Source organism: Nerophis lumbriciformis, linkage group LG18 (assembly GCF_033978685.3).
Source record: "Nerophis lumbriciformis linkage group LG18, RoL_Nlum_v2.1, whole genome shotgun sequence".
Taxonomy (NCBI): Eukaryota; Metazoa; Chordata; class Actinopteri; order Syngnathiformes; family Syngnathidae; genus Nerophis; species Nerophis lumbriciformis.
The window spans coordinates 18,678,527-18,750,615 of NC_084565.2; the positions used below are offsets into that span (position 1 = coordinate 18,678,527).

General features: G+C 41.0%; 1 protein-coding gene across 1 annotated transcript; it reads right to left on the reverse strand.

Moving 5' to 3' along the window:
- Positions 1-381: 381 nt before the first annotated feature.
- LOC133618049 (uncharacterized) lies at positions 382-32,354 on the reverse strand. Its single transcript, XM_061978515.1, has 18 exons — positions 32,260-32,354; positions 28,699-28,756; positions 28,557-28,610; positions 28,421-28,474; positions 28,255-28,308; positions 24,608-24,664; positions 24,482-24,535; positions 24,343-24,396; positions 24,210-24,263; positions 24,085-24,138; positions 22,430-22,447; positions 19,381-19,443; positions 19,139-19,291; positions 12,739-12,877; positions 12,550-12,656; positions 881-955; positions 606-803; positions 382-534 (listed from the first exon to the last, which is right to left on the reverse strand). Exons 1-18 carry the CDS (start codon positions 32,352-32,354, stop codon positions 382-384), a joined length of 1,494 nt encoding a protein of 497 aa, XP_061834499.1.
- Positions 32,355-72,089: the final 39,735 nt, after the last annotated feature.

Here is a 72,089-nt window from a genome sequence, read left to right on the forward strand (position 1 = left end):
TCATTTTAATTGTGTCCTTTATAAACAATAGGTATTTGTTTTCCAAGAAGTAAGCATTTTTCATGATGTAATAAGTGTGCAAAATGTAATTTTCAGTTAAAATAATAAAAATATAGGGTTGATTTACTTCTGGTGTTTCAAGCGATCATTTTTATTTATATAAACAATGACATACACACAACTGAATGCAACAAACTTTTCATACAATATAGGCTCACTAATCTGTATCCACCGATAACAATTTTAAATCAATAAATACTGTATAAACAAAATGAAGTGCAGCACTAATATACATTGTCTAGACACCGTAAATCCCCGCTATATTTAATCATTTACAAGACACAGACATGCAAACAGCACACGCTCATTTACACGTATTAGTCACAAGAAGCAGAGTGGCCCCACGACTGCCTGGACCTCATGCACCTGCATCCATAGTGCTGACATGTTTATACCCAGATCTCTTATAGGAAGAACCTGCATATCACCTCGATGTAGCTCCGTACTGCCCTGAACCCTCACTACTACCTCCACCTGGAAACATAGAAAAGGAAGAGCTCAATGACACCAATACAATAAGTCTGCTGTAATGCTATAATCACTACCTTATGTTCTATTGTGGATATTCTGGTATGGCGTGAATCTATCTCTTTGCGAGAATCTCCCAGAAAGTGGATAAGGTTGCTGGTGCCTTCCATCGCAGTCCTGTTTGCTGTATAACTGAGGATTATACGCTGAAAAGATGTGTGGCTGTGTAAACGTAGAAACCTCAGCTGGACAACATCCGCACCAGGGTACCTAAACTATGGAGCAGTAGAGACGTTCATATTAACTCGAGGAGAACCGCTTATGTTGCGAAATCAATCCAGGTTAGTCTTACCTTGTCACTGCCATGTTCATGACTGAACCATTGAACTGATGATTTGTACCTTCCTGGGTACCACCTCCATGTTATCTACACAGCAGGACAAATGTTTTAGTACTCTTGGCTAGAGATGTCCGATAATATCGGACTGCCGATATCGGCCGATAAATGCTTTAAAATGTAATATCGGAAATTATCGGTATCGGATGCATAAAGTAAAATGTATGACTTTTTAAAACGCCGCTGTACAGAGTGGTACACGGACGTAGGGAGAAGTACAGAGCGCCAATAAACCTTAAAGGCACTGCCTTTGCGTGCCGGCCCAATCACATGATATCTACGTTTTTTCACACACACAAGTGAATGCAAGGCATACTTATCAACAGACATACAGGTCACACTGAGGGCGGTTGTATAAAAAACTTTAACACTGTTACAAATATGCGCCACACCGTGAACCCACACCAAACAAGAATGACAAATACATTTCGGGAGAACATCCGCACCTTAACACAACCGAACACAACAGAACAAATACCCAGAACCCCTTGCAGCACTAACTCTTCCGGGACGCTACAATATACACCCCCCGCTACCCCCTACCTCAAGCCCCACCCCCACCTCAACCTCCTCATGCTTTCTGATACCAAGCTGCTGTTTTGAGGCATGTTAAAAAAAATAATGCACTTTGTGACTTCAATAATAAATATGGCAGTGCCATGTTGGCATTTTTTGTCCATAACTTGAGTTGCATTTTTTTTGGAAAACCTTGTTACATTGTTTAATGCATCCAGCGGGGCATCACAACAAAATTAGGCATAATAATGTGTTAATTTCACGACTGTATATATCGGTATCTGTTGATATCGGAATTGGTAATTAAGAGTTGGACAATATCGGAATATCGATATCGGCAAAAAAGCCATTATCGGACATCTCTACTCTTGGCCATTATGCTACATGGCGGCGCCCCACTTTCATGTACTCAGAGCTCAACCACCGTTACCTGTCTGCCGTTAGGCAGACAGGTAACGGTGCTTGACACATCAAGCACCAAAAAGACATTACGATACAATACAAAAACCAACACTGTTTTAAAGATATTTGCATTAATTTTCTAAATTGCTTGGCCTCTATCGGTTCAACAGACCTTGGGTGAGCGGTGGGGTACACCGCTCACTGGTTGCTAGCCACTTGCAGGGCACAGACAAACAACTATTCACACCTACAACCCCTGAAAAGTATGGAATCACCAATCTAGGAGGATGTTCAATCAGTTGTTTGATTTTGTAGAAAAACAGACATAACACAAAACTATAGTCTGGTACATGTTGTGTTTTGCCACACTGCCTGGGTGCTTCTGTCTTCTCCTTTCTCTCCCTAGACCAGAGGTCGGCAAACCACAATGTTGACAGAGCCATATTGGACCAAAAATACAAAAAAATAATCTGTCTGGAGCCACAAAAATGTAAAAGCCTTATATAAGTGTTATAATGAAGGCAACACATGATGTAAGTGTCTATATTAGCTACATAGTCTACTATCAAAATGACTATGACGCAAATCTTCGTCTACCAAAATGTTGAAATGTAAAATGTATTCTTCACTTTTTTTACAACATTGGAAAACATTAGTAAAACGAAGGCTTCTCAGAGGGTGAGATCACTCCTGGAAATTACTGGCTTTGAATGGCCAAAGGTATAGATGTGTGTGTCCAAGTTAAAGGCAGACTGTCTTCTTTTAGTACAAACCCCGTTTCCATATGAGTTGGGAAATTGTGTTAGATGTAAATATAAACGGAATACAATGATTTGCAAATCCTTTTCAACCCATATTCAATTGAATGCACTACAGAGACAAGATATTTGATGTTCAAACTCATAAACTTTATTTTTTTTTTGCAAATAATAATTAACTTAGAATTTCATGGCTGCAACACGTGCCAAAGTAGTTGGGAAAGGGCATGTTCACCACTGTGTTACATCACCTTTTCTTTTAACAACACTCAATAAACGATTGGGAACTGAGGAAACTAATTGTTGAAGCTTTGAAAGTGGAATTCTTTCCCATTGTTGCTTTATGTAGAGCGTCAGTCGTTCAACAGTCCGGGGTCTCCGCTGTCGTATTTTACGCTTCATAATGCGACACACATTTTCGATGGGAGACAGGTCTGGACTGCAGGCGGACCAGGAAAGTACCCGCACTCTTTTTTTCACGAAGCCACGCTGTTGTAACACGTGCTGAATGTGGCTTGGCATTGTCTTGCTGAAATAAGCAGGGGCGTCCATGAAAAAGACGGCGCTTAGATGGCAGCATATGTTGTTCCAAAACCTGTATGTACCTTTCAGCATTAATGGCGCCTTCACAGATGTGTAAGTTACTCATGCCTCGGGCACTAATGCACCCCCATACCATCACAGATGCTGGCTTTGGAACTTTGCGTCTATAACAGTCTGGATGGTTCGCTTCCCCTTTGGTCCGGATGACACGATGTCGAATATTTCCAAAACAATTTGAAAAGTGGACTCGTCAGACCACAGAACACTTTTCCACTTTGCATGAGTCCATCTTAGATGATTTCGGGCCCAGAGAAGCCGGCGGCGTTTCTGGATGTTGTTGATAAATGGCTTTCGCTTTGCATAGTAGAGCTTTAACTTACAGATGTAGCGACAAACTGTATTTAGTGACAGTGGTTTTCTGAAGTGTTCCTGAGCCCATGTGGTGACATCCTTTAGAGATTGATGTCGGTTTTTGATACAGTGCCGTCTGAGGGATCGAAGGTCACGGTCATTCAATGTTGGTTTCCGGCCATGCCGCTTACGTGGAGTGATTTCTCCAGATTCTCTGAACCTTTTGATGATATTATGGACCGTAGATGTTGAAATCCCTAAATTTCTTGAAATTGCAGTTTAAGAAACGTTGTTCTTAAACTGTTTGACTAATTGCTCACGCAGTTGTGGACAAAGGGGTGTACCTCGCCCCATCCTTTCTTGTGAAAGACTGAGCATTTTTTGGGAAGCTGTTTTTATACCCAATCATGGTACCCACCTGTTCTCAATTTGCCTATTCACCTGTCGGATGTTCCAAATAAGTGTTTGATGAGCATTCCTCAACTTTTTCAGTATTTATTGCCACCTTTCCCATCTTCTTTGTCACGTGTTGCTGGCATCAAATTCTAAAGTTAATGATTATTTGCAAAAAAAAAAAAGTTTATCAGTTTGAACATCAAATATGTTGTCTTTGTAGCATATTCAACTGAATATGGGTTGAAGATGATTTGCAAATCATCTATTCCGTTTATATTTACATCTAACACAATTTCCCAACTCATATGGAAACAGGGTTTGTAGATTTATTACAATCTTTGCAAGCTGGGTAATGTTTGCTGTGGTCTATAACGGCACACAAACAACTATCTGAAATGCAGCCAATATTACATACAGATAATAAGACAAATTAAATAGACAGAGGACATAAGTAAAGGAAATTAAATGAGCTCGAATATAACTACAAACAATGCGTAATGGATATGCCTGATAAGCACTCCAGCAAATCAATAAAATCAACAAAGCTCACCTTCGTGCATTCATGCACAGCATAAACGTTTGGTGGACAAAATGAGACAAAGGAGTGGCATAAAACACGTCTTTCTGTGGCAGCACCAGAGAAAGTTGTACATGTAAACAAACTACGGTGAGTTCAAGGATCGCTGAAATTAAAAGGACAAAACGGTGATTGCCAAATACTCTCATCACTGAAGCACGTATAACATAAACAGTGGGATTTATAACAATTAGGAAGGTTTGTGTCATGTTTGTTCTCCTACAGAAAATATATTAAAACAAAAAATTTACTTTTTTCCCCCCATCTTTTTCAATATTCACACATCTCTGAAAGAGGTCAAGGGAGCTACTAGAGCTCTAGAGCCGCGGGATGCTGATCCCCGCCCTAGACGCTCTCAGGCCGGTTGGAGGAGTGGCTTCATTATGCACCTGAGGCTGATTGCCTCACCAGCCTCTTAAAGGGAAAATGCACTTTTTTTGTAAATTTGCCTATTGTTCACAATCATGACAATGACGACGGATGGATTTTTTTTTAATGCATTCTAAATATTAAAACGTAAATAAAAGTCTGCTTACAGCGGAGCCAATGGGAGGTCCTCTATTTCGCCTATAAAATCCAATAAATAACATTTCAAAAAGCGCCAAATACTCCATTTACATTTTGCATCTTGAATGTTAACCAAGTTTTAGTAATATTGCTGTTATAAGCGCTAACGCAGACAAACTATTTATAGTGGCGACGTGATCACTACCGTGTGTCCCTATGTTTACATCATCGAGTGATCTACTGATTCCTCGCTTCCCTGCTGTTTGGAAGTTTATTGTAAAATAATGGCTCTCACCTGGAAAGTAGATGGCTGAGGATGTAATCAGACAAGTTGGTACACTTTGAAAGCCATATAGGACCCGGACCTGGTGAGAACGACAAAAAAAGATGCTTGTTCCCCCTGGTCCCCGACCTCGTTTCTTCGCGAGGATTTTGAGACATTCTTTATCGAAATGAGAATATATGAACATCCCAGCAGTCGGCATTCTAATGACAGCGAACCTTTACAGTAAGTGATGTTTTATTATGTTGGTTGGCTCTCATAAAGTCTGCAGTGAGTCACAACCAGTGATGAAGAAACAAAAAAGCAAACAGTGTAATGCCCTTTTTAATTTAACGCGCCGCGTATGCTTAAAATTACCAAAATACAGAATGATTAAATATCATTATAAATGTGCTCGTTACTACATTTCATATATACTTACATAATGTATATTGGATGTTTTTTAAGGGCTTTATAGGCAGAATTGAGCAGCTCCCATTGGCTCCATTGTAGGCAGACTTTTGATCGTATTTATTTAATCTTTAGAATGCATAAAAAAAATAACATCCATCGTCATGTCTCTCATAATACATTTTGAACAATAGAAAAATAAGCAGTTCCCCTTCAGGCTGAGGACTTGCAGCCGGGAGATACCAGTTTTTTGTCCCGCCCCCTTCAAGCAACTCGCAGATGACAGGATCTTCCTGTAGCTGCTTTTACATCAGCTTCACTGGCTCCCGTACTGACCTCTCTTCACTGCGGCCTATCCCCTGCATTGGTGCTATTTCACCTCGCCTCCAGCCAGACCTCTCTATTTAGGTTATTTTTCTCCTTTTGATATTTATTAGTTTAATGGTACCAGAACTTAACATAGTAATTTTTAATGGCAACTTTCGGGTTTTAAGAAACAGCTTGCAGGGTGGAGTCTTTTCTTCAATTTTTCCACCACAGATTTTTTATTGGATTAAGATCCAGGCTATTTGCAGGCCATGACATTGACCTTATGTACTGTATGTTACATCAAATAAAGTTTTTATAGTTTTTGCTCAATGGCAAGTTGCATTATCATCTTGAAAAAATATGTCATGATGCAAAAATAATCCTTTGGATTGATGGAATAAGAAAACTTGTGCATTTATTGAAGATGTATTGACAGCCATCTTCCTAGCGCCATTACCTGACATACATCACAATATCGTCAACGACTGTGGAAATAAGCATGTTTTCTTCAGGCAGTCGTCTTCATAAATCTCATTGGAACAGCCCCAAACAAAAATTCTAGCATCATCACCTTGATTCATCACTGAATATGACTTTTATCCAGTCAATCCATAGCCCACGATTGCTCGTTCACAATCATTATGAAAGACATGACGGACACTTTTTTTTAAAAATTATTTTAAAATATTAAATAAACGTAAATAAAATGCCAAGGGGAGCTCCATTCTTCCGCCCATAAAATCCGATAAATAACTATTCAAAAAGCGTCAACACTACTCAATTTACATTTTGTGACTTGAATATTAATATTATGGGGAGTGCTCAGAGAGTATGGGGTATCGGACTGTCTGATTGTGGCGGTCCGCTCCCTGTATGATCAGTGTCAGAGCTTGGTCCGCATTGCCGGCAGTAAGTCGGACACGTTTCCAGTGAGGGTTGGACTCCGCCAAGGCTGCCCTTTGTCACCGATTCTGTTCATAACTTTTATGAACAGAATTTCTAGGCGCAGTCAAGGCGTTGAGGGGATCCGGTTTGGTGGCTGCAGGATTAGGTCTCTGCTTTTTGCAGATGATGTGGTGCTGATGGCTTCATCTGGCCAAGATCTTCAGCTCTCACTGGATCGGTTCGCAGCTGAGTGTGAAGCGACTGGGATGAGAATCAGCACCTCCAAGTCTGAGTCCATGGTTCTCGCCCGGAAAAGGGTGGAGTGCCATCTCCGGGTTGGGGAGGAGACCCTGCCCCAAGTGGAGGAGTTCAGGTACCTCGGAGTCTTGTTCACGAGTGAGGGAAGAGTGGATCGTGAGATCGACAGGCGAATCGGTGCGGCGTCTTCAGTAATGCGGACGCTGTATCGATCCGTTGTGGTGAAGAAGGAGCTGAGCCGGAAGACAAAGCTCTCAATTTACCGGTCGATCTACGTTCCCATCCTCACCTATGGTCATGAGCTTTGGGTTATGACCGAAAGGACAGGATCACGGGTACAAGCGGCCGAAATGAGTTTCCTCCGCCGGGTGGCGGGGCTCTTCCTTAGAGATAGGGTGAGAAGCTCTGCCATCCGGGAGGAGCTCAAAGTAAAGCCGCTGCTCCTCCACATCGAGAGGAGCCAGATGAGGTGGTTCGGGCATCTGGTCAGGATGCCACCCGAACGCCTCCCAAGGGAGGTGTTTAGGGCACGTCCGGTAGGAGGCCACGGGGAAGACCCAGGACACGTTGGGAAGACTATGTCTCCCGGCTGGCCTGGGAACGCCTCGGGATCCCCCGGAAGAGCTGGACGAAGTGGCTGGGGAGAGGGAAGTCTGGGCTTCCCCACTTAGGCCGCGACCCGACCTCGGATAAGCGGAAGAAGATGGATGGGATGGATGGACTTGAATATTAACCAAGTATTACTGATATTGGTATTATAAGAGATAACATAGACAAACTATTTATAGCGGCGCCGTGATCACAAGCTTGTGTTTCCATCATCGAGTGGTCTGCTGCTTCCTTGTTTCGTCTAAGTTTATTGGAGATCGTAAATCATGCCTCTCACTTGAAAGGTAGACGGCTGAGAATATAATCAGACAAGTTGGGACAGTTTTACAGCCGTTTTGGACCTGAAACTAAATGGGAATTTATGAACATCCGAGCAGTTGGCATCCTAATGACAGCAGACGTTGCACGGGTAGGTGATGTTTTATCATGTTTGTCGGCTCTCATAAAGTCTGCAGTGAGTAATCAGTGATAAAGAAAAAAAAGCAATGTGATGCGTTTTTGAAATTATTCTGCCGTGTATGCTTAAAATGATCAAAATGATTAAAATATGTTAATATTAAATGTTATTATGAATGTGCCCATTACTACATTACATATGTACTTACATCATGTATAGAATACCCTATTGAAGGTGTTTCAATGTTTTCTTAGGGGCTCTATTGAACGGCTCCTCTAGACTCCTTTGTAAGCGGACTTCTGATTACCGTATTTTTCGGAGTACCGTATTTTCCGCACTATAAGGCGCACCTAAAAACCACAATTTTTCTCAAAAGCTGACAGTGCGCCTAATAACCCGGTGCGCTTTATTACGATTCATTTTCATAAAGTTTCGGTCTCGCAACTTCGGTAAACAGCCGCCATCTTTTTCCCCGGTAGAACAGGAAGCGCTTCTTCTTCTACGCAAGCAACCGCCAAGGAAAGCACCCGCCCCCATAGAACAGGAAGCGCTTCACCCGCCCCCATAGAACAGGAAGCGCTTCACCCGCCCCCGGAAGAAGAAGAAAAAACGCGCGGATATCACCGTACGTTTCATTTCCTGTTTACATCTGTAAAGACCACAAAATGGCTCCTACTAAACGATCCGGGTCATAAAAAGACGCAATCTCTCCATCCGCACACGGATTACTACCGTATTTCACAGCAACTGAACCGCACTGTGGAACGGGAGCACGTACGGTGAATATTCGCTCCACAGGGAATGAGAAGTCATCCTTCACTGTGGTTCTAGCTTGCCATGCTAACTTCCACTCATGGTGATATTCAAAAGGAAGACCTTGCCAAAAGAGACCTTTCCAGCCGGCGTCATCATAAAAGCTAACTCGAAGGGATGGATGGATGAAGAAAAGATGAGCGAGTGGTTAAGGGAAGTTTACGCGAAGAGGCCGGGTGGCTTTTTTCACACAGCTCCGAAGGCGAACACACCTTCACTAAGACGGGCAGACAGCCTCGGACGACATACGCCAACATCTGCCAGTGGATCGTAAATGCTTGGGCAGATATTTCGGTCACAACTGTGGTCCGAGCTTTCCGGAAGGCAGGATTCACAGAACAACAGCGACACTGACTCCCGATGACTTCTACGAGACGGAACCGGCCATTTTGGATCCCACGCTTGCACAACTTTTCAATTCGGACACCGAAGACGAAGAATTCGAAGGATTTACGAATGAAGAATAACTTCAGAAGGTGAGCGCTATGTTTATTTTGTGTGTTGTGACATTAACGTTCGAGCAACATTATGTTACTATTGCTCTACACCATTTTGAATTTTACTATGTTTGTGATTGCACATTTGCGTACATTTTGGGACAGAGTTGTTAGAACGCTGGTTTTCAATATATTATTAAAGTTTGACTGAACTATCTGACTGTTTTTTTGACATTCACTTTAGCGCAGCGTTTTTTTGACATTCACTTTAGCGCAGCGTAGGCGCGGCTTTTAGTCCGGGGCGGCTTATTGGTGGACAAAATTATGAAATATGTAATTCATAGAAGGTGCGGCTAATAATCCGGTGCGCCTTATAGTGCGGAAAATACGGTATAAGTCGCTCCGGAGTATAAGTCGCACCGGCCAAAAATGCATAATAAAGAAGGGAAAAAACATATATATAAGTCGCACTAAGTCGCATTTTTTTGGGGAAATTGATTTGATAAAACCCAACACAAAGAATAGACATTTGAAAGGCAATTTAAAATCAATAAAGAATAGTGAACAACAGGCTGAATAAGTGTACGTTATATGACGCATTAATAACCAACTGAGAACGTGCCTGGTATGTTAACGTAACATATTATGGTAAGAGTCATTCAAATAACTATAACATATAGAACATGCTATATGTTTACCAAACAATCTGTCACTCCTAATCGCTAAATCCGATTAAATCTTATACGTCTAGTCTCTTACGTGAATGAGCTAAATAATATTATTTGATATTTTACGGTAATGTGTTAATAATTTCACACATAAGTCGCTCCTGAGTATAAGTCGCAACCCCGGCCAAACTATGAAAAAAATTGCGACTTATAGTCCGAAAAATACAGTAAATGTATTTAAATATTTAGAATGCATTAAAAAAAATCTATCCGTCATGTCTTTCATAATGATTGTGAATGATAGGCAAAATTCCCCAAAAAGCGCAGTTCCCTTTTAAGTTTTGTTATATCTCTGTGTAGAGTTTGCATGTTCCTTCATGGGTTTGTTACGGCTTCCTTAGACATTCCAAAAATAAATGTGTTAATTGGTTAATTAAATCATCAATAGTGTGAAGTGTTGTTTGTCTATATTTGCACTGTAGACCCTGGTGGCCAGTCCAGGGAGTACTATGCCTCTCGCCCAAGTCAGACGGAAAAGACTCCAGCTTACCTGTGACCCTAATGTGGACAAGCAATGGATTCCGTTCCGTGTTTTCCAACGCACCGATTTAAATAATATATTCCACTTTTCTGCTGCTCCCTAATTTCCGTTCCGCATTTTCCAGCACACCTTCAACACATCCACAGGTCTGTGTCTTAACCGTTAAGACGGCCATGTGAATTAAAAGTTACCGGTAAAAATGTCAGCTGTCTCTGTGAGATATAGAAAATGACTATATCGTGATATATACTGTCACGTCATACGTCACATACGTATACGCCCTCTCCCAGCAGAGAGGTAGCAGCATGGCTAACGTTAGCTGTGATGCTAGCGCAGGCGTGCGAGTGGTAATACGAATGAAGGAAGAATTAATTCCCCCCAAAAACAGCAGGGGGTCCATCGTCTGGCGGTGGTTTGGCTTCAAGTGGGAATATGTCGAACAGACAACCGTAATTTGTCAAGTGTGGAGCACAAGCGTTGCTATAAAAAGTAGCATTACTGCTAATATGTAGCATCATTTGAAAAGTCCCCTGCTAGAGAATGAAGAGTGCTTACTTCGCATGTCAACATCTCCGTTCGGTGCCACACGCCTACACCATCAAAATGCCGAAGCAAACATTTCCAGATCTACACCGTATGAAAAAAACAGTGATTTTTTTAGTTGTGATTTCCTTCTCTGCATTAAAGTTTAAAAGTAGCATATATCAATGCAGTATGAAGAAGAATGTTTTATTGTAGACACATAGAATCATCATACTGCTGTGATTACATGCATCAAGTGTTCATTCAAGGCCAAGGCAAAATATCGAGATATATATTGTGTATCGCGATATGGCCTTAAAATATTGCGATATTAAAAAATGGCCATATCACCCAGCCCTAGTTCAATGATGCCATTTCTGTTTGTCATGTATAATTTTGTCTATTTTGTGTTTATCCTTGAATAAACAGGTCAGTTTCTTGTTACCAACCATTGTGTATTATTCAAACTCACCTAATTCAGCTGGCTAGTTGTTATCAAGAGTACTAAAACCCTTTTCAACATGAATCTGATAACTAAGTAGGCTAAATAACTTTAAACTTTAATACATGCTCGGATAGGCCAGTATCGGATCGGAAGTGCAAAAACAACATCCGTATCGGATCGGAAGTGCAAAAACCCGGATCGGGACATCCCTACATGAGACACACTTTGTTAAAATGTTTTATCACTGGGATAGAACGGGACAAGCGGTAGAAAATGGATGGATGGATAGTTGAAAAACATCCCTGGCCAATGAGGATAACAGAGACAAGCGAGCATAACTGAACCAAAATGATGACAGAAACTTGTTAAAATATGTGTTTCTCGCTTCCAAGCATGCTAATGAGCCAAATACCCTTATGTGTCCCATATGTGGAGAAGTTTTTTGTTCGGCCATTGCGGATTAAAGTAAAAAAGGACCACACCCCCCCCCCCCCCCCCACCCCAAAAGTCCACAGTGCACCTAATGTACGGAATAATTCAGGTTTTGCTTACCGACCTCGAAGCAATTTTACTTGGTTCATGGTGTAATGACAAGTGTGACCAGTAGATGGCAGTCAAACATAAGAGATACGTGTAGACTGCACTATGATGGCAATATGACTCAAGTAAACAACACCAACATGTTATATGTTCCATTGAAAATATAGAACATTACACACGGCGCTCAAAAATCTATCAAAATGTTTTAGTACAACAAAGAACCACCATCACACCACAAGGAAGAGTTTTCCATTTAGAAAAAAATAATAAAAATATGACTCCTTTAATGCGCCCTATAATCCGATGCGCTTTATATATGAAAAAAGATAAAAAATAGACCATTCATCGGCAGTGCGCCTTTTAATTCGGTGTGCCCTATGGTCCGGAAAATACAGTATTCAGAACTTTTTATAATGGCATTGATGTTTTTGCCATTCCCATCCATACCATTTCAAAGTGTTGTCAATTAAACCTTACCTCTGATTGCATTGGGTCAATGCAGGTGCTTCCTCCTGCTGTGAAGTTACAAAACACTCTCAGAGCATCATAAGGACAACCTTGGTTGGGGTCCATGTAGAAGTAACCTGAAATAAAATGCATCTACGGTATAAGTGAACCAAGGAGCAGCCATTCAACATGGCTAAAAGCCTTACTGGGGCCTCATACCATCATTCAGATGTGGGTGTATAAGTCCTAGCTCATAGCAAGTGGTGCCAGGGTCATCTTTGGTTCCTTGAGGCCAACTGAAAGCTTCATCAGCTTCATCTTCTAGAGATTCTCCAGGTGCAGTTTTCACTGGACGATGCTGCTATAGAAGAATATATTATTTATAAATGTCAAATGCTACCAGCAGTGGCATAGCAAAGCCTCATTAAAAAGTGTGCGTAGTAGGGTTGTCCCGATACCAGTGTTTTGGTACCGGTACCGGTACCAAAATGTATTTCGATACTTTTCTAAATAAAGGGGACCACAAAAAATGGCATTGTTGTCTTTTTCTTAACAAAAAATCTTACGGAATATTAAAAATATGTTTTTTATTGCAATTTTGTCCTTAAATAAGTTAAAAGTTAAAATTAAAGTACCAATGATTGTCACACACACACACACACGAGGTGTGGTTAAATTTGTCCTCTGTATTTGACCCATCCCCTTGTTCCTCCCCTGGGAGGTGAGGGGAGCAGTGAGCAGCAGCGGTGGCCGCGCCCGGGAATCATTTTGGTGATTTAATCCCCAATTCCAACCCTTGATGCTGAGTGAGCAGGGAGGCAATGGGTCCCATTCTTTGGTATGACTCAACCGGGGTTTGAACTCACGACCTATCGATCTCAGGGCGGACACTCTAACCCAGTGGTTCTTAACCTGGGTTCGATCGAACCCTAGGGGTTCGGTGAGTCGGCCTCAGGGGTTCGGCGGAGGTCAAAACACACCGACTCATTGTGTAAATAAAAACTTCTCCCTATCGGCGTATTACGGATACGGCAACAGCAGAAGTCACACTGATTTGCAGGAGTGTAATTTGTTGTGAGTTTATGCACTGTGTTGGTTTTGTTCTTTGAACAATGTGATGTTCATGCACGGGTCATTTTGTGCACCAGTAAAAAAACATGGTTACACTTTAGTATGGGGAACATATTCACCATTAATTAGTTGCCTATTAACATGCAAATTAGTAACATATTGTCTCTTAACTAATCATTATTAAGTACTTGTTAATGCCTTATTTGGCATGGCCTTATTATAACCCTAACCCTCTAACCCTGGCCCTAACCCTCTAACCCTAACCCTAACCAAATAACTCTAAATTAAGTCTTTGTTACTTAGAATATGTTCCCCATACTAAAGTGTTACCAAAAACATATAACTTTGTCTTGTATTTGAAAATAAACAACATTTTATTTTTCACTAAAGAAGGGTTCGGTGAATGTGCATATGAAACTAATGGGGTTCGGTACATCCAACAAGTTAAGAACCACTGCTTTAACCACAAGGCCACTGAGCAGGTTATATAAATAGTTAATAAAATAGTGAATATACAAGATAACTTTTATTTTATTAGTAAGTAAGCAAACAAAGGCTCCTAACTTAGCTGATGACATATTCAGTAACATATTGAGTTATTTTCCATTCTATTATTTTGTCAAAATTATTAAGGACAAGTGGTGGAAAATGAATTATTAATCAACTTGCAGACTGCGGATGGACTTTAGCTGCTAGCTAGCTAGCCATGTCTTAAAGCACCTCCTCTTGAGGGCGTTTCAGTGTTATAGCTTCACCTTTATCGTTAGTTTTTAAGCCAAAATGCGTTCATTCTCCCTTTTCTGTCTACACACCATGTCTGCCTGTAAGGACTCCGTGATTGTGCGCTGCCGAACATGCTCGTCGGGAGGGTGGGGGACTGGTACTTTTTAGAGGCGGTATAGTACCAAATATGATTCATTAGTATCGCGGTACTATACTATACCGGTATACCGTACAATCCTAGTTTGAACTTATATCTGTCAGTAGACTCGCTACAGAAGTGCTAAAAACTACGACAAAGACGGGGAGAAGACGCAGTCGAAGTGGAGGTGCGTAAATAAGACCAGCCCCACAAAAAGAAGAGACGGTCAGAAAGTGGCTTGTCTGTAAAACATAATCTATGCAACATTTTGACCAAAGAACCACCATTACATGTCATGTTTTAAATGAAGAAAAAAAGGGGCGCATGCACGTCTGTGCGAGACCGCCGTGACTTACAACTATGAAAGGCAGTCATTGCATTCGGTCGTGAAGATGAGGCCCCTAAAATTGATGGCTTCACCTCAGGTAAGCCCTTGCATTCAGACCCTGGTCACTAATGTGTGTGAGTGACTGACAGCAATAAAAGCTTTGTCTTTAAAGGGCTTCATGAATAAAGTTGGTACGGTGTCGTATGGTATTTACTTAGGGATAAGTCGCCACCTGTTGGTTTGGGCAGATAAATCTAGAACCCAGATAGACAATTACCGTATTTTTCGGACCAAAGGGCGCACCGGATTAAAAGGCGCACTGCCTATGAGCGGGTCTATTCAGATCTATTTTCGTACAAGAGGCGCACCGGATCATAGGGCACTAGAGATGCGCGGTTTGCGGACACAACCGCGGAGTCCGCGGATTATCCGCGGTTCGGGCGGTTGAAATAAAAAAAAATTAGATTTTATCCGCGGGTCGGGTGGGCGGTTGAAATAAAAAAAAATTAGATTTTAAATAGATTCAGGCGGGTGGCAGTTAAACCAATTCGGAAATATATATACATAGTTAAATGTTGTTACCCACAGACGAAAAACGAGCAGGCACCTGCAGCATATGCCACAACAGAAGAAGAAAAAAAAGAGATGGACACTTTTACGGAGCTGAGAAGGGACGCCTCGCCGGGGTCCGGGACCGAGGCCCCTTCCCCCGAGAGGGCCCCACCGGGAGCCGTAGCTGAGGTGATCCGCGAGAAGGGCCCGACGCACGTCCAGGGTCACCACCGCGCCGACACCCCGCCTTGTCCGCCTTCGCCGCGGCCGGCGTCACGCGCAGCAGGTAAGCAGCTTACCTGCCCGCCACCCCCGTGGCCGGGGGCTCGTAACAGGGGTCACTCCGCGCGCTCCGCCCGCGCAGCTTACCTGCCCGGCACCCCCGGCGCGTAACAGGGGTCACTCCGCGCGCAGTGCGCTCACGAAAGGGGTGGGGCAAGCAGAACTGGCGCTGCGGGATGAACCGAACGCCGAGTTAAGGCGCCCAATGCCGACGCTCATCAGACCCCAGAAAAGGTGTTGGTTGATATAGACAACAGGACGGTGGCCATGGAAGTCGGAACCCGCTAAGGCAGTGGTTCTCAAACTTTTTTTGTCATCCCCCACTTTGGACAAGGGGGAGTTTTCAAGCCCCACCTGCCCCCATCGCCCCAACAGAGCGCTAATGCCAAGCTTTAACATTTTCAAATTTATTGAACATCAAGTTGTATACATTCAAACTCAATAACATAAAATAACATTAAGTTCAATAATAAATAAAATAACTGTGCAGCTGTGGTATAACTTGCATCAAGTTCAATAATAAATAAAATAACTTCCATCAAGTTCAAAAATAAATAAAACAAAAGTGCTATAACTTGCATCAAGTTCAATAATAAATCAAAAAAAGTGTTATAACTTGCATCACGTTCAATAATAAATAAAAAAAACTGTTATAACTTGCATCAAGTTCAATAATAAATCAAAAAAAGTGTTATAACTTGCATCACGTTCAATAATAAATCAAAAAAAGTGTTATAACTTGCATCAAGTTCAATAATAAATCAAATAAAAGTGTTATAACTTGCATCAAGTTCAATAATAAATCAAAAAAAGTGTTATAACTTGCATCAAGTTCCATAATAAATCAAAAAAGTGTTATAAATTGCATCAAGTTCAATAATAAATCAAAAAGTGTTATAACTTGCATCACGTTCAATAATAAATCAAAAAAAGTGTTATAACTTGCATCAAGTTCAATAATAAATCAAATAACTTGCATCAAGTTCAATAATAAATCAAAAAAAGTGTTATAACTTGCATCAAGTTCAATAATAAATAAAACAAAAGTGTTATAACTTGCATCAAGTTCAATAATAAAAAAAGTGTTATAACTTGCATCAAGTTCAATAATAAATCAAATAAAAGTGTTATAACTTGCATCAAGTTCAATAATAAATAAAATAACTTGCATCAAGTTCAATAATAAATCAAAAAAAGTGTTATAACTTGCATCAAGTTCAATAATAAATAAAACAAAAGTGTTATAACTTGCATCAAGTTCAATAATAAATCAAAAAAAGTGTTATAACTTGCATCAAGTTCAATAATAAATCAAATAACTTGCATCAAGTTCAATAATAAATACAATAAAAGTGCCACTTTGCAATCTTTGCAAAAAAAAAAGGAGGAGCTATGCATTTGGCAAGACAGGGCAAGTGACAGCACTTTCCCCCAGGAGAGCCACCTTGCTTCACTGTGAAACAGCACGGCTGTATGATCAGCTCCCATTTCCTCACACAGTGCAGAGAACAGTCGCGCTTTCAGTGGTCGTGTTTTGATCAAATTTACCGCGCTCACATCTGTTAAAACCTCATTGAGTTCGGGGCTGAGCTGCCTTGACGTGAGTGCTTCCCGGTGAATGACACAGTGTGTGCCCGTCAGATTTTTGTTTCTCTGCAGGCGCTGGCTCTGGCTCGACGACCTTTGAGGTGCGAGTCACAAATGTATATATTTGTGTAATTGTGATCCACACATTAGCCTGCTACCCATCCGCGCGAAAGTTTGTTCCGCTTAGCCCCGCCCCCATTAGTTACTGTTGCTATGTCTGTCAAACTTTCGCTCGTACCGAGAAATATAAAGCCTACAGTAAAAATAAGTACCGGTAATTTCCATTTATTTATATAGCGGATTTCACAGACAGAATCACAAAGTGATTTACAGTGTGTATAGAAAATGAAAGCATAGTAAAAAAAATAATCTAAGAATATAATTTTTTTTTTAAATTTAAAGTGAAATTTCCTCCCGTTCCTCGCGCCCCACCTGTCATGTCTCTATTCCCCACCAGTGGGGCGCGCCCCACACTTTGAGAAACGCGCTTGGAGGTGCGCTCAACGCGGCTCCCAGATGATTGCTGCATTGGATCAGTCTCCTTTCTTTAACAGGCAAAAGCTTTATAACCTCACAAATGCCTTGCATCGTCTATATTAGATATATAACAACGGGCGGGTGCGGTGTTGATTAAATGTTAATTCGGGTGGATGCGGATGGTTGACGACTTTTGTGATGCGGTTGCGGATGAAATAATTGCCTATCCACGCATCTCTATAGGGCACATTATTGGTGTCATATTATGAATTTTTTCTAAACTTAAAATATTATCTTGTGGTCTACATAACATGTAATGGTGTTTTTTTGCTCAAAATGTTGCCGTTTTGTGGGCGGTCTTACTTATGTGGCTCACCTTCGGCAGCGTCTTCTCCCCGCCATCTTTGTTGTAGCGGTGTAGCGTGCAAGGACGGGAGTTGAAGAAGTGTCAAAAGATGGAGCTAGCTGTTTTAATGACATTCAGACTTTACTTAAATCAATAACGGAGCAGAATCTCCTCATCCGTGGCTCACTAGTGCAACATCAACGCCGGAAATGTGTCCCGTTATAAACCGTCCAACCGGAGACCTCTAATAACTAAAGTTCCGTGGGTGAATTATGTAAACCCACTACAGTTTTTAGCGCTTTGATAGCTATACTGACGGATAAAAGTATGATATAAGTACGCTATTTTATATTAGAAATGGCAACAGCGGAAGATGAATGCCACATAAGAAGGTAGAGAAAAAGAAGAAGCTTATGACGACGGCGTCGTCACAAACTGCGGACGCGCGCTCACTTTCAGGGCTTATGCAGATCTCAAATACACTTTAGCAGGTACCAGAAGGTAAGAAAAGTTGGTTTTGCATAATATAGCAAAACAAAACGCAATGTAATATGTCTGCTAATAGGTGCCATTTTGCGGTCCTTATAGACACACACCATAATAATACTCATATGTTTAATGCGCTGACAATCCATCAAGCGGTGCGGCTTCAAAGTCGTACTAAAAACATTTTGACAGATTTTTGAGCGCCGTGTGTAATGTTCTACACTCTCTATGGAACATTTAAAGATTTGGTGTTGTTTACTGCTATCATATTGCAGTCTAAACGTATCTCTTATGTGTGACTGCCATCTACTGGTCACACTTAACATTACACCATGTACCAAATACAATTGCTTTGAGGTCAGTAAGCACAACCAGAATTATGTCGTACATTAGGCGCACCGGGTTATAAGGCGTTCGAAAAATACGGTAGTCGTCTTTGTGTTTTTTTGTTTGGGAATAAAAGAATTGCCTTATTATTGGGTCAACATAATGTGATAGTAGGATGACACACTGTCACTCTGCATGCACACATAATCACGACCATGGCAACTAACGCTGCACCGTTGCATTCAGTCCCAATGAAACAAATATAAAAAGAAGCATGTAAGAGAAAGAAGCTGATACTAACTTTTTGTTGTCTATGTTGGTTCTGCAGCAGTTTGTGTTCAGCTTTGGATGTGCTAGATCTTGTTAAGGATTCAGACGTCTCACTTGGTCTATCACCATCATTTGATCCTTTTCCTTCTTGAAGTGTGTAATTTCCTGGTAAACCTGATTTTCCCTGAAGAAAAAAGAAGAGATTACGTAAAACGTCACAATACATCAAATGAATATACTTTTAAAATGTTTGTTTCATACTCAATGTCTTACCGGGTTTCCTTGCTTTCCTTTCACCCCTTTAGGACCACTGGTTCCTTGGACACCTTTCATTCCCTGTAAATACAGCAAGTCACAATGCAGGGATAACTATACATGCATTACTAATATCCTGTGGCATATCCAGGAACACATTGGCCGCAGTGATGTGTGGTGAGGTTCATGACTGGTGAGGCCTTGTCTCCTTTGGAGTTTAAAAATAAAATAATTATTGTATCAATTGTCACGGTGCCACATGTAGGCTGATAGCATGACCCCAAAATGCAGCGACACAAGGCGGTGTGCAGGTCAAATAAGTCTAAATCTTTACATAGAAAGCAAAACGGCAGAAACAAGCGGCTCGTGCAAGGCAGATACACACTAAAAAATGTTGGGTTAAAAAATAACCCAATTTTAACCCAACTGCTGGTTCAGAAAAGGATGAACCCCTTATTTTAACTCAACATTTTGGGTTAATTTTATCAACTCAACTTTTGCGTTGAATTATTTAACCAAAAACTTGAGTTATGTTAACTCAATGTTGGTTGATTCATAACCCAACAATTGGGTTGAATTTATTTAACACAAAAGCTGAGCTACGCTCACTACAATGTTGGGTTATTCCTAACCCAACTATTGGGTTGTGCAATTTAGCGCTCCTTGACCCTATAGTTGGTTAAAAATTATACATTTTACTGCTGGTTTGTCCTACTCCTTCCCAACTACTGCTCAAAATTATTTTTATTCCATTAAAATATACTCAAAAGCAAGATATGAGTGACATTTTTTTTTTTACAAGAAGTGCCGTGTATGGTAGTTCTATACAGCATGCTCAAATATTTTCATGTACATAAGATGTGTGATTGTAAATAATGGTAATGAGATTAATCCATAATTAAATTTCCTTCAAGAAAAAGGTACCTTTTTAATTAAAAAAAAAGCTTTTATCAAAAAATGCGTTACTGATTGAAAAACAACCCAAAAATGGTTGATAGTTTTGAAAACCCAGAAATGTAGTTAAAATAATACCCTTATAACCCAAAGAATGGATTGCTCTTCATAAAAATAACTCAAAAATGTAACCCAACACTCATCCATCCATCCATCCATCCATTTTCTACCGCTTATTCCCTTTTGGGGTCGCGGGGGGCGCTGGAGCCTATCTCAGCTACAATCGGGCGGAAGGCGGTGTACACCCTGGACAAGTCGCCACCTCATCGCAGGGCCAAACCCAACACTCACAACTCTTAAATTGGGTTATCAAAATAACCCAGCATTTGTTAGTGTGTAGCGGCAGCAGAGTAACACATGCACACTGACCAAAAAAGCAATAATCCAGGACTGGCAAGGAGCAACAGATGAACCTCAATAGGCTTGACTAACCAATCGAAAATAGATGCGCTGGCAGAAAGTTTAGCAGAAAGTGAAGGTGCATCAAAACAACTGGCAAGAAGTTAAGCAGAAAGTGAAGGTGCATCAAAACAACTTTATACTTTACAACTAAAACAAGAGCACCAGGACAAAAAATTATACCAAACACAGGGAAATAGAGAACAAAATCCAAACCGTCATGTGAGATCATTAGATTAATGTTAATACAGGTTGCTCATTATTAGGATACCAAAACAAAGAAGAGAATAATTCACTTCTGTTTTATTTTTAAATACTTCTCAATCATCTTTGTATTTTTATAAAACTCATTTATAGTCTTGGCCTCATTTATATAAAAGAAGTCAATGAGCTTATCATTATCCAAGAAAACGTGTTACTTTTTGTGAACGTCTGAAAGTCCAGTTGAATTTTTCGAGCTTGGATATACAGTATAATCCTCCATTGTGGTAGTCAGATTTATTCTCTCATTTATCCAGCAAAGTATAAGAGTATATATATTGCATTTGACTTGTACAACCCACAGTGAAGAAAGGAAACTGTGCCTCTTAGTACTATTTTTCTGTTCAGTATTATATTGTCCGATTATCACACACTTAAATACACATTAAATATATTACACAAGATTAGGGATGTCCGATAATGGCTTTTTGCCGATATCCGATATTCCAGTATTGTCTAACTCTTTAATTACCGATACAGATATCAACCGATACCGATATATACAGTCGTGGAATTAACACATTAGTATGCCTAATTTGGACAACCAGGTATGGTGGAGATAAGGTCCTTTTTTAAAAAATTTATAAAATAAAATAAGATAAATAAATTAAAAACAATTTCTTGAATAAAAAAGAAAGTAAAACAATATAAAAACTGTTACATAGAAACTAGTAATTAATGAAAATGAGTAAAATTAACTGTTAAAGGTTAGTACTATTAGTGGACCAGCAGCACGCACAATCATGTGTGCTTACGGACTGTATCCCTCGCAGACTGTATTGATATATATTGATATATAATGTAGGAACCAGAATATTAATAACAGAAAGAAACAACTCTTTTGTGTGAATGAGTGGGGGGGAGGGAGGTTTTTTGGGTTGGTGCATTAATTGTAAGTGTATCTTGTGTTTTTTATGTTGATTTAATTAAAACAAACAAACAAACAAAAAAAACAATACTGATAATAAAAAAACGATACCGATATTTTCCGATATCACATTTTAAAGCATTTATCGGCTGATAATATCGGCCTCTCTACACAAGATGTAGAAAGTCATGGTGTATAATAAATGTTTATGCAAAAAGTATTTTGTCCACAGCTGACAAGCAGAAACCATTGAAGTCAGTGCACTCAGTGCAGTGCACTCAGAGAGTAAGCTCAGCTTCCACACTAAGCAGGGAATGAATCAGTGAATTATTTTTTACTCAAGAAAATGTTCAAAACAATGGGAATCATACAGAAAATACATTTATAATAGTCGCAACAAGCAGACAATAATATTTATTTTATGATATCATTATTTATTTTTCATAATGACAATTTAGTTTGAAGGCTCGGCCTCACTTGCTTCACCTGACCACACGTCACTAATTGGTTGTGAACTGGTTTCTAATAGCATTAAACGTTTGAGCTAATCTAAAGGCTGATTAACATAGAAACTGTTACCAATACCTTCTGTCCAAGCTGACCCTGTTAAAAGGCAGGAAAGAAATCATGTTAGACATTTACAAAAAGTATTTTTTAAGACAAAGTTACTACAGCACTTGCATTTAAGACTTTTAACTTTGCTATTAATAAAAAAACAAAATATATTGCGCCAACAATCTGCTTTAATCAATCATCAAGAGTATTGAGGAATATGAAATAACGATTCCACTAGCTCTACTGCTTTGGTAATTAAACATATTTATAGATTTACACATTGTATACTGCACACACATGAATACCGTATTTTCGGACTATAAGGTGCACTTAAAATCCTTTCATTTTCTCAAAACTCGACAGTGCTCCTTATAACCCGTTGCGCCTAATGTACGGCATAATTCTGGTTGTGCTTACCGACCTTGAAGCAATTTTCTTTGGCACATGGTGTAATGATAAGTGTGACCAGTAGATGGCAGTCATACACAAGACATACAAGATGACGGCAGTAAACACCACCAAAACTTTAAATGTTCCATTGAGAATATAGAACATTACACACGGCGCTCAAAAATCTGTCAAAATGTTTTTAGTACCACTTCGGTAAGCTATGAAGCCGCACCGCTTGATGGATTGTCGGCGCCTTAAAGATATGAGTATTATTATGGTGCGTGTAAAAGTACCGGTATCTATTAGCAGACATATTACCTGGTGTTTTGCTTTGCAATATTATGCAAAACTAACTTTTCTTACCTGCTGATCTGTATTTGAGATCTGCATAAGTCCTGAAAATGTGTGCGGGTCCGCCATTGTAGTCCGTGCCGACATAGTCATAAGCTTCTTCTTTTTCTCTATCTTCTTATGGGGCATTCATTTTCCACTGTTGCCATTTCTAATATACAGTAGCGTAAAGTTCTTACTTATATATGTTAGTAGACTAGCTATCAAAGCGCTAAAATTGTAGTAGGTTTACATTATTCACCCACGGAACTTTAGTTATTAGTGGGTTCCAGTCGGACGGTTTTTCACAGGACACATTTCCAGCGTTGTTGTTGCACTAGTGAGCCACGGATGAGAAGATGCTGCTCCGTTATTGATTTAAGTAAAGTCTGAATGTCATTAAAACAGATAGCTCCATCTTTTGACACTTCTTCCACTCCCGTCCTTGTACGCTACACCACTACAACAAAGATGACGGGGAGAAGACGCTGTCGAAGGTGAGCCACGTAAATAAGACCGCCCACAAAACAGCGCATCCTAAAGAGATGCTCAGAAAGCGACTTGAAGATGGTCTATAAAACTTAATCTATGCAACATTTTGACCAAAGAACCACCATTACCACCATGTGGACCACAAGATAGTGTTTTAAATTTAGAAAAAAATCATAATATGACCCCTTTAGTGCGCTTTACATTCCGGTGTGCCTTTTGTATGAAAATAGACCTGAAAAGACCCGCTCATCGGCAATGCGCCTTTTAATCTGGTGTGCCCTCGGTCGGAAAAATACGGTACATTTTTAAGAGAGTAAGCAGTTTTTATGATCCTTGTTTATGTTCATTTAATATTTTAGACTACTTTTCCTACTTATTGTCATTATATATTACCGTTTGAAAACGGCATCTATTGTATTTAAGGGTAACCTTATTCCAAACTGGTACTGGAAAATACGTTGAGAGAAACCTACAAATTGTCCAGGGGAGCCTTTTAGTCCGGGCGGACCACGAGGACCGGTATCTCCCTGTTAAGTCAACACACTGTTGGTTAACTCCATGTTAGGAAACAAGACATTCGAGGTAAATTAAAAAGTACCTGCTTCCCAGTAAGACCTGTTACACCTTTTGCACCCTGATGACCAGCATTCCCCTAAAATCAACATATGAGTCAAGTTCAATATTCCATTCCATGTAAAGGTTTATTCTAGTAATGCAATTATTTGGAGCACCTTTATTCCTGGTGGACCAATTGGCCCCTGCATCCCTCTTTCACCTGGAAAACCCTGTACAACAAGAATAAAGAGGAAGAATGACTTAAAAGCCCTTTTATACGTTAAGATATTGTACTTCATGTCTGGAGAAGTGAACCTTGTGACCACTTTTTCCTGCATCACCCTTCTGTCCTATCAGTCCGGGGATACCCTGATTCAAGAGCAGAGCCATTATATGCAAAGTTAAAATGGTCTTTACAATACCTATTAAAGAGTGTCATACCAGTGGGCCTATTGGTCCACGAGGTCCACTTGTCTCTCCTGGTGGTCCAGTTTCACCCTGCAAGATCAAAACAAATTGCAAAGTGAATTATACAAATGATAAAGATGTTGTTTTGTATGTATTCTATATTTAACACAGAGCAGTAATTCAATTGGGATGTGGTATGAAATCCTTGTTGTGCTAATTTTGTAGTATGTTCTGTATATCAGACTGACCACCTTTTTTTTTTTTTTTTTTTAATTAACATATCACTCACTCTTCTTCATGAAATTGTCCAACATTTTTTTTAATGTTAAACTTTTTTTTACAATTTGGGGCAGTTAGAACTACAGCCTGGGAATTCTGCCTCTCAACAACTGGTCACTCAAACATGCTGTCAGGAATAACAATAATATAATAGTATTCACAGTACATATGACAATGCTGTTGATGGATTTGATAAATTATTTGTTAGCGCAGGACGAATAAATAAAAAATACAGATTTCCCTCTCCCAGGCTGCTTCGCCCAGCTTTTCCCGGCGTTCCCAGGCCAGCTGGGAGACATAGTCTCTCCACCGTGTTCTAGGTCTTCCCCGTGGTCTCCTTCTGGTCAGACGCACTCTAAACATCTCCCCAGGGAGGTGTTCGGGCGTGGGGGGCATTCTGACTGGATGCCTGAACCACCTCATCCGGCTCCTCTCGATGTGGAGAAGCAGCGCCTTTACTCTGAGCTCCTCCCAAATAACAGAGCTTATCACCCTATCTCTAAGAGAGAGCCCCGCCACCTAATGAAGGAAAGTAATTTCTGCCGCCTGTACCCGTGATCTTGTTTTTTCGGTCATAACCCAAAGCTAATGACCATAGGTGTGACGACCGGGGCGCATTGTGATGCGGGGTTCGTTCTCTCAGGAATGCAGACGGGCGTCAGACACAGCGTGCAGGTAAGAAAGTATTTATTTAATAAATAACTTATACTGGAACAAAGAAAAGGGTGCTCATAGCACATAAGGCAAAAACTAAAAGAGCTAGCATGGGAGCTAGAAGGTAAAAAAGGAGTTTAGCGTGGAAGCTAACAGGTACAGAGCCAGAACAAAAGTCGTCAACTGTTGCATGAAAACAAACTACGAAGCCAGAACGAATGACAGGGAGGACAGACTTAAATAATAATGTCAGTGATGACAAACAGGTGCGTGTCGGGAACAAACGCGGCAGGTGAAAATAATAAGCAGCCATGGCAACAAACTCAGGTGTACAAAACAGGTACTCAAGGAGTCCAAAACTAACCAAAAACAAGTATCTTGAAAACGTAAACAAAAAATATGATCCGGGCAGCAGATCATAACAATAGGTGAGGATAGGAACGTAGATAGACCGGTAAATTGAGAGCTTTGCCTTTCGGCTCAGCTCTTTTTTTACCACGACGGACCAATGCAGGGTCTGAATGCTGCACTGATCCGTCTGTTGATTTCACGATCCACTCTTCCCTCACTCGTGAACAAGACCCCTGGGTACTTAAACTCCTCCACTTGGGGCAGGATCACCTCCCCAATCTCCACCAGGGCAGGCCTGGTGGAGTCCAACCCTCACTGGAAACAGGTCTGACTTACTGCCGGTAATGCGGATCAAGATCTGACACTGATCATACAGGAAGCAGATCACCACAATCAGGCGGTCCGTTACACCATACAATCTTACAGCACACTCCACAGGACTTCTCGAAGGACATGGTCAACTGCCTTTCCCAAGTCCACAAAACACATATAGACTTGTTGGGAAAACTCACAAGCACCCTCAAGGATCCTGCCGAGACTGTAGAGCTGGTCCACAGTTCCACGACCAGGACGAAAACCACACTGCTCCTTCTGGATCCAAGGTTCGTCTATCAGGCATAGCCCCGTCTTCAGTACACCTGAATAGACCTTACCCAAAAGGCTGAGGAGTGAGATACCACGATAGTTGGACCACACCTTTCGGTTCACCTTTTTAAATAGAGGCACCACCCCCTGATGTCCAGGCAATGCTGCAGAGTCTTGTCAACCACAACAGCCCCACAGCATCCAGAGCCTTAAGGAACTCTGGGCAGTTCTCATCCAGCCACCAGGGACCTTTTTCACTACCTCTGCAACCTCAGCCCCAGAAATAGGAGAGTCCACCACAGAGTCCCCAGGCACTCCTTCCTTATTGGAAGATGTGTAGATTGGATTAAGGAGGTCCTTGAAGTCGATAACTGTCCGCTGCCTCCGGAGTACCATGAGCCATAAAGGACCCGATACGATTCCTTTTTTAGCTTGACGGCATCCCTTACCGCTGGTGTCCACCACCGGGTTCTGGTATTACCGCCTTGGCAAGCACCGACCATCTTGTGCCCACAGCTACGATCGGCTGCCTCAACAATAGAGGCACAGAACATGATTCAGTCAGACTCAATGTCCAGCGCCTCCCTCGTAACATGTTCACAATTCTTACGCAGGTGGGAATTGAAGCTCCCTCTGACACGAGACTCTGCCAGACGTTCCCAGCAGACCCTCACTATTCGTTTGGCCTACCAGGTCTGTCCGGCATTCTCCCCCATCTTCGGAGTCGACTCACCATCACGTGGTGATCGGTAGAAAGCTGCGCCCCTCTTTTCACCCAAGTGTCCAAAACATGAGACCGCAAAACACAAAGTCTATCATCACCCTAATGTTTGAACATGTTTCTTATGGACAATCTGTGATAAGCACAAAAGTCCATGTATCATAATGAAACTGTATACATGTTCGAAATAAAATTCTACCAAACATAAAATTAAAATGTATAAAGTTATTCTAATATATAAAGATAGTACCTATACCATTTTAATAATAGTTTCACAGTTCTTTTAAATGCAAAGATGGACAGCTTAAATAAACTTGCTAATAGACCTTCCATTCTTCTGATCAAGCAGATCTACATTTAAAGCATGAATGGAGTGAGTAGAGGAGCTGGCATCCCTCACAGATAATACAAATATGTAGTAGGAATATTTAATCATTTTTAAAATGCATGTGACACATTTAACCATTCATTAAGAAATTTAAAATTGGTGACTTTAGATTGGCCTAAAAACCATTTGTACAAATGTTTTGGTAGATATATCAATGGTAAGGAAAAAAAATATTTTCAGGGTGTAATTTACATTTTCTACAATTAATGAAATGCTCGGTGGATGAGGTTTTTTTTCTTTTCCTTGACTTCAGTCTGGACCCCCTCTCCAGGACCCAGGCTTTGACTGCATTTTTTTGTTCCTCACCTTTTTTGTAAGTGGCGCCGGAAGTTGGCAGACCCGTCAGCGATCCTGTTCTGTCTCCCTGTAATGTTTGTCTGCTCTTGAATGGGATTGTGCTGAAAATCTTAATTTCCCCTCGTGTATTAATAAAGTACTTCTGATTCTGATTAATAAAGTATTTCTAGATATATTTTTGTAATCATGTGAGGATGTATTATATATTTATATGCATGTATCTGTATATTGTCAATTGTTGTTGTGAAGGGTTAGGAAAAACGTCATCTGAGTGATGTGCAGGACAACATGAGCTTTTGCTTTACGCTTATTTCATACACATTCCTCTTTTTCATAATTATAATTGTAATTTTCTTCTGTTTATTATGCACATTTGATATAGTTGAGTTTTGTAGTGAAACTTACCCTCAAGCCTTGTGCTCCAATGTTCCCTATGATCCCAGGTGGTCCAGGGGTACCCTATGACATTAAATAGTGAAATATTATATCATATACTAATACTGCTATCCAAACAAAAAATCAATAGATGGTAAGAAGTTCAGAGCATCCATGCTATCGAAGTGTATTCAACCTTTTTGCCAGGCCTCCCCAGTGCTCCAGGACTTCCTGTGTACCCAATTTGACCCTTTGGTTCAAGAAAAAAAAAAAAGATTCAGTTGAAGAAAATAATCAAACAGATACATTTAATAATGACATCTTTTTCTTACTGGATATCCTTCATTACCCTGAACCCCATGTAGACCGTCCAAACCATTTAGACCCTGAAGATGAAACAGACACTAATTACCACTATTTCTACAAGTCAAAATAGCTTTTTTTTTTATTCTAAATATGTTTCAATGGGGATACTTGCTGGTATTCCAGGTTTCCCTGCAGGTCCTGGCTTCCCTCGTGGGCCTTCAAGTCCCTATAAAAGACACCCTATTACTGAGTCCTCATAATATAAAAAACACAGAAATACAAAACATACTGTAGCACAGTACAGCACATAACACAAGACAACATCCTGGGAAAGTATGTACTCTTAATTTGGCATTAATGCTTTTGACTTTGTTTTGTCTCTCCTAATGTTCAGATTCTTTAGGAATCCGTCATTGGGGAGAGCTATAAGCACCAGCTTTCGCAATTTGGCAACTGGCCTGGTTTAGCGGCTAGGCAGCAGCAGGATGTGCATTTAAATGTATTTTTTTTGCCTTTGCCGTTCCTTTGCAGAGTTTTGAATGCTGCACTTTTCTTCTTGTTGTGTTTTTACTCTACTTAACTCTTTTTGTAAACATTTTAAATTTTTTTGCCATACCGATAGTTCTGGGTCAGACTTGGCTTTGTCAACCCCACCATTGATTAGGCTACCTGCAGGCGCGTCACTAGGTTTGAGGAACAGAGGGGGCTTAGCCCCGCAAGAGGATCCTGTGGTTTTTTGCACTTGCAAGATCTTTTCGCCCACAATTTTGACACTTTATTATAATTACATAACAATGAATACATCTAAATCACGGGTGTCAAACGCACGGCCCGCAAACAGATTTTATCCGGCCCGCGAGATGAGTTTGCGGAGTATAAAAATGAGCTGAAGTTTTTCAATGAAATAAACTGCTTTTCAAAATGTGTCCACTGGATGTCACAATAGCAATTCTGTTAGGCAAGCAAACAGACCAAGCAAGAGGTACACGGTAAAGCATGGCTACGGCTCCTCCCCCTCGACCCAAATGAAGCGTAAAACCTGCCGTTTCACGTCACCTGCTTTGAACACATCGTTATTTGGCACACCCATTGCCCCAAAATGTCTCCGTCAAAAATTACAAAAGTGAACGCAAAGAGTAACTCAAGTCTCTGAATAGTTTCTAGCTCCATTTGTATGGTTTGTTGAGTTAGCACAGGATTAATATGTGGAAACAACAAACTAGGTATTTGATACCTAGATTAGAATACTTTTTTATCTATTTATTATTTATTTGGTTCAGTCCCAAATAGGCTGTGACTTAAAGTTTGATGGCTTTGTAAATACACTGAGACAGTGTAAGGTCATTGTGTTATCATTGTGTTTTGAAACTGCACCAACTTTTGCCTCAGAATTTTCAACTCACTTGAAGTGTTTTGTCAAAAAGATTATTTGGGATTTGTACTTTTTCACAATGTGCTTGTTCTATTTTTGGCCAAAGTAAAACAAAGAAAACAATCTGAAGTTGTCTTTGTTTTAAAGATATCATGCCATTAATTTACCAGTCCGGCCCACTTGGGAATGGGTTTGATTGATTGATTTTGATTGAGACTTTTATTAGTAGATTGCACAGTACAGTACATATTCCGTACAATTGACCACTAAATGGTAACACCCGAATAAGTTTTTCAACTTGTTTAAGTCGGGGTCCACGTTAATCAATTCATGGTATAAATATATAGTCATCACACAAGTTAATCATCAGAGTATAAACATTGAATTATTACATTATTTACATTCTGGGGGGTGGGATGTGGGAGGGTTAGGGCGGGGGGGGGGTAGGTTTGGTTGATATCAGCACTTCAGTCATCAACAATTATATCATCTGAGAAATGGACATTGAAACAGTGTAGGTCTGACTTTGTAGGATATGTACAGCGAGCAGTGAACATAGTGAGCTCAGGAAGCATAAGAACAAGTATATACAGTACATTAAATTATTTATAATCCGGGGAGGTGGGATGTGGTGGGGGGAGGGTCTTAGTCTAGGGTTGTAGTTGCCTGGAGTTGTTCTTTTAGTGCGGTTTTGAAGGAGGATAGAGATGCACTTTCTTTTACACCTGTTGGGAGTGCATTCCATATTGATGTGGCATAGAAGGAGAATGAGTTAAGACGGGAGGTGAGGGGAGCAGTGGGCAGCAGCGGTGGCCGCGCCCGGGAATCATTTTGGTGATTTAACCCCCAATTCCAACCCTTGATGCTGAGTGCCAAGCAGGGAGGTAATGGGTCCCATTTTTATAGTCTTTGGTATGACTCGGCCGGCGTTTGAACTCACAACCTACCGATCTCAGGGCGGACACTCTAACCACTAGGCCACTGAGTAGGTTATTATTTTTAGGAACATTATTTTTTTTTTCAAAAATAAGTTCCTGTGTGCTTGTATCGACTATCACACACTCAAAAAGATTACTGCTAAGAACAAATTGGCTACAGTACCCGCTGTGGTTGTTAGTCCTATTTTAGGCCTCTTTGATGTTGTCTAGGCAGGCCTTGTGTTGTCTGCCTCTGAGACGTTTACCCTTGACTTCAGTTGTTGTTGACAAAGACTTACTTACTTTTCCTAGCTGACTTCCATTCTATCCTGTGGTCTAAATGCCTTAAATTATCATTACAGCAATAACAGGAAATTAACAATATTGCTTTTCAACCCTTTCGATTTCTTCAGTATTTACTGTGTAATTCTAATACAGTGCCAAAAAGTTGTGAGCAAAAAGATGTTGCAAGTGCAAACATTTTTTGCTCACATGCTGTGCGCGCTCTCATCACAGGAACAATCTGTGGGCCCTGCTTTTTAAACCTAGTGACACCGCTGAGGTTCACCCTCACTATTGGCACAGTCTTAAACCAGTCTCCACTCATCCTCTTAATTCCAGTCGGTCCTCCTCCTGAGCTGGTCAACGGTCACCCTGCCTACACGGTCAAGGCTGTTTTGGACTTCAGGAGAAAGGGAAGGGGTTTACTCCAGTAGTACATAGTCGACTGGGAGAGTTATGGAGAGTCCCAAGGAAAGGCCATGGATTTCTGACTCTTTTATTGCAGATCCTTATTTTCTGTCAAAACTTTCAGTGGGGTTACTATTAGGTCTGTCTGACTGTTGGGTTGTCTATAATCCAGTTTTGGTATCGATCTTTTATTGCAGATCCTTATTTTCTGTCAAAACTTTCAGTCAGTTCTCCTACAAGCCAGGTAATATTCCAGGTGGTGCCCGTTGTGGGTGCAATGGGGTTACTAATAGGTCTGTCTGACTGTTGGGTTGTCTATAATCCAGTTTTGGTATCGATGCTTTTGACCTTGAGGTGAATTATACTATGTAGAATTTTTTTATATGATTGTTAACTAGCATGTGTTTGTATTTGGTCACAGAATCCTTTAAAGGATTCTTCTACTAAGGGATGCATGTCTATCACAAGCACTCCAAAGAGGACATTGGGCAATTTAAAGGACAGCAGCAGTTGGATTTTAGGAGAGATAATAAAGGCATTAGCAACATCTGGCAGGAAGCCCCACAGATAGAGGTAGAGGATAGGGGTTGGAGGTCACCCGACTCAAACTGATCACAGGAATAATGTCAAGGAAAGATAGACAGGCCAGACTGACCGGCACCAAGACGAGAACCACAAAGAGTGGGGGTCTTCAGGAAGGGGTATATAGTCACTGTGGTCCGAGAGGACATGAGAAGAGATTCGACCCACTGCTTCTCCTGGAGACTGCAGCTCCAGTCCGAGGCTCGCTGAAACAAATACATCTTTTTCTTCGACGATTCCTTGTTGACGTCTCCTCGGCTCATCACCCACCACACGACCATTAAATATACAACAACCTACTGTTGTGTTGGTTTTTGTTCAGACTACGCTGATCTGTCGCTGCAAGGAGCTACAAGCAGCAGATGTCACAACTTAGTGATTAGCCATGTTACTATTTAGTGGCTAGGCAGCAGCAGAATGATGTGAATTGTTTTCTTTTTTTTTGTATATTTGTCTTCGCTGTTTCTCTCTTGTGTATGCTGCACTTTTTTTCTTGTTTTTATCTTTTTTCTAGGCATCCCTCATTGATGTTATTTCATTTGCCAGTGCTTTAACCGCCGCCCTTCTCATGACTTCATCCCAGCGGCGTTTTGTGTTGTACTATTTAAACTATTGAAGTGAATTAATGAACTCATATTATGTTCTACATATGGTGAATGTTTATACTCAACTTGGAGAAAGCGAACCACCAGGTTTAAGCAAATAGTGTTTGAGCCCATTATAAAATAAGGGGCCTTATTTGGACATTCGCATGTAGACTGGAATTAGCTCTCTCACGAGAAGAAGCAATAACACCAGGCTTCGGAATGCAAAAGTTATAGCTCTATCCTGGAGGAGAGACTCTATGCTTATCTTGATGCCAACCTACAACCTATGTATACCTATGGTATACATATGTTGCCTTCCCAGTCACTTACACACAAACACCTCCCTACATGGTCAGGTTGTACTCTCCTAAATTAACACACACCCAGACAGAGAAAGAAGGAATATGAGACTGTGGTCCGGCTCCTCCAAGTTAGGAGTGCCTCATTTTTTTGACCTGACCTCCTCCAGGAACTGCAGTCCTGTATAATGACGCTCGCTTGTAATAAAGCAACTTTTGGTTCAGTAAAGCGTCTCTGACGTCTCTTTTTACCCAACCCCGCTGCCGCGTCGCCCTTCTGTCCGTACGAGGATGACAAGACCAGAAATACACATCACTATTTTTGTACTGTATGTCGCGGTGCTCTTTTGGTTCCTTTTTCCTCCCATTGCTGTTTGTCTTTTTGTGTGAAAAAGTGAACATTCAAAATGGTTGTCTCAGTCTCTGCTTTCCAAGGTTTGCCTTATTTTAACAATTGCATAGCATAACACAGCATACCACAGCATAGCATAGCACAGCATAGCAAAACATTATATTACATTACATAACATTAATGTAATGTACATTGTAGGACTAATCCATTTATTTTTATACTGTTTGTCCTTATTAACATACTGGCCCATGGGCTAGGATTACGTAGTATATACAATTTCATTACACAACATTATATAGTTTATAACTCACAGTTTTTCCAGGGGCTCCTTTGTTTCCTTTGTTTCCAGGCTGACCTGACCATCCCTTTAAAAAGACAACATCTACATTATAATATACCTTATTTGAACAATTAAATTTTTTTTTGCAGTATGTATGATGAGCACTAGTATTTTCTTACTGTTGTCCCTTGAATCCCTTTATTTCCATGCGTACCAGGAGGACCAGCAGGTCCAGGTTGACCTTTGGAACCAGGTGGCCCAATGAAGCCCAGACGTCCCATTTTTCCCTGACAGAAAATTTCCACTTTTTTAAATGTATAAATCTCAATGCACAGTTCGAACGTAATTTGTGATTACTTTATATTTAATGATTAAAAAACAAACAATAAAAAACCCTCACCGTTGTTCCCTGTATTCCAGGATATCCTTTTGCCCCTTTTTCACCCATTATTCCCTGGGGAAATTCACAAGTTTGTTTACCAAAGCACAGTGCGTCAGTGTGGTAATACAAAACCCAAAACCAGTGAAGTTGGCACATTGTGTAAATCGTAAATAAAAACAGAATACAATGATTTGCAAATCCTTTTCAACTTATATTCAATTGAATAGACTGCAAAGACAAGATATTTAATGTTCAAACTGAGAAACTTATTTTTTTTTTGCAAATCATCATTAACTTAGAATTTAATGGCAGCAACACATTGGACAAGAGTTGGCACAGGGGCATTTTTACCACTGTGTTACATGGCCTTTCCTTTTAACAACATTTAGTAAACGTTTGGGAACTTAGGAGACCAATTTTTTAAGCTTTTTAGGTGGAATTATTTCCCATTCTTGCTTGATGTACAGCTTAAGTTGTTCAACAGTCTCCGTTGTCGTGTTTTACGCTTCATAATGCGCCACACATTTTCAATGGGGGACAGGTCTGGACTACAGGCAGGCCAGTCTAGTACGCGCATTCGTTTACTACGAAGCCATGCTGTTGTAACACGTGCAAAATGTGGCTTGGCATTATCTTGCTGAAATAAGCAGGGGCGTCCATGAAAAAGACGTTGCTTTGATGGCAACATATGTTGCTCCAAAACCTGTATGTACCTTTCACCATTAATGGTGCCTTCACAGATGTGTAAGTTACCCATTCTTTGGGCACTAATATACCCCCATACAGATGCTGGCTTTTGAACTTTGCGCTTATAACAATCCGGATGGTTCTTTTACTCTCTGGTCCGGAGGACACGACGTCCACAGTTTCCAAAAACAATTGGAAATGTGGACTCATCAGACTACAGAAAACTTTTTCCACTTTGCATCAGTCCATCTTAGATGAGATCGGGCCCAGCGAAGCCGGCAGTGTTTCTGGGTGTTGTTGATAAATGGCTTTCGCTTTGCATAGTAGAGTTTTAACTTGCACTTACAGATGTAGCGACAGTGGTTTTCTGAAGTGTTCCTGAGCCCTTGTGGGGATATCCTTTACACACTGATGTCGCTTTTTGATGCAGTACCGCCTGAGGGATCGAAGATCCTTAATATCATCGCTTACGTGCAGTGATTTCTCCAGATTCTCTGAACCCTTTGATGATATTATGGACCGTAGATGCTGAAATCCCTAAATTCCTTGCAATAGCTCGTTGAGAAATGTTGTTCCTAAACAGTTTGCTCACGCATTTGTTCACAGAGTGGTGACCCTCGCCCCATCCTTGTTTGTGAATGACTGAGTATTTCATTGAAGCTGCTTTTATACCCAATCATGGCACCCACCTGTTCCCAATTAGCCTGTTCACCTGTGGGATGTTCCAAATAAGTTTTTGATGAGCCTTCCTCAACTTTCTCAGTCTTCTTTGCCACTTGTACCAGCTTTTTTGAAACATGTTGCAGGCATCAAATTCCGAATGAGATAATATTTGCAAAAAATAAAGTTTTCCAGTTCGAACGTTAAGTATCTTGTCTTCGCAGTGTATTAAATATAGGTTGAAAATGATTTGCAAATCATTGTATTCTGTTTTTATTTACGATTTACACAACGTGCCAACTTCACTGGTTTTGTATTTGAATAACTAACCAATAAAAATATGTCCTAATTAATGTTTCCCATAGGGCACTTCATGAGACCTCACCATGTCTCCTTTGACGCCTGGAGGACCGAAATGACCTTTCTTTCCTTCACTGCCCTGTTTAACATGAAAAATCAAACACAAAAAGAATAAAATATTCCTTGTCCTAAAAAGAGAGTAACATCTCTATATTTTGTTTTTCACCTTTAGGCCAGTATTCCCAGATTTTCCGTCAGGACCTGCTTTGCCTGGAAAACCCTAAAAAAAAATCATAAAGAAATGTCACACAGTAAACCCTTATTGCTATTTTCCATTTTACCCAAAGTGGTGTTGACACTTACTGGTGTGGATGGCCCAATACGTCCAGGGGTACCCATGCGGCCAAGGGGCCCCTGAAATTATTGGAGAGGTTAAAGCAACATAGGAACAACTATGAACATTATATATAACAAAAAAAGTCTGCGGGCTATAGAGCATTTTCTATTCGGGCTCCAGTACTATGGAATGCCCCCCCGGTAACAGCTAGAGATGCCACCTCAGTAGAAGCATTTAAGTCCCATCTTAAAACTCATTTGTATACTCTAGCCTTTAAATAGCCCCCCTTTTAGACCAGTTGATCTGCCGTTTCTTTTCTCTTCTCCTCTGCTCCCCTCTTCCTGTGGAGGGGGTGGGGGGCACAGGTCCGGTGGCCATGGATGAAGTGCTGGCTGTCCAGAGTCTGGACCCGGGGTGGACCGCTCGCCTGTGCATCGGCTGGGAACATCTCTGCGCTGCTGACCCGTCTCCGCTCGGGATGGTGTCCTGCTGGCCCCACTATGGACTGGACTCTTACTATTATGTTGGATCCACTATGGACTGGACTCTCACAATATTATGTCAGACCCACTCGACATCCATTGCAATCGGTCTCCTCTAGAGGGGGGGGGGTTACCCACATATGCGGTCCTCTCCAATGTTTCTCATAGTCATTCACATCGACGTCCCACTGGCGAGAGTTTTTCCTTGCCCTTATGTGGGCTTTGTACCGAGGATGTCGTTGTGACTTGTGCAGCCCTTTGAGACACTTGTGATTTAGGGCTATATAAATAAACATTGATTGATTGATTGATATAAAAAAAATAGGGCAAACAAAACTTGGAGTTAAATCATCATTTGTGTCAGGTGTGATGTCCGTAATCTATTGAGACAGTTTTTATGTAGCCGCTGAAGGTTACCATTGATTAAAAAAGGAAAAGTATAGTAACATCTCCAAATGGGACATACATTTAATTCCACATTATATAAAGTAAAGTACCACTGATAGTCACACACACACACTAGGTGTGGTGAAATTACTCTCTGCATTTGACCCATCCCCTTGTTCCACCCCCTGGGAGGTGAGGGGAGCAGTGAGCATCAGCGGTGGCCGCGCTCGGTAATCATTTTGGTGATTTATATACTGTTGTATATGATTTATACTTTTAATTGTATGATATGATAGTGTTTCCCCTAATTTTACACTGGCCTGTCAGTTACACATGTTAAAATGTAACTTTAAACATTGCCTGTACAGTTACAGGGGACTGGCACTTTTTGGGGGGATTTTTGCCTATTACTCACAATCCCTATGTGTGACAAGAACACATAAGTCTTTTCCTTTGTTGTGCATTCCGTCCATCCATCCATTTTCTACCGCTTGTCCCGTTCGGGGTCGCGGGGGGTGCTGGAGTCAATCTCAGCTGCATTCGGGCGGAAGGCGGGGTACACCCTGCACAAGTCGCCACCTCATCGCAGGGCCAACACAGATTCCAACTAGTGAAAAAAACTCAAAAAGTGGCTAACAATACAGGTGATGAGGATTTTATCTATTCTGCATAAGGCCCCCTAAAAAAACTAACAATATTATATATACATAGTTTAAGTATATATATATATATATATATATATATATATATATATATATATATATATATATATATATATATATATATATATACAATGCATTAACAAGCACATTCATTGTACCATGTAATATTAAGTTGAGTCATTTTAAACATTGCCAGAATTTTTATTTTTGGGCGCATTGATTTCACATAGCGCATCACAATGTTATCTATTTCTTTCAAGTCTATGAATGTTCTCATTCATCCCGGTCATTCAATCGATCGCTACTGGATTGTTTGGTTAGTCTTCGAAGACGTTTCGCCTCCCATCCAAGTAGGCTTCATCAATTCATGCTCATAGACTTAGATTGGTCAGATCTAGTCTAGCGGCTGGTGCCAAAACCCCAAATATTTATACTCCAAAACCAAGAGGGTATGGCTGGGGAAGGGTGGTTTTGCCCTACTGTATTGGGAAAAAACAACTGTTTCGATGCAAACGAGCAATCCTGTTGTCAAAGCCGTGACAGAACGATCGCTCTGGATTGACTACAACCAGTCCAAAATAGTTGTAATTCATTTAACTTCAACAACTACTACTAATAATGGCAGACTTCATGAGAACCAACAATAACTACTTTGGGACAAATGATGATCCAGGACCTTATATTTTTTAAGCTGAATATATGGATCATGAGGGCAGCACGGTGGAACAGGGGTTAGTGCATGTGCCCCACAATACGAAGGTCCTGTGTAGTCCTGAGTTCAATCCTGGGCTCGGGATCTTTCTGTGTGGAGTTTGCATGTTCTCCCCGTGACTGCGTGGGTTCCCTCCGGGTACTCCGGCTTCCTCCCACCTCCAAAAACATGCACCTGGGGATAGGTTGATTGGCAACACTAAATTGGCCCTAGTGTGTGAATGTTGTCTGTCTATCTGTGTTGGCCCTGCGATGAGGTGGCGACTTGTCCAGGGTGTACACCGCCTTCCGCCCGAATGCAGCTGAGATAGGCTCCTGCACCCCCCGCGACCCCAAAAGGGACAAGTGGTATAAAATGGATGGATGGATGGATGGATATGGATGATGAGCTACAAGTTTTAGAAGCTGAGTGATAAGAAGATCATGATAGTAGTTATGTCATCAGTAGCAGTAGCAGCAGTCCTTAACAAGAAAACCAAACTACTGTATGAACATAAAACAATCACTTGGTGTTCTTTCACAGAGCGCGCCGACTGATGGGATGTTTATATCTTTCAGCACAAGACTTAGATGATGAATTCACCATAATCCTCACAAAAAAAAATGCTGTGAGCAACAATGTAATCAGGTCGAAGTTGAAATTCAATGTTGACCAACTTCTCGGCTAATGGCCACTACCTTCTCCTATACAAGTGTGAGGCATGATTTATAATCTAGTACAAACTTTTACCAACTCAGGTGAGGCAGCGCAGCAGCAGCTAAGTATGTCAAGTACTGCAGTAGCTGCGTTACATCCCTGATCAAGGCACTATGTTACTAAATTCTTCCCCGGCGTTAACTCTTTTACTAACAATGACGTTAATACTTGGTTAATGTGTAGGTCATGACATGGAAATGGAGTATTGCTGCCGATTTTTGGATGTAGTTATAGCGGGCTTTATGGGTATCAGCTACATTGTTAGCCGTCTCGTACTTTGCATCTTTCCCCGTCTTCCTAACGATGTAATCTGGTCTAAATTTAATTTCAATGTTGACCAACTTCTCAGCTAATGGCCACTACCTTCTCCTATATAAGAGGGAGGCATGGTTTATAATCTAGCACAAACTTGTATCAATTCTGAGATGATGCAGCAGCAGCAGCTCAGTATGTCAGGAACTGCAGTAGCTTTGTAACATCCGTGTTACTAAATTGTTCCCCGGCGCTAACTCTTATACTAACAATGACACTAATACTTCGTTAATATGTAGGTCAAAGCATGGAAATGGAGTCTTTTTGGTGGTTTTCGGATGTTGTTTTAGCGGGTTTTATGGGCTTTAGCTACATTGTTAGCTTTCTCGTACTTGCGTTTTTTTCCCAATTTAGAATGCAAAGAAAAGAGAAAGACGTGTATTTCTCTAACATAGCAACTGTGAATGCTAGAAAAAATTCCCAAAAAAGTGCAGTTCTATCCATACATCCATCTATCCATTCATTTTATTCCACTTATCAGAGGTCAGGTCACAGGGGCAGCAGCCTAAGCAGAGAAGTCCAGACTACCTTCTCCCCAGCTACTTCGTCCAGCTCCTTCCGAGGGATCCCGAGGCGTTCACAGGACAGCCGGGAGACAGTCTTCCCAATGTGTCCTTGGTGTTTGCCGTAGCCTCCTACCGGTTGGACGTGCCCTAAACACCTCCCCATGGAGGTGTCCGGGTGGCATCCTGACCAGATGCCCGAACTACCTCATCTGGCTCCTCTCGATGTGGAGGAGCGGCTTTACTTTGAGCTCCCCCCAAATGACAGCGCTTCTTACCCTATCTCTAAGGGAGAGCCCCGCCACCCGACGGAGGAAACTCATTTCCACAGCTTTTACCCATAATCTTGTCTTTTCGGTCATAACCCAAAGCTCATGACCATAGGTGAGGATGGGAATGTAGATCGACCAGTAAATTGAGAGCTTTGCCCTTTAGCTCAGCTCCTTCTTTACCACAACGGCTAGATACAATGTCCACATTAATGAAGACGCCACACCGATCCACCTGTCGATCTCAGAATCCACTCTTCCCTCACTCGTGAACAAGACCCTGGGGTACTTGAACTCCTCCATTTGGGACAAGATCTCTTCCCCAACCTAAAGATGGCACTCCACCCTTTTCCTGGCGAGAACCATGTACTCAGACTTGGAGCTGCTGATTCTCAACCCAGTGAATCCATCAGGACCACATTGTCTGCAAAAAGCAGCCACCAAACTGGATCCCCTCAACGCCCTGACTGCGCCTAGAAATTCTGTTCATAAAAGTTATGAACAGAATCATTGACAAAGGGCAGCCCTGGCGCAGTCCAATCTTCACTGGAAATGAGTCCGACTTACTGCCGGCAATGCGGACCAAGCTCTGACACCGATCATACAGGGAGCAGACCGCCACAATCATACGGTCCGATACCCCATGCTCTCTGAGCACTCACCACAGGACTTCTGGAGGGACATGGTCGAATGCCTTCTCCATGTCCACAAAACACATGTAGACTGGTTGGGCAAACTCCCATGCACCCTCAAGGACCCTGCCGAGAGTATAGAGCTGGTCCACAGTTCCACGACCAGGACGAAAACCACACTGCTCCTCCTGAATCTGAGGTTTGACAATCCGGTGTAGCCTCCTCTCCAGTACACCTGAATAGACCTTACCGGGAAGGCTGAGCAGTGTGATCCCACAAGAGATGGAACTTCTTAAAGAGAGGAGCCACCACCCTGGTCTGCCAGACCAGATGTACCAACCCCGATGTCCACGCAATGTTGCAGAGTCTTGTCAACCAAGACAGGCCCACAGCATCTAGAGCCTTAAGGAACTCCGGGCTGATCTCATCCACCCCCGGGGCCTTGCCACCGAGGAGATTTTTACCTACCTCAGCCCCAGAAATAGGAGAGCCCACCACAGATTCCCCAGGCGCTGCTTCTACATAGGAAGACGTGTAGGTGAGATTGAGGAGGTCTTCAAAGTATTTCCTCCACTGATCCACAACATCCGTAGTTAAGGTCAGCAACACACCATCGTCACCGTACACGGTGTTGACAGTGCACTGATTCTCCCTCCTGAGGCGGCGGATGACGGAGTCCCATGAGCCAAAAGGACCCGATAAGAGTCTTTCTTCAGCTTGACGGCATCCATCACCGTTGGTGTCCACCAGTGGGTTCTAGGATTACCGCCACGACAGGCACCAACCCTCTTGCGGCCACAGCTCTGATCGGCCGCCTCGCCAATAGAGGTACGGAACATGGTCCACTTGGACTCAATATCCAGCGCCTCCTTCGTGACATGTTCAAAGTTCTTCCGAAGGTGGGAATTGAAACGCTTTCTGACAGGAGACTCTGCTAGATGTATAATTATTGTTTAACCAGTCCTAGGCAAATTAAGGACCGGGGGCCGCATGCGGCCCGTTAAGCTTTTCAATCTGGCCCGCCGGACATTCCCAAATATTTTTTTTTTAGATCTTTAAGATCAGAACTGGAGCTGCCATTATGATGTGCAGTGATGTTTTCAAATTACAGTAAGTATTTCAATGGTTGGAATTTGCGCTTTTGCATGATTAGATTGTAGGTGGTTTTTTTACCCTTTGCCTTTATATTTCACTGTTTGTTGTATTTTTGTTGCGTTTCTCTTGATTGTAAAATATGTCGATCGAGAGGGGGTGTGACATTCATATGTTGTCAATATTCAGTGTTTTATCGTTTATAGTTAATATTGTAAATCCCACATCCTTTATTTTCATGTACATTCTGGGTGTCTCATTCAGTAAAACATTTTTAAAATTACATTCCGTGTTTTCAGGCGGTCTCTCAAAGTTTTTAGCATTCAATCAGACATTATTGTGAGGTTTTGTACTCGTGCTCCTACAAATCAGATATACCGGCCACCAGACACATTTTTTTCTCTAAATTTGGCCCCCCGAGTCCAAATAATTGCCCAGGCCTGGATTAAACACTCAATTTTAACCTTTCAAAACACACAAACTGCATATATAAAACAATAAACTTAAAAACATGCTAGTCAGTATGTCAACCATTTTAAGACATATCTTCTATTTCAATAGAATAACTTTAACAGACCACATATTATTGTAGAGCATGTGATGTCCTCTTCACAGCACATCTGGTTTTATTCTTGAGTGTTTTGCATTTAAAAAAAGGCCATGACATACTTGTCACTTACAGATGGAAACAACATATTGCTGGGTCTCAAGTGGATAAACAAGCCAAAATCACCAACATTGATACTAACTTTTTGTCCCATAAGACCTTTCTGTCCTTTTGCTCCTTGTTTTCCGGTATCTCCTGCTGGTCCAAACTGTCCAAGTATTCCTTGGAGACCCCTCTGGCCTGGTTGACCCTGTTAAATGTATTCTAATAATTGCTCATTTTACATTTTCAATCAAACATTGAAAGAAAGTAACTAACTTTGAGTCCAGACAATCCCTGTCCACCTCTGCCCCCTTGTACACCAGTATCACCCTGTAAGAGAAGAGGAGAATGTCAAGCATATTCAGTGAATTTCAGTGGGGATACCCCGAGCTTCTTCTTGCTCCTTTTCAAGACATATTACATGTTTTCTTTCCGGGTAGCTCCTTTTCTTTTAATACTGTAGTACTATTTGGTTTGACATAATCTTGATGGAGATAATTTTTGATATTGTTGTGTTCAAAATAAAATCAATGAAACAAACCTGTTTCCCTGGAGCACCCTTCACTCCCTGGGGACCTCTGACACCACGATCACCTTCAGTTCCCTTTGATCCTCTCTGACCTGGAGGTCCTTCGCTGCCTTTATCACCCTGAAATAAAATGCATGGTTGGTGTGTTTGCGTGCTTATGTTTAATTTAGACACAAAAGTGACTATTTACTCACCGGTATGCCTTTTAGTCCGGGTGGTCCCTCAGCCCGCCTGAGTCCGACTGGACCCTAAAGATGAGGGTTCACAGAGAATACAGTAGGTATTACTGTATCGTTAGCCAAGGCTACAGAAATGTTATTAAGCTTACATTTAGGGCTGAATTTACTAAGGTTTGAGTGTACTAAAACATGTGCAAACTTGACAGCACACGCAAAGCTGATCAGCTAAACTTATGCAAAATGGATCGTGTCTGATAAGTGAGCTGGAGGCGTGCAATCCATTTTGCGTCTCTGTCTCCATTATTTTTTGCAAAATATTTGCTCATCATCGAAACGCTTCCATGATATGGGAGGGGAAGATGCAAATATATTTATTTAGCTTGTGCATTGTGATTTATCATCACTCAGCACCGTTTTGTAAGCAATGTTTTGCGATTTATTTACAAACCCCAAAACCAGTGAAGTTGGCATGTTGTGTAAACTGTAAATAAAAACAGAATACAATGATTTGCAAATCCTTTTCAACTTATATTCAATTGAATAGACTGCAAAGTCAAGATATTTAATGTTCGAACTGAGACACTAATTTTTTTTGTAAGTAATCATTAACTTAAAATTTAATGGCAGCAACACATTGCAAAAATGTTGGCACAGGGGCATTTTTATCACTGTGTTACATGGCCTTTCCTTTTAGATGAGCTCTGGCCCAGCGAAGCCAGGGGCGTTTGTGGGTGTTGTTGATAAATGGCTTTCGCTTTGCATTGTAGAGTTTTAACTTGCACTTACAGATGTAACAACAAACTGTAGTTACTGACAGGGTTTTCTGAAGTGTTCTTGAGCCCATGTGGTGATATCCTTTACACACTGATGTCGCTTTTTGAAGCAGTACCACCTTTGGGATCAAAGGCATTCAATGTTGGTTTTGGGACTTGCGTGGAGTGATTTCAGATTCTCTGAACATTTTAATGATATTACGAATCTTAGATGGTGAAATCCTTAAATTCCTTGCAATAGCTCGTTGAGAAATGTTGTTCTTAAACTGTTCGAAAATTTGTTCACGCATTTGTTCACACAGTGGTCACCCTCGTCCCATCCTTGTTTGTGAATGACTGAGCATTTAATGGAAGCTGCTTTTATACCCAATCATGGCACCCACCTGTTCCCAATTAGTCTGTTCACCTGTAGGATGTTCCAAATAAGTGTTTGATGAGCATTCCTCAACTTTCTCAGTCTTTTTTGCCACTTGTGCCAGCTTTTTTGAAACATGACCTAATATTTGCAAAAAATAAAGTTTACCAGTTTGAACGTTAAGTATCTTGTCTTTGCAGTCTATTCAATTGAATATAAGTTGAAAAGTATTTGCAAATCATTTTATTGTTTTTATTTACAATTAACACAACGTGCCAACGGGCTTCACGGTGGCAGAGGGGTTAGTGCATCTGCCTCACAATACGAAAGTCCTGAGTAGTCTTGGGTTCAATCCCGGCCTCGGGATCTTTCTGTGTGGAGTTTGCATGTCCTCCCCGTGACTGCGTGGGTTCCCTCCGGGTACTCCGGCTTCCTCCCACCTCCAAAGACATGCACCTGGGGATAAGTTGATTGGCAACACTAAATTGGCCCTAGTGTGTGAATGTGAGTGTGAATGTTGTCTGTCTATCTGTGTTGGCCCTGCGATGAGGTGGCGACTTGTCTAGGGTGTACCCCGCCTTCCGCCCGATTGTAGCTGAGATAGGCTCCAGCGCCCCCCGCGACCCCAAAGGGAATAAGCGGTAGAAAATGGATGGATGGATGGATGGACAACGTGCCAACTTCACTGGTTTTGGGTTTTGTAGCACTTGTCAGAAAAACGTGCAAACTGACAGTTCCACACACGGCTGCAAGATTAGTGCTCGCGCTGCAAAGACAGACGAGAATCCTCTGTCTTACGTGTGAGTGTCAACATTTTGGATGGTAGAAATAAAAAAAATATTAGACATATCATCTATTTAGCTACATCATTTTATAATTGTATAGCTGCTAAAGAACTTAAGGGGCTGGATAAAACTCAATTCAATTGATGTGTTTTGGTGTCCTTTTATATTTCTTATCTGAAAAAAACTCAGTAAGTGCAGCCTCCCTCCCATGCACAAGCACCCTTTGCGGTAAAAAAAAGTGGTGTCAATGTAGATGCACTGCATGACTTCTTCAAAAATGCCTAAAAAAAAAGAGGTAGATGTCTCCTACATGTTTCAAAACATAGCGACACACCACAGTAGGAGCATGATAACATAAATGGGCAGTGGTGATGCCTCGTATCGTGCACGCAAAATCCTCATTTAAATAAGGCGGTCTGCACCACTTTTCAGTTGCACACGCAGTCTTAGTAAATCACACGCAACACGCCCTAATAGTACACACAATTTTACAGATTGCACATGCCGATTACTGCGTGGTATTTGGATCTAAGTAAATTGGGCCCTTAGTAATTAAATATAGACATGCTTGAAATCAACACAAATCTATCTACCTCCTCACCATCGAGCCCTGCAGGTCCCCCCTCTCCTGCAGGCCCTTTGAATCCCTAGAGAAATATTATAAATATGTGAAATTAAACAACAGCACAATTAAAGAGAGAATCAATACAGAGTATTTTATGCAAATGATAAGCAACTATAAGCAGAAAAAAGTCACCTTGCCCCCTTTTACACCAGGTGGGCCAGTTGGTCCTTGAAGTCCATTGTTGCCCTAAACACGAAAAAGAAGAAGGAGTTCAATTTTCTCAAAAGCTGACAGTGCGCCTTATAATCCGGTACGCCTTATATATGGACCAATATTGAGCCACAACAGGTCTCGCAACTACGGATTCATAAAGTAACCCCAGCCTCTACTGTAGCGTCTATTCTATGCGCCTTATAATGCGGTGCGCCTTATATAATGCGGTGCGCCTTATATATGAACAAAGTTTTAAAATAGGCCATTCCTCGAAGGTGCGCCTTATAATCCGGTGCGCCTTATAGTGCGGAAAATACGGTAAGCATTTTTATAAAAACATACAAAATTATATAAAAAAGGTTAAAAAAGTTTGTTGTTGTTTTTTTTTAAACAAAGCACCAATAATCTAAGATTTCACAAGAATATATTGTTGTAATATTTTAATATCACAACAAAAAAATATTCTAAATCATCTATTGCATTGGACTGCTAAAAGCTAATATTTCCCAACAATCAAACAATAAACAGTAAGCCCAAGTTAATGACGTTTTGTAGTAATTATAATAACTAGATATGGGCTATGAATTTATAGGTGAAGCTCAAAATGTTTTAATATTGTGTAAAGGTTAAATCATGTCAGCAATTGAACTTAAATGTGAAACTAATATGTGATATAAACTCATGTGCTAAGTGAGATACGTGAAGCCTTAATTTGGCCAAATTTTGATCATCACGGCTAACAGTTTTTGAAAACGCCAGATTTTCTGAGATTTTCAATTTAAAGTGTTCAGTAGTTGTAAGCCATAATCATCACAATACTTAACGGTGTAGCGCCATCCTATCTTGCTGATTGTATTACGTTCCGTCCAGAAAACCTATGTTCCAATAATTCTGGCTTATTAGTGATTCCCAGAGGCTAAACAAAGTCTGCGAGCTATCGATCGTTTTCTATTTGCGCTCCAGTACTCTGGAATGCTTTGACGGACCAACACCATCAACACGCACACCTGGGACGCTGTCTGTCATCAACGACGCGAGGGTGGAGAATAGATACTGTATGGCCAAGACGGGGAACTTTATTTTGTAGGTAAATCTGCTGTTAAAATGTTGGTTACTGTACTTTTATTGAAAATTGCTTCAAAATGTCAGTCAATTTTCAGTATCTTTTTGTGTAAGGCTACAAATCATGCATTTTAAAACTACAGAAACATAAACAAAGAAACACACATCTTTTGATAAATACTTTAGTTATACTTTTCAGAATCGTGTGTTCAATTGTAATATTCTGGATATAAAACATACTTACAGGATAACCTCTGACTCCACTGGCACCAACTGGCCCTTGTGGCCCCTTTTTACCTGGAGGGCCTCTGGGTCCAATCTCACCCCACAGTCCAATGTTGCCAGGTATGCCCTGTATTAAGTAATAATATTATCATAAATAAATATTCATGTCAACAAAGCATTTGTTTTAATCAAGTGTGTGGTATTTTTTCTGATTGTAAATTAAATTATCTGGCAAAACTGTTTTCAGGCAAAACTTCCAGAAAGTACAAATAAATGAAGTATAAAAAATAAAGAATCTGAATTAAATTACAAATTACTATTAAAAACTGTCACAACAAGATGTCACTACATGAGCTTCAAGCACACCTGTGAAGTGAAAACCATTTCAGGTGACTCCCTCTTGAAGCTCATCGAGAGAATGCCAAAAGTGTGCAAAGCAGTAATCAGAGCAAAGGGTGGCTATTTTGAAGAAACTAGAATATAAAACATGTTTTCAGTTATTTCGCGTTTTTTTTGTTAAGTACATAACTCCACATGTGTTCATTCATATTTTTGATACCTTCAGTGACAATCTACAATGTAAATAGTCATGAAAATAAAGAAAATGCATTGAATGAGAAGGTGTGTCCAAACTCTTGGCCTGTACTGTATATTTATAAAATGGTTATTGTTATGATAAAAAAAATCATAGTAGGATATTTTCAACTTATATAGTGACTAATACAGACGCAAATAATTAAATAAAAAGATAAATGTGTACTGTACACACATTTATTTATTTTTTTACTATTTTTGACAGAGTTGAAGCATAAGCAGCATCACACTATAAATATAGCACAATATAGCTCTCACCATACTCTCATAACTAAACTTAAGACCCACCTTTCATCTCAACAATTACGATTTTATATGAAACAAAACGAGTGAATTTTTCTAATTTGTACAAACATTTGACAAACATCAGTACGCAGCTAAACAAGGTCAAGTTGTGTTTCTATATTTTTTAGGAAATGTCAGACTAGTAGCAAAGTAATGTCTGCGGTGCTAATGCTGTGGTTAATTTTGCACCAAACAATGTCACGGGATTGGACAAACACTGTTATTATCAGTCTGTCTGATGCTGCGTGTCAGAGGAGACGTATTGTAGGCTGCAGTCGTTGATGCTGGCACTCAGCACTACATGAGGAGGAGGACGAGAGGTGGGGTGCATCAGAGGCCTGTGAGCGTCGTGGAAGAAGTCAGGAAATAATTTTCACAAGAACTTAAATCAATGCCTCGTCAGATATCAAAACATATTTGGGGGAATTCATTTATGAGTAATTTCTCTTCTAATAATGAATGGAAAAAAAACACAGGGCAAAAGAACATGTGCTTAAGCACCACTTGGGGTCTATCTGTGCAAATGCCTGTCTCCTATGGTACATCCCTATGAAAACTTATTACCGCATTTTTCGGACTATAAGGCGCACTTAAAATCTTTTCATTTTCTCAAATATCGACTGCGCGCCTTATAACCACCTAATGCACGGCATAATTCTGGTTGTGCTTACTGACCTCAAAGCTATTTTATTTGGTACATGGTATAATGAGAAGTGTGACCAATATATGGCAGTCATACATAAGAGATGTGTGTAAACTGCAATATGATGGCAGTAAACAACACCAAAACTTTAAATTTTCCATTGAGAATATAGAACGTTACACATGGCGCTCAAAAAGTTAATGTTTTTAGTACGACTTCGGTAAGCTATGAAGCCGCACCGCTTAATGGGTTGTCGGCACATTAAACATACGAGTATTATTATGGTGCGCGTATAAGGATCGCAAAATGGCATTTTGTTTGGCAATATTATCAAAAAACAACTTTTCTTACCTTCTGGTACCTGCTGATCTGTATTTGGGATCTGCATAAGTCCAGAAAATGTGCACGCGTCCGCAATTGTAGTCCGTGCCCACATCGTAGTCATAAGCTTCTTCTTTTTGTCTACCTTCTTATGTGGCATTCATCTTCCGCTGTTGCCATTTCTAATATAAAGTATAGCGTAAAGTTCTTACTTATATCTGTTAGTAGACTAGCTATCAAAGCGCTAAAAAATGTAGTGGGTTTACATAATTCACCCACGGAACTTTAGTTATAAGAGGATTCAGGGCGGTCGTTTTTTCACGGGACACATTTCCGGTGTTGATGTTGCATTATTGAGCCACGGATGAGGAGATGCTGCTCTGTTATTGATTTAAGTAAAGTCTGAATGTCATTAAAACAGTTAGCTCCATCTTTTGACACTCCTTCCACTCCCGTCTTTGCACGCTACACCGCTACATCAAAGATGACGGGAAGAAGACGCTGTCGAAGGTGAGCCACGTAAATAAGACCGCCCACAAAACGGCGCATCCTGAAGAAAGCTACTTGACCAAGGAACCACATCACATGTTATGTGGACCACAAGATAGTGTTTTAAATTTAGAAAAAAATCATAATTTGACCCCTTTAATGCGCCTTGTAATCCGGTGCGCCTTTTGTATGAAAAACGACCTGATTAGACTTAGACAAACTTTAATGATCCACAAGGGAAATTGTTCAACACAGTAGCTCATTTACAATGATGGAAAGTGTAAGGATGGAAAGGACAATGCAGGTATAAATAGACTAATATAGCGATAAAAAATCTAACATATATACGAATATATACATAATGTGTACAGTATATTATATATACAGATATATTATATTATGTCTATAATATTATGTTATGATTAGAAACCGCTCATTGCCCTATGGTCCGAAAAATACGGTACATGCAAATTCCTCAATTAGATAGGGCGGTCAGTAACACTTTCGCACTTATAGGTAGTGGGCATTCTTAGTAGATCACCCGCAATATGCTCACTAATATTACACACAATTTTATATATTGCACACCTTATATAGACCGTGTAATTTGGGATCTTATTGTTCTTCTTTCTTTGCTCTTCCTATTATGCTGTGCACGGGGGCCCACGTTTTGCGTGAAGAAGCACATGTCAAATGTGAATTAATGAATTAAACGGCACTTCATATGAAATTTTACGGCAACTGGATTCCTAGCCTCTTCCTACTCTGTGACTGATAAGTATATAATGGCCAATTCCCCGGAGAGCCACAAAGTTGTCATTGACGCACTGTGTAGGTTTGTAAGTAGAAATGTTGTGACTGATTCCTGGCCAAATATATGTCAAGAACATACACCGTATTTTCCAGACCATAGGGCACACCGGATTATAAGGCGCACTGCCAATGAGCGGGTCTAGTCGGGTCTTTTTTCATACAAAAGGTACACCATAGGGCGCATTAAAAGGGTCATATTATTATTATTTTTTTGTAAATGTAAAACACTTCCTTGTGGTTTACATAACATTTAATGGTGGTTCTTTGGTCAAAATGTTGCATAGATTATGTTTTACAGATCATCTTCAAACCGCTTTCTGACAGTCTGTCTCTTCAGGATGCGACGTTTTGTGGGCGGTCTTATTTACGTGGCTCACCTTCGACAGCGTCTTCTCCCCGTCATCTTTGTTGTAGCGGTGTAGTGTGAAAGGACGGGAGTGGAAGAAGTGTCAAAAGATGGAGCTAACTCTTTTAATGACATTCAGACTTTACTTAAATCAATAACGGAGCAGCATCTCCTCATCCGTGGCTCACGAGTGCAACAACAATGCCGGAAATGTGTCCCGTAAAAAAACGTCCGACCAGAACTCTCTAATAACTAAAGTTCCTTGGGTGAAAAATGTAAACTCACACTACACTACAAAAATTTAAACTCACTACACTACGCTTTCATGGCGAGTTTACTGACAGATATAAGTAAGAACTTTACGCGACTTTATAGTAGAAATGGCAACAGCGGAGGATGATTGTCCCATAAAATGATAGAGAAAAAGAAGAAGCTTATCGACTACGAGGTCGCCACGAACTACAAAGGAGGACGCGCACATATTTTCAGGACTCATGTAGATCTCAAATACAGATCAGCAGGTACCAGAAAGTAAGAAAAGTTGCTTTTGCATAATGTTGCAAGACCAAACGCCATGTAATATGTCTTACCTTATACACACACACCATAATAATACTCGTATATTGAAGCACAGTACAATCCATCAAGCGGTGTGGCTTCATAGCTTACCAAAGTCATACTAAAACATTTTGATAGATTTTTGAGCGCCGTGTGTAATGTTCTATATTTTTAATGGAACATATACAATTTTGGTATTGTTTACTTGAGTCATATTGCAGTCTACACATATATCTTATGTGTGACTGCCTTCTACTGGTCACACTTATTATTTCACCAAGTACCAAGTAAAATAGCTTCGAGGTCGGTAAGCACAACCAAAATTATTCTGTACATTAGGCACACCGGGTTATAAGGCGCACTGTCGAGTTTTGAGAGTGCGCCTTATCCATCCATCTTCTTCCGCTTATCCGAGGTCGGGTCGCGGGGGCAGCAGCCTAAGCAGGGAAGCCCAGATTTCCCTCTCCCCAGCCACTTCGTCCAGCTCCTCCCGGGGGATCCCGAGGCGTTCCCAGGCCAGCCGGGAGACATAGTCTTCCCAACGTGTCCTGGGTCTTCCTCGTGGCCTCCTACCGGTCGGACATGCCCTAAACACCTCCTTAGGGAGGCGCTCGGGTGGCATCCTGACCAGATGCCCGAACCACCTCATCTGGCTCCTCTCGATGCGGAGGAGCAGCGGCTTTACTTTGAGCTCCCCCCGGATGACAGAGCTTCTCACCCTATCTCTAAGGGAGAGCCCCGCCACTCGGCGGAGGAAACTCATTTCGGCCGCTTGTACCCGTGATCTTGTCCTTTCGGTCATAACCCAAAGCTCATGACCATAGGTGAGGATGGGAACGTAGATCGACCGGTAAATTGAGAGCTTTGCCTTCCGGCTCAGCTCTTTCTTCACCACAACGGATCGATACAGCGTCCGCATTACTGAAGACGCCGCACCGATCCGCCTGTCGATCTCACCATCCACTCTTCCCTCACTCGTGAACAAGACTCCGAGGTACTTGAACTCCTCCACTTGGGGCAAGATCTCCTCCCCAACCCGGAGATGGCACTCCACCCTTTTCCGGGCGAGAACCATGGACTCGGACTTGGAGGTGCTGATTCTCATCCCAGTCGCTTCACACTCAGCTGCGAACCGATCCAGTGAGAGCTGAAGATCCTGGCCAGATGAAGCCATCAGGACCACATCATCTGCAAAAAGCAGAGACCTAATCCTGCAGCCACCAAACCGGATCCCCTCAACGCCTTGACTGCGCCTAGAAATTCTGTCCATAAAAGTTATGAACAGAATCGGTGACAAAGGGCAGCCTTGGCGGAGTCCAACCCTCACCGGAAACGTGTCCGACTTACTGCCGGCAATGCGAACCAAGCTCTGACACTGATCATACAGGGAGCGGACCGCCACAATCAGACAGTCCGAAACCCCATACTCTCTGAGCACTCCCCACAGGACTTCCCGAGGGACACGGTCGAATGCCTTCTCCAAGTCCACAAAGCACATGTAGACTGGTTGGGCAAACTCCCATGCACCCTCAAGGACCCTGCCGAGTACACCTGAATAGACCTTACCGGGAAGGCTGAGGAGTGTGATCCCACGATAGTTAGAACACACCCTCCGGTTCCCCTTTTTAAAGAGAGGAACCACCACCCCGGTCTGCCAATCCAGAGGTACTGCCCCCGATGTCCACGCGATGCTGCAGAGTCTTGTCAACCAAGACAGCCCTACAGCATCCAGAGCCTTAAGGAACTCCGGGCGGATCTCATCCACCCCCGGGGCCTTGCCACCGAGGAGCTTTTTAACTACCTCAGCAACCTCAGCCCCAGAAATAGGAGAGCCCACCACAGATTCCTCAGGCACTGCTTCCTCATAGGAAGACGTGTTGGTGGGATTGAGGAGGTCTTCGAAGTATTCCCTCCACCGATCCACAACTTCCGCAGTCGAGGTCAGCAGAACACCATCCGCACCATACACGGTGTTGGTAGTGCACTGCTTCCCCTTCCTGAGGCGGTGGATGGTGGTCCAGAATCGCTTCGAAGCCGTCCGGAAGTCGTTTTCCATGGCTTCCCCGAACTCCTCCCATGTCCGAGTTTTTGCCTCCGCGACCGCTGAAGCCGCACACCGCTTGGCCTGTCGGTACCTGTCCGCTGCCTCAGGAGTCCCATGAGCCAAAAGAACCCGATAGGACTCCTTCTTCAGCTTGACGGCATCCCTCACCGCCGGTGTCCACCAACGGGTTCTAGGATTACCGCCACGACAGGCACCAACTACCTTGCGGCCACAGCTCCAATCAGCCGCCTCGACAATAGAGGTGCGGAACATGGTCCACTCGGACTCAATGTCCAGCACCTCCCTCGTGACATGTTCAAAGTTCTTCCGGAGGTGGGAATTGAAACTCTCTCTGACAGGAGACTCTGCCAGACGTTCCCAGCAAACCCTCACAATGCGTTTGGGCCTGCCAGGTCTGTCCGGCATCCTCCCCCACCATCGCAGCCAACTCACCACCAGGTGGTGATCGGTAGAAAGCTCCGCCCCTCTCTTCACCCGAGTGTCCAAAACATGAGGCCGCAAATCCGATGACACAACTACAAAGTCGATCATAGAACTGCGGCCTAGGGTGTCCTGGTGCCAAGTGCACATATGGACACCCTTATGCTTGAACATGGTGTTCGTTATGGACAATCCGTGACGGGCACAAAAGTCCAATAACAAAACACCACTTGGGTTCAGATCCGGGCGGCCATTCTTCCCAATCACGCCTCTCCAGGTTTCACTGTCGTTGCCAATATGAGCGTTGAAGTCCCCCAGTAGAACGAGGGAATCACCCGGGGGAGCACTCTCAAGTACTCCCTCGAGTGAATCCAAAAAGGGTGGGTACTCTGAGCTGCTGTTTGGCGCGTAAGCGCAAACAACAGTCAGGACCCGTCCCCCCACCCGAAGGCGGAGGGAAGCTACCCTCTCGTCCACCGGGTTGAACTCCAACATGCAGGCTCTGAGCCGGGGGGCAACAAGAATTGCCACCCCAGCCCGTCGCCTCTCACTGCTGGCAACGCCAGAGTGGAAGAGAGTCCAGCCCCTCTCGAGAGAACTGGTTCCAGAGCCCTTGCTGTGCGTCGAGGTGAGTCCGACTATATCCAACCGGAACTTCTCTACCTCGCGCACTAGCTCAGGCTCCTTCCCCCCCAGCGAGGTGACGTTCCACGTCCCAAGAGCTAGCTTCTGTAGCCGAGGATCGGACCGCCAAGTGCCCTGCCTTCGGCTACCGCCCAGCTCACATTGCACCCGACCTCTATGGCCCCTGCTATGGGTGGTGAGCCCATTGGAGGGGGGACCCACGTTGCCTCTTCGGGCTGTGCCCGGCCGGGCCCCATGGGGACAGGCCCGGCCACCAGGCGCTCGCCATCGTGCCCCAACTCCGGGCCTGGCTCCGGAGGGGGGCCCCGGTGACCCGCGTCCGGGCGAGGGAAATCTGAGTCTCGGTTCTTGCATTTCCATAGAAGTCTTCGAGCTGCTCTTTGTCTGATCCCTCACCTAGGACCTGTTTGTCTTGGGAGACCCTACCAGGGGGCATGGAAGCCCCCGGACAACATAGCTCCTAGGATCATTGGGACACGCAAACTCCTCTACCACGTTAAGGTGGCAGCTCAGAGAGGAGAGTGCGCCTTATAGTCCGAAAAATACGGTACGCACATTTATGCACAAAAAAATTAATGATTAAAAAATGTATTTCCCATCATTTATTTTTTGTTCAAAACATACATAAGATTAAATTAATGTCAGATTAAAAAAGTGTTAAAAATATTCCACATAAATAAAAAAAGTGTGAATATTCTTTGTTTTTCTGCTCAGGGCCCAATTTAGCTTGTTCAATATTTCAGCAATACACTTAAATGCATAAAACGGTGTGTAAATGAGTTGTCTTACAGGAGGTCCTGTGTGTCCACGTGGTCCAGGCATGCCCATCTTGCCCTAAAGGGGACATGATATCAACAAAAAACTTATCAAACTTATCAAACAATCATTGGCTTAGATGTTTTTTACAAACATGTATTAAAATTTTTATAAAATTACTATAGTTGTCACACTTTTGAAAATGTAAATTACTTACGGGGGGGCCTGGTTTTCCACTTGACCCTTCATCTCCTTTCTTGCCCTTCCCAAGAAATAAACAGTAACATTAAACTAACAATGTAATATCATGCAACAATATACATAATTGGATGAAGCAACTACTTGTACCATGTCTCCTTCCATCCCTAATCGTCCACCAGCACCTTGCTTCCCTTTTGTCCCCTAAAAAGAACCAATACATTTCTACCAAACCCAAAAGCAGTGAAGTTGGCACGCTGTGTAATTGGTAAATAAAAACAGAATACAATGATTTGCAAATCCTTTTCAACTTATATTCAATTGAATAGACTGCAAAGACAAGATATTTTATGTTCAAACTGAGAAACACATTTTTTTTGGCAAATAATCATTAACTTATAATTTAATGGCAGCAACACATTGCAAACAAGTTGGCACAGGGGCATTTTTACCACTGTGTTACATGGCCTTTCCTTTTAACAACACTCAGTAAATGTTTGGGAACTGAGGAGACCAATTTTTGAAGCTTTTCAGGTGGAATTCTTTCCTATTCTTGCTTGATGTACAGCTTAAGTTGTTCAACAGTCCGGGGTCTCCATTGTCGTATTCGACGCTTCATAATGGGCCACACATTTTCAATGGGAGACAGGTCTGGACTACAGGCAGGCCAGGCGAGTACCCGCACTCTTTTACTACAAAGCCATGCGGCTACGGTAACACGTGGCTTGGCATTGTCTTGCTGAAATAAGCAGTTGTTGCTCGGATGGCAACATACAGTATGTTGCTCCAAAACCTGTATGTACCTTTCAGCATTAATGGTGACGTCACAGATGTGTAAGTTACCCATGTCTTGGGCACTAATACACCCCCATACCATCACAGATGCTGGCTTTCGTAAATTTAACCTATAATGGTTAAATTATAGGTTTCCAAAAACAATTTGAAATGTGGACTCGTCAGACCACAGAACACTTTTTCACTTTGCATCAGTCCATCTTAGATGAGCTCGGGCCCAGCGAAGCCGGCGGTGTTTCTGGGTGTTGTTGATTTGCATAGTAGAGTTTTAACTTGCACTTACAGATGTAGCGACAAACTGTAGTTACTGACAATGGTTTTCTTAAGTGTTCCTGAGCCCATGTGGTGATATCCATTACACACTGATGTCACTTTATGATGCAGTACCTTGTAAATAATGTAAATAATTCAATGTATACACCCTGATGATTATCTTGTGTGATGACTGTATTTTGATGATAGTATATATATCTGTATCATGAATCAATTTCTTTCTCAGTCTTTTTTGCCACTTGTGCCAGCTTTTTTGAAACATGTTGCAGGCATCAAATTCCAAAAGATTTACAAATCATTGTATTGTTTTTATTTACGATTTGCACAACGTGCCATCTTCACTGATTTTGTGTTTTTTTACTATACTAACAGGGATACGATTAAAATACAATACAGTATTTACTACAATTCGTATTTTGATGTTTTTGTTTTTTTCTCATTAAAGCAACTTGCAATATCATATTGTGTTGTTTCTCACTCTTTCCCCCAGCTTTCCAGGTGTTCCTTTCATTCCTGTACTTCCAGCATCTCCCTGGAAAGAAGCACCACAGTATTTCTTACCGGACAGGACTTATCTAAAATGTTATTGACTTAAAAGACTCACACTTTTGCCTACAGGTCCCTGGAAGCCACTTATTCCTGTCTTTCCTGAAAAACCCTGTCAAAGAGACCATTTTAATCTTTGTACAGTGAAGTAGGTTCATCAACACTGCCATTAAGTTTTGGCGTACATAATAAATGTTGGCATGGTAACAAAAAAAGGTGTATTGAGACCCAAAAATGTGTTGTCACTAAATATATCACTTTTATTATTGTTATTTTTAATTGCATTTTGGTATTTGGATATGTATTATATTATTTATTTTTCAATATCAGTCCTTAGTTTTCCCTTCATGTCCATCTTTTTTTCAGTGACATTGGTGCATTTATTTTTTTCAGTGCGTTCTTTTTCAATGTCCTGTTCTCATTTAAACAAAGACTTTTCTTTTTTCCGTAAAGCACTGTCACTGAAAAATTTATTAAATGAAATGGAGGAATTATGAAATTCAAATACGCACCATTGTATATGAAATATCTGAACAAAATAATGAAATGGAATGTGAATGTGTTTAATATGCTAAAAGGGAAATTGCACTTATTTGGAATTTTGTTGATCATTCACAATCCTTATGTAAGACATGCACACACGTTATTTTTTGTTTTTATGCACCCTAAATAGTAAATAAATGCTAGCAAAATGGAGCCTTTGCAAGTTGCTCTATTCTGTCTATAAAGCGGTTAAAAAAACATCCAAATAATTCCATTAGGTTGTATATACATGCTGTAGTAACATGCACATTTATAATAACAATTGATATTTACGCATTTTGCTCATTTTAAGCATGGGGTGGCACATTCATTTCCTTTAACATTACTGATTACTACTCACTGCAGACTTAATGAGTGCCAACAAACATAATTAAACATCACTTACTGTACAATGTCTACTCTCATGCCGACTGTTAGGATGTTGACATATTCCCGTTTCAAAGAAGAATGACAAAAAATCCTCAGAGAAAAAAGGGGAGTGAAACCAGGCGTCTTTTCGTGTCTTTTTCGCTATCTCCGGATTGAAATTGGCGGTCAAAGTTGACCAACTTCTCGGATTATGTCCTCATTCTTGTACTCGCCAGGATGATGAAGGTTTTATAGCAGCACAAGCTATTTAGCTCCCTGTGATCGCAGCGCTGCTGTAAATAGTTTTTTTTGCATTAGCTCTTATAATAACACAATCAGTAATACTTGGTTGATATGCAGGTCACAAAATGTAAATGGAGTATTGTGGGCGGTTTTTGAATGGTTATTTGGAGGGCTTTATGGGCGGGATAGAGGACCTCCCATTGACTCCATTGTAAACTGACTTTTATTTACATTTATTTAAGGATTAGAAAGCATTAAAAAGGAAAAACATATGTTTTCTTGTCTCTTATAAAGATGATGAATCATAGGCAAAATTCCCAAAAAAGTAACCTTCCCCTTAAAGCAAAAATTGTTGTCAATACATCTTTTTCTGTTGATATTTATTACAATGTTAATTTCAATAGAGTAAACTCACTTTTGGACCTGGAAGTCCAGTTTCCCCAGTCATTCCAATTGTTCCAGTGAGACCCTATTGAAAAGATAGTTCTTGTAAATTTAACCGAAATAATCTGAGAGATAATTTGCCAGCGAAAGTTGGACACCAGTTTCAAAACTAACTGATTTCCTTAAAACATTAACTGTATTGCATGTGTTGCAGGCGACTCCACTGTTCCAAAACAATGTGTTATTTGTTTCAGTATAGAAAAACAATCTCCAAGTACAAATCATGGGCAATATGATACAAAATGGAAAACATGAACAATTAAAATGAGTGTGATTGGTCTTACCACGGCTCCACGGATTCCATTTTGTCCTCTGTCTCCTGAATGCCCTTGGAAACCCTACAGAAATAGATAACATTTGTTGGCCTATTCTAAGTCAAATTCACCTACAGAGTCAATAAAGAAAGAAAAAAAACATGTGGGCTTCTTTACACGATTACAAAAGTAAATCTGAAAATGATTAGTATTCTTAATTCTTAATCAGAGTACTTATCAATGTTCACATCAACATTACCTTAAAGCCTTTTGCTCCAATTTTTCCTGGAACTGCTGGCCTTCCCTGTATGGTAAAGTTAACCAAGAATCATCTTAACTTATTATATTGATTTTGAAAATACAAAATGAATAATAATATGGAACTAAATATTTATGTAATGTAATGTATGTAGTATACTGTTATGTAATGCAAAAGTCAATACCACCGCAGCCTCTGATGCATAATCAAGCATAATGCTGCTTTTCCACTGCAAAGTACGAGATTGGCATATGTCAGAAGGAGACACGCAGGCAAATAGAGTTGGTCAATGTAAGGAAACAACTCTTATTTAAAGGGGACCTATTATGCAAAACCAACTTTTCTTACCTTACCTGTTCCTATGCATTCTAATCTGCATAAATCCTACAAATTTGTAATTAAACCATGGAGGCATGGTGAGGATATTTATAAAACAATTTTTTCTTCCTTCTAATTTCCTCCAAACTAGCTGTTTATGGCTTACTTTTTTTTTTATAACCAGCATGACTATTATGATTACCGTAGTCTTCAGGCTATAAGGCGCACTTAAAACCCTTTCATTTTCTTAAAAATCGACAGTGCGCCTTATAACACAGTGCGCCTAATTTACAGAATAATTCTGGTTGTGCTAATCGATCTCAAAGCAATTTTATTTGGTACATGGTGCAATGATAAGTGTGACCAGTAGATGGTAGTCATACGTAAGAGATACGTGTAGACTGCAATATGATGCCAGTAAACAACACCAAAACTTTTAAATGTTCCGTTGAAAATAAAGAACATTACACACGGCACTCAAAAATCTGTCAAAATGTTTTAGTATGAGTTTGGAGCCACACTGCTTGATGAATTGTCGGCCCATTACGGCTACCGTAGTCAGAGATACAAGTATTACTATGGTGTGTGTATAAAGACCGCAAAATGGCACCCATTAGCAGACATATTATCTGGCGTTTTGTTTTACAATATTATGCAAAACCAACTTTTCTTACCTTCTGGTACCTGCTGATATGTATTGGAGATCTGCATAAGTCCTGAAAATTTGTGCATGTCCGCCACTGTAGTACGTGACGATGCCGTAGTCTATAAGCTTCTACTTTTCAATATCTTCTTGTTATGGGGCATTCACCCTCTGCTGTTGCCATTTCTAATATAAAGTAGTGTAAAGTGCTCACTTATATCTCTCTATGGAAGCGCTAATAACTGCCAGTGTAGTGGGTTTACATAATTCACCCAAGGAACTTTAGTTATTAGAAGGTTCCGGTCGGATGGTTTTTCACAGGACACATTTACACGGATGAGAAGATGCTGCTCCGTTGTTGATTTAAGTAAAGTCTGAATAAAATAGTTAGCTCCATCTTTTGACACTTCTTCCACTCCCGTCCTTGCACGCTACACCGCTACAACAAAGATGACGGGGAGAAGACGCTGTCGAAGGTGAGCCACATAAATAAGACACACCACAAAACGGCGCATCTTCAAGCGACTGTCAGAAAGCGACTTGAAGATGGTCTGTAAAACATAATCTATGCAACATTTTGACCAAAGAACCACCATTACATGTCATGTAGACCACAATGAAGTGTTTTAAATTTAGAAAAAAATCATAATATGACCTCTTTAATGCGCCTTTTAATCCAATGCGCCTTTTGTATGAAAATAGACCTGACTAGACTCATTAGCAGTGTGCCTTATTATCCGGTGCGCCCTATGGTCCAGAAAATACGTTAATTCTTCCCCTAAACGGTAAGATATGAACATCCCATCAGTCGGCATCCTACTGAGGGCAGACATTGTACAGTAAGTGATTTTTTTATTATGTTTAGTTTTTTTCTTGTTTAGCACTTAGCAATAGTGCTACTTGCTGGATCTGCTTATCACTCAGCTTCTAAAACTTGTAGCTCATAGTCCTTATATTCGGGTTCAAAAACTTAAGGTTCTGGATCATCATTTGTCCCAAAGTAGTCGTCTTTGACTCTTAGTGGTAGATGTCATTTTTGAAGGAAATAGCGAATGTTGTGATGCGTCTGTAAAATTAATGCGCCAAAATGTATGAAGATTGAAAAAAATATATTTTGTTTTAATAGGGTTTCTGTAGGAGAATAAACATGAGACAAACCTCCCTGATTGTTAGAAATCCCACTGTTTATATTAAACATGATTCTCTGATGAGAGTATTTGGCAAGCGCTGTTTTATCCTACTAAATTTGGCGGTCCTTGAACTCACCGTATTTTGTGTACATGTATAACTTTCATCGACGATGCCAGAGAAAGACATTTTATGCCACTCATTCTTTGTTTCATTTTGTCCACCAATCTTTTTATGCTGTGTGTGAATGCACAAAGGTAAACTTTGTTGATGTTATTAACTTGTGTGGACTGCTTATTAAGCATATTTGGTCAGTCCATGACTGCAAGCTAATCGATGCTGACATGCTATTTAGGCTAGCTTTATGTACGTATTGCATCATTATGCCTCACTTGTAGGTATATTTCAGCTCATTTAATTTCCTATGTCTTCTGTGTATGTAATTTATATCTGCATTTCTCATGACACATTATCTGTATGTAATATTGCCTGCTTTTCTGATAGTGGTTTGTGTGCCGTTACAGACCACAGCAATTGTAACCCAGCTTGCATAGATTGTAATAAATCCATTAGAAGAAGACAGCCTGCCGTTTCCTTTAACTTAGACACACACATCTATACCTTTGGCTATTTTAAGCCAGTAATTTAGAGGAGTTATCTCACCCTCTGAAAAGCCTGCATTATACTGTTTTCCAATGTTGTAAAAATGGGTAAAATACATTTTACATTTCAACATTTCTATGAACGAAGATTTGTGTCAGCCTGCGACACATAGTCATTTCGATAGTAGGCTAATATAGATAATATAGACACTTATATCATGTCTTGACTTCATTATATCACTCATAGAAGGTTTTTAATTTTTTGCGGCCCCAGACAGATTTTCTTTTGTATTTTTGGTCTAATATGGCTCTTTCAACATTTTGGGTTGCCGACCCCTGGTTTAGCCCATTTAGCTGCTCAAGTATGTTCTGTGTGCTATTGTGCAACTGAATAGCATTGTTTTTCAAAACATACATTTTTAAATAAACGGGACTTTCAATCCGTTGAGATTAGAGATGTCCGATAAAATTGGATTGCCGATATTATCGGCCGATAAATGCTTTAAAATGTAATATCGGAAATTATCGGTATCGGTTTGAAAAAGTAAAATTTATGACTTTTTAAAACGCAGCTGTACGGAGTGGTACACGGACATAGGGAGAAGTACAGAGCGCCAATAAACCTTAAAGGCACCGCCTTTGCCTGCCGGCCCAGTCACACAATATCTACGGCTTTTAACACACACAAGTGAATGCCTCGCATACTTGGTCAACAGCCATACAGGTCACACTGAGGGTGGCCGTATAAACAACTTTAACACTGTTACAATTATGCGCCACACTGTGAACCCACAACAAACAAGAATGACAAACACATTTTGGGAGAACATCCGCACCGTAACACAACATAAACACAACATAACAAATACCCAGAACCCCTTGCAGCACTAATTCTTCTGGGACGCTACAATATACACCCCCTTCCCCACCACCTCAACCCCGCCTCCCCCAACCCCGCCCACCTCAACCTCCTCATGCTCTCTCAGGGAGCGCATGTCCCAAATTCCAAGCTGCTGTTTTGAGGCATATTAAAAAAAATAATGCACTTTGTGACTTCGATAATAAATATGGCAGGGCCATGTTGGCATTTATTTCCATAACTTGAGTTGATTTATTTTAGAAAACCTTGTTACATTGTTTAATGCATCCAGCGGGGCATCACAACAAAATTAGGCATAATAATGTGTTAATTCCACGACTGTATATATCGGTATCGGTTGGTATCGGAATCGGTAATTAAGAATTGGACAATATCGGAATATCGGATATCGGCATTCAATATATGTTTTTTGCTCTTCATGACACATTTTTGACTGACTCTGGAGGGACTTATAGTCCGGAAAATACGGTAGTAAAGTTAGAATACGTTTAAATAGATAAGATGTATGTGTATGTAAGTAAAATTACTAAGTAAAACAAGTACTACATCATATTCGAAATTAAATCTGGAGAAAACACAATAGGAAGTTTAGACAGATAGGAACCTTAATACCGGGTTCTCCTCCTGGTCCTGGTCCACCAGATTTTCCCATTTCTCCCTGCAAAAAGCAAACAGAAGCAAAGCCACTGAAAACAGTTTACATTTAACAATAAAGACTTCACAGGCCTGTTTCATATACTCACAAAAGGTCCGGGCATCCCTGAAAATCCCAATCGACCTTCGCGACCCTTTTTTGTGAAACAGGATGTGAACATATGATGAACTAATGACACTTCACAGAATGTGTTTTTTATTTAAAGTATATCATCTGCGTGGGTCGCCTAACTGTCAAACGAATGAAAAAAAACAAACGGAAAGACTAATTCCGACTAAGAAACCTACTTTATTTTAACAGTAAATGTTCAATACTTCAGTTTAATCACCTACCTTGTCTCCTCGAGGTCCAGGCATTCCTTGAATCCCTGTTCGCCCTCGGTCTCCCTATAAAGACACATAGGTCACGCAAAAGCATAACACTTAAATCATGGTCGCACCTACCTTCAGTCCATCTTTGCCTCGTTTTCCCTGCTCCCCCATGCTTCCATCGATTCCCTGAAATGTTGGACGAAATTCTTCTTTACAATCTTCATTTTCTTGACTTCTTCATCAATGTGTACCCACACTAGGTCCCGCAAGTCCTGCTGGTCCTGTTGGCCCTCCGAGTCCTTCGAATCCTGATGGGCCACGACGTCCCTTAAAGCCTGACTTACCAGGAGGCCCCTGGGGTCCCTGCACATAACATGTGATCAGAACAGGTTATTGAAGCTTTATCATAACCAGTGGATGTCCAGTTTCCATTGTTAAACAAGAACCTACCAGGTCTCCCTTAAAACCTGTATCACCTTTTTCACCCTTTATTGCTTTAGCTCCCTGCGTTAGACACAAATACAAGAGAAACCACACCATAGCTTTAGAAAAGAGGTTAAATAGCCAAATAACTGAACTTCAAAATGTTATGTAGAGGGAAGCATTTTAGCTGAAGTCAGTAGTGCTTTAAATAATCTTACGGGATCACCTGAGGGTCCATGCATTCCTGGATTCCCATTGGCTCCCTGAAATATCAAAGTAAAAATCTGTAGTGAGACATTTGATAATGTATGTACTAGAGATTGACCGATGTTTTCTTGCAGGGCCGATAACAAAGCTGATTATTAGGTCGATACGGATTTTTGGAGCCGATATTCATTTGCAGTAAAAATTATAATTAAATGTTTAATGCAACGCTAATGTTGTGGTTAATTTAGTACCAAACAACATCAGGGGTTTGACAAACACATTCATTATATGTGTCTAATGCTGCGGGTCAGAGGAGCATCAGCATTAAAATATGGGAAATCTCAAGGGAACATTTGTAAAAATATGGGATTTCTCTACATCACAGTAACAACTACTCAATTTTATACAATTTTATGCATTGTAAGGTTTCTTCAAGAGGACTTTGAAATATTGCAAACATTTAAATAAAAACAATTCTGGGCTCATTCACATAGCTTATCGTTTTTCAAGGTGGCTGACACAATTTCTTTCTGAATTTTCGTTACTTATATACAGTGTTGGGACTAACGCGTTACAAAGTAATGCGTTACTGTAACGCCGTTAGTTTCGACGGTAACTAGTAATCTAACGCGTTATTTTTTATATTCAGTAACTCAGTTACCGTTACTACATGATGCGTTACTGCGTTATTTTACGTTATTTTTTATGTAGTATCGGCTAGAAACAGAAGATCTGAGTGTGTTTTATTGGCGCCCTGCGGTGGAAAAGAAGAGGCGTGCTTTGTGTGGGTAGGGGCGGGGCTCCAGAACGTAGTCGAGAAGCGCAGGGGAGACGTTCCTCCAGGGCCTATGTACTTCGGGGCTAACAACCTTCACTTTACCCGGCAGTGGGTCTTTACAGCTGAGGTTGAATGACGAGGCCGGCGGTTTGTTGCAACTTTGTGACTTTATTGGACGCAGCCATCCACCAAGCTAGAGCACCTGCACGCACTCACTGTCGCCGTTCCCTCACTTCTCTCGCCCACTCACTCACTGACGTCACTCACCTCACATGCTGTCATATCTTAAAGGGCCACACACACACACACACACACACACACACACACACACACACACACACACACACACACACACACACACACACACACACACACACACACACACACACACACACACACACGCTACTCTCATAACAACTAACATGACATCATGGTGAAGCCAGAAGTCGACTGTCTTAACATTCTCACTACTTCTCTTTTGTCGAGCACAAAGAAAATAACATTTTAGTTCAATGTAAGTTGTGTCTTGGATCAAAGATCCTATCTACTTAAAGTTAAAGTTAAAGTGCCATTATGTTGCAGCTATTTAAAATAGTTTTGTCAATTTGTTCTGGCCGGAAATAAATTGGCCCTTTGAAAGATATCTTTGTCTTTGTGTGTTGTATGTAGACCACATTGCTTTCTGTCATGTCTGTGTGATCATGTTTTGTTTTAGTAATGTTCGGTTTAAATTTTGGACTTTTTGTGCACTTTTGTTTTGTTTTGTCACCATAGCAACCATTAGTTTCACCTGTCACGTCACGCACCTGTTCCACGTTTGGACTCATTGTGCACTCTTGTCACCATAGCAACCATTAGTTTTCACCTGTCACGTCACGCACCTGTTTCACGTTTCGAGTCACGCACCTGCTTTCACTAATCATGTCCATAGTATTTAAGTTCATTCATTTTCTGTTCGTTCTGACGACATCACCACATTTATGCTCCTGCACACTCTCCACACCCTGATGACCCTTGCTACTCTTTTTTTCATGCCGGTTCCATGCCAAGTAAGTTTTTGTTCGTTAAGCCACAGTTAGTGTTTTGTTTAATTGTTCATAGTTTCTGCCAATGTGCAAGTTTTGTGTTTAAAGTCTAGTTTTATTCTCCGCCACTGTGCGCGCTTTTTGTTTATTCCTTTTTTGATAGTTTAAAATAAATCATGTACCCACCTTCAAGCCTTGACCAGTCCAGTTCATTTGCACCACGGGAGAACAAACCAAGCCAAAGTCCAAGTCTTGACACTTTCTGAGTTCAGTGATGCAAATGCATGTCAAGTTGATCAACAGATTGTATTATTCTCCAGTGCAATAAGAGTACTGAAATGAAGGCTAAAAGGGCATTAATGGGAGCCTTAAAAAAAAAAGGGGAAAAAAACAAGTAACTAAATAGTTACTTTTCCCAGTAACGCATTACTTTTTGGTGTAAGTAACTGAGTTAGTAACTGAGTTACTTTTGAAATAAAGTAACTAGTAACTGTAACTAGTTACTGGTTTTCAGTAACTAACCCAACACTGCTTATATGTCTCCTGTTTGTAAATATATTTACACTAATTTGGGATTTTTGGCAGAGATAATTTTTCTGTTATCAAGTCCAACCATCTCTGTGGTATGGGGGGTGATGGGTTGGTGGCGTAGCCGCTTGAGCACTAAAGTGGAAAAAATGGGCAACTTTCCCGATGGGCTGGTGCTTGAGCAGTGGTTCCAACTATCTATCTACTTTATTACTTCTTTTATTAAATACAACATGCTGAAACAGTATCATATTTGTTTATATTGTATCTGCTGATGTAGTTTCGTTGCAAAGAAAAGACAAATAACAATAAAAAGAGACTGATACCGATAATGGGCCCAGTCAATAAACGGTCAATCTCTAGTATGTACAGTATCTACTGTACGCCTTGTTGACTTACATAAAGACCAATGGGTCCAGGTTCTCCTATGTCTCCTTCATCCCCTGCACCACCCTAATGAAGGCACAGTGACCCACAGGGGACGACTGCAATTAAATGTTCTGCTTTTTTGTTGTTGTTTTTATTATACTCACAGGTTCTCCTTTGGGACCTGGGGGTCCAAAAGGTCCGGGGTTACCCTAAGTGAAAAAGAAAAAGTTTCTGTGTGTACCGCCGATTTTGTAATGACAGCTGGGGTTTAAACAGCAGGGGATAATTACAGAGAGGTGGTTAATTCAGAAATGTATAAACACTTGTTTAAACTTTAACAATTTGGAGTTCATGAGAAAGTGGAAAGGAGAACAGGAGCAGGACATATTATTTTCCCTTGCAGATTAAATCTGTGTCTGGGAGCAACAACAGTAAAATGTCAATGCAAGGATCTGTCATAACTTTAAAGTTATGGCTTGCCATAAATTAAAACACAAGCAATATGTTTACAATGGTCCAAGTTCCTCTAAACCACTGGAGAACTATGCTGTTCCTAAGGTCCCACTGCAAAAAGATCTATGTTTTTATCAATCTGCTTGAGTTTTTCCAAAGTTTGGTATTGAAGTGAATTAATTAACTCATATTATGTTCTATATATGGTGAATGTTTATATTCAACTTGGAGAAAGCAAACCACCAGGTTTAAGGAAATAATGGTTGAGCCCATAATAAATTAAGGAGCTTTAGTTGGACATTCGTATGTGGACTGGGTTAACTCTCTCACGAGAAGAGGCAATAAATTCAGACTTAGGAATGTAAAAGTGATAGCTCTATCCTGGAGGAGAGACTCCATCCTTATCTTAAACGTCAACCTACAAGTTATGGTATACATCTGTTGCCTTCCCAGTCACTTACACACGAACATCTCCTTACATGGTCAGGTTGTACTCTCCTGAATTAACACACACCCAGACAGAGAAAGAAGGAATATAAGACTGTGGTTCGGCTCCTTCAAGTTAGGAGTGCCTAATTGTTTTGACTTGACCTCCTCCATGTACTGCAGTCCTGTATAATGACACTCGCTTGTAATAAAGCAAATTTTTGTTCAGCAAAGCGTCTCCAATGTCTCTTTTGACCCAGCCGCACTGCCGTGTCGCCCTTCTGCCCGGGAGAGGTTGACAAGACCAGAACTACACATCGGTATCATTGGGCCTGTGGGACACCAGTTGAATAGCCTGCTCTCAAACCGTGGTCTTCAACAGGGGTAAGATTGAAGGTACTGCAAGGGAGTCGTAAATTTTTTGTCTGAAGACACTTTAAAACAATATATATTTTAAATAATTGTATGTATTTATATTATTGACAGTTGACTGTGTACGCCACACCGCTTGTGTGCGTGAGACTGATGCTGTGTGATTACTGCTTCAAGTTAGATATCTCACAACTACAACTACACTTGACACTTACCACGACTTAATGTCTCCCATGCAGCAGTGTGACATGGAAGTCAAAATGAATGCCATATTTTAAAGAGAATAAAATTACACCCATTTTAGCTGCAATTTGTTACTTTTTTTTTTTTTTTACTATGCCTCTGTGATCCAAATAACACTTGCAAAAATATTAGTGAAAACTGTAAAATGTGTGTACTATTAGTGGGCCTGTTGCGTATGATCTACTAAAACAGTGTGTACAGTTGATAAGGTGTGCAAAAGTGGTGCTGACCTTCCAATTCAAATGCAGATTTTTGGGGGTCCTTGGCCTGGAAAATATTGAAGACCCCTGCTCCAAAAGATTAACTCCACTAGCCTGCTCTGCTTCTTCTTTGACTTGTCGTGTACCAGTTTTGGCAAAAAGGAAAAATGTGGTATTGGCCATACAACCAGATTAGAACTTGCAACGTGGTGGTACGCATGATTCCATACTGGCTGCTCTGTACAATATGGCTATCTCCCAACTGAATCCAAACGGTGATCTAATCACTTGTTCCTTATTCAATTTCTGACATTTTTTAAAAGTTAAATCGAAAATCGTCACATATTTTTGAGCTACGTTACTACTAACCACCCAACTACTAACCAAACAAGTAGCCAACAAACTAAGTAAGTAACTAACCCCAGTGATTATCTAACGTCCTGGGGGAGGTAATTAATGCAATTAATTTAGTACGGTGTATTTTGACCAGTGGTGGGCCATCAGGGCCAGCAAGGCCTTCTCTGCTGGCCTAACATAACCAGAAATCATGATCATAATTAAAAATGTAATTATTTTTTAATTTACTTTCCCTAAATATCTAAAAGTATTCATATTCTCTTCATGTCATATTATGCTCCTTTCAGTGCTGTTGTTTTTAGTTTAGAGTTTGCATCCAATCATAATTCAGCTAGCTTATGTTGCCATGCTGTCAAAATCTGATTGATCAGAATCAACAATGCGGGGGTCCGTTCACTGTAAGTGAATGGGGACATACAGGGGGGACATACAGGTGATAGACAGTTGCGATAGCCAATCCGATCACAAGTTGTTTTTAGTAAGGCCTTCAAGATGGCCTCATGTTCAACGTGACATTTACGTGTCCTGTGATTGGATAGTCACTGGGACCGTTAGCGGATGAATTTGAGAACACATACAGTTGATAGACAGTTGCGATAGCCAATCAGATCACAAGTTGTTGACAGTAGCCTCTCAAAGTAGCCTGATGTTAATATCCATTCACAAGTTTCAATTTTACAGGAAGCAGGAAGTGTTGCGCCGTAGCCATACCAGGCGAGCAGAGCAGCAGGACAAAACGTGGATTAGGTGGCAGATATTTAATTGCAAGGCCATTTTTTCAAGAAGGATATTTAAAGACAAACTACATCTTGTGAGACAATGTCGGCCAACCCCGGAAGCTAGCTCAGCTGTTGTGACGATGAAATGGGGGAAATGCCCGCCATTTCCACTTGAATCAGCCGACTTACGAGGGGTACCACTGGCTTATACGGTGTCGAATGGGTGCTACAAATTGTGAGTTCAAATATTTTATTTTTTCACTTTTAATGTGTTTTTTGCAATTTTAATTTTGATAGTACCACATAAGACATGTTTTAATTGCTGATGCGGGTTTATTGATTTTTAAATGCGCCAGAAAATAACGCGTTGAGGTGATTCAATGGCCAGTAGGGCATAAATGAGTTCCTGTATAGTATTTCTCCAGCAATGGTCATGTGGGGACATCAATTAGGGTATTTTGAGAGGTAATATTGAAGTTGAACATCACTGAAGGCCTAGGTGGTAAATGTACGGCCTGCCACTGCTTTGTATTGAGTATTAGAAAATGACTTTTTATGCTCAGTCTCTTCCTTGGCTCCCTTTAGGCACCTTTGTTTTTTTTTTACTTTTTAACTAGTTTTTTCGTGGCACGGGCTACTCCCTCCTGTATCATTGTTTTTTGTATCTCCTCCCAAGCTCAGGATCAAAGCTTCTTGTACTCAGCGCTGTCATCTCCTCTTTACTCATGGGGTCCTGCTTGGGCGTAACCTAACAATTTTGTATATTTTACACTGTTGAGTTCCACAGGAGAAGTTCAGAGATATTTCCGCTTGCTAAAAGAAAATCGCTCTTTGTGTTGCCAAATGTGTTTGTTGTGTGGTCATTTATGTGTTTGCACTGTCATTGTAGTGTTTAGTCGAATTCAAGATTGCCAAAATAGATTAGTTAAACTCAGCGGTGTGCTGAGTTTAACTTCTCTGCTGGCCTACCATATATCATGATCATAAATTAATAAAAGTTCATTTTATTTTTAATTTACTTTTCATAAATATATACAATTATTCATCATATTCTCTTCATGTCATATTAGGATCCAGTGTAGCTGTTTTTAAGTTACAGCTTTTATCCAATCAGAATTCAGCGAGCCTGTTGCCAGCCCTGTGTGAATTCTGCCAGAGGCCTTCTGAACCAACATTAGCGGCGGCTGTGCAGTTAACGAACGGAGGACATTCAGTTAACAGATAGTTGCGATAGCCGATCAGATCACAAGTTTTTCACAGCAGCCCATCTAGGTAGCCTTACATTTAACATGACTGTGATTGGATACTCACTTGTCAATCCCAAGTATCCAATCAAAAGTTGTGATTTACGAAAGCAGAAAGTGGCACAACCGGCCAGCGGAGAAATCAGCGGTACTTGCTTTTTTAACCAACAAAGAAGCAGAGCAAAACGTTGATTAGGTGGCAGATATATTCTGTGAACCTTTTTAATCCGGTTTCAGGGCAAATCACTCTACAGAGACAGCCCTCGCAAAAATGACTAATGATCTACTGCTAACGATGGATTCTGATGCGTCATCCATGTTGCTGCTTCTTGATCTTAGCGCTGCTTTCGATACCGTTGATCATAATATTTTATTAGAGCGTATCAAAACACGTATTGGTATGTCAGACTTAGCCTTGTCGTGGTTTAACTCTTATCTTACTGACAGGATGCAGTGCGTCTCCCATAACAATGTGACCTCGGACTATGTTAAGGTAACGTGCGGAGTTCCTCAGGGTTTGGTTCTTGGCCCTGCACTCTTTAGTATTTACATGCTGCCGCAAAGTGTGGGATCCACTATGGACTGGACTCTCACAATATTATGTCAGACCCACTCGACATCCATTGCATTCGGTCTCCCCTAGAGGGGGGGGGGTTACCCACATATGCGGTCCTCTCCAAGGTTTCTCATAGTCATTCACATCGACGTCCCACTGGGGTGAGTTTTTCCTTGCCCTTATGTGGGCTCTGTACCGAGGATGTTGTTGTGGCTTGTGCAGCCCTTTGAGACACTTGCGATTTAGGGCTATATAAATAAACATTGATTGATTGATATATTTGCAAGGGCAATTTCCAGAAGGATATTTAAAGAGAAACTAGATCTTGTAAAATGAGGTAGGCCAACCCTGGAAACGAGTTAAGCTGTCCTGGCGGTGAAATGGTTAGCCCGCCACTTCCACTCGAATCAACCAACTACGAGCAGTACCAATGGCTTTACAAATTGTGAGTTAAAATATATTTTTTCACATTCAATATGTTTTTTTTTTTACAATTATTTTAGTTCCAATACGGGTTTATTGATTTTTAAATACGCCAAAAAATTTGCCCATTTTGTAGGTGATTCAATGCCCAGAAGTGCGCAAGTGTTTCTGTATAGTATTTTTCAAGCCATGGACATGTGGTGACATAAATGATTGTATTTTGAGAGGTATTTATTGAAGTCGGACTAAGTAGACCATCATTGAAGGCCATAGGTGGGAAACGCACGGCCCACCACTGGTTAAACTATTAGCTGCCCAGAGTTAGCTAACTAAC

Bases quoted from the DNA above. Each gene is read 5' to 3' on its own strand.
- LOC133618049 (XM_061978515.1), bottom strand. From the start codon at position 32,354: ATGAGCCGAGGAGACGTCAACAAGGAATCGTCGAAGAAAAAGATGTAT. The intron at 28,475-28,556 runs GTAAGAAAAAGA...CTTGAACCAAAG, and splicing joins AGGGTAATGAAGGATATCCA to GGTCAAATTGGGTACACAGG. The intron at 24,397-24,481 runs GTTCACTTCTCC...CTTGTTGTACAG, and splicing joins CAGGAAAAAGTGGTCACAAG to GGTTTTCCAGGTGAAAGAGG.